General features: G+C 35.1%; 4 protein-coding genes across 4 annotated transcripts in view; 2 read left to right on the forward strand and 2 right to left on the reverse strand.

The window, feature by feature from the left end:
• The first annotated feature begins 12,187 nt into the window (after positions 1–12,187).
• LOC145126470 (flavanone 3-dioxygenase 3-like) lies at positions 12,188–13,830 on the forward strand. Its single transcript, XM_079061833.1, has 3 exons — positions 12,188–12,433; positions 12,941–13,188; positions 13,266–13,830. The coding sequence occupies exons 1-3, from the start codon at positions 12,188–12,190 to the stop codon at positions 13,828–13,830; spliced, it is 1,059 nt and encodes a 352-aa protein (XP_078917959.1).
• Positions 13,831–35,896: 22,066 nt separating this feature from the next.
• On the reverse strand, positions 35,897–38,749 carry LOC145124046 (RGG repeats nuclear RNA binding protein A-like). The gene is made up of 7 exons (XM_079059261.1): positions 38,320–38,749; positions 37,464–37,785; positions 37,174–37,239; positions 36,954–37,071; positions 36,703–36,861; positions 36,515–36,571; positions 35,897–36,362 (listed from the first exon to the last, which is right to left on the reverse strand). The coding sequence occupies exons 1-7, from the start codon at positions 38,507–38,509 to the stop codon at positions 36,156–36,158; spliced, it is 1,119 nt and encodes a 372-aa protein (XP_078915387.1). The 5' UTR covers positions 38,510–38,749; the 3' UTR covers positions 35,897–36,155.
• A 15,480-nt stretch (positions 38,750–54,229) lies between these two features.
• On the forward strand, positions 54,230–57,297 carry LOC145124869 (oxysterol-binding protein-related protein 3A-like). The gene is made up of 10 exons (XM_079060348.1): positions 54,230–54,573; positions 55,064–55,157; positions 55,253–55,369; positions 55,447–55,519; positions 55,603–55,721; positions 55,821–55,942; positions 56,038–56,214; positions 56,326–56,470; positions 56,571–56,749; positions 56,886–57,297. Exons 1-10 carry the CDS (start codon positions 54,491–54,493, stop codon positions 57,139–57,141), a joined length of 1,365 nt encoding a protein of 454 aa, XP_078916474.1. The 5' UTR covers positions 54,230–54,490; the 3' UTR covers positions 57,142–57,297.
• Positions 57,298–59,788: 2,491 nt separating this feature from the next.
• Positions 59,789–72,089, reverse strand: part of LOC145124868 (DNA-directed RNA polymerase III subunit 2-like) — a 14,729-nt gene continuing 2,428 nt past the window's right edge. The window contains exons 5-38 of the mRNA XM_079060346.1: positions 71,739–71,831; positions 71,269–71,344; positions 71,054–71,197; positions 70,545–70,609; positions 70,008–70,113; positions 69,748–69,858; positions 69,363–69,422; positions 68,992–69,015; positions 68,836–68,886; positions 68,659–68,757; positions 67,918–67,977; positions 67,731–67,823; positions 66,949–67,050; positions 66,720–66,830; positions 66,518–66,634; positions 66,264–66,380; positions 66,082–66,162; positions 65,880–65,984; positions 65,706–65,786; positions 65,457–65,588; positions 65,109–65,153; positions 64,735–64,812; positions 64,503–64,642; positions 64,318–64,405; positions 63,915–64,033; positions 63,695–63,830; positions 62,947–63,077; positions 62,587–62,712; positions 62,408–62,463; positions 61,688–61,758; positions 61,525–61,609; positions 61,340–61,443; positions 60,404–60,532; positions 59,789–60,050 (exon numbers count right to left, since the gene is read on the reverse strand). Coding sequence (XP_078916472.1) covers positions 60,000–60,050; positions 60,404–60,532; positions 61,340–61,443; positions 61,525–61,609; positions 61,688–61,758; positions 62,408–62,463; positions 62,587–62,712; positions 62,947–63,077; positions 63,695–63,830; positions 63,915–64,033; positions 64,318–64,405; positions 64,503–64,642; positions 64,735–64,812; positions 65,109–65,153; positions 65,457–65,588; positions 65,706–65,786; positions 65,880–65,984; positions 66,082–66,162; positions 66,264–66,380; positions 66,518–66,634; positions 66,720–66,830; positions 66,949–67,050; positions 67,731–67,823; positions 67,918–67,977; positions 68,659–68,757; positions 68,836–68,886; positions 68,992–69,015; positions 69,363–69,422; positions 69,748–69,858; positions 70,008–70,113; positions 70,545–70,609; positions 71,054–71,197; positions 71,269–71,344; positions 71,739–71,831 — 3,187 coding nt within the window. The 3' untranslated portion in view covers positions 59,789–59,999. The remainder of the gene's footprint in view (positions 60,051–60,403; positions 60,533–61,339; positions 61,444–61,524; positions 61,610–61,687; positions 61,759–62,407; positions 62,464–62,586; positions 62,713–62,946; positions 63,078–63,694; positions 63,831–63,914; positions 64,034–64,317; positions 64,406–64,502; positions 64,643–64,734; positions 64,813–65,108; positions 65,154–65,456; positions 65,589–65,705; positions 65,787–65,879; positions 65,985–66,081; positions 66,163–66,263; positions 66,381–66,517; positions 66,635–66,719; positions 66,831–66,948; positions 67,051–67,730; positions 67,824–67,917; positions 67,978–68,658; positions 68,758–68,835; positions 68,887–68,991; positions 69,016–69,362; positions 69,423–69,747; positions 69,859–70,007; positions 70,114–70,544; positions 70,610–71,053; positions 71,198–71,268; positions 71,345–71,738; positions 71,832–72,089) is intronic.

Below are 72,089 nucleotides of genomic sequence, written 5' to 3' on the forward strand. Positions count from 1 at the left end.
ATAACGGCGGAAACATTCGGAGGCGGGCGACGTTATGCGTAGTATCACAACAGTTGTATCATAGTAAGCAAAGTAAACACAACCATTACATTACAATATGATTATTTACATTTGTTTGAAAACATAGTTTGTACATAAGAGTATATAACAAAAGTAAAAGACGTGACTCCAAATGCTCCGTCTTCTCCAAAAGTTGATAAAAGTACCTGTCTATTGTTGCCCTGAGAATACAAGCAGTTTGAAAGAGTATCAGCATAAAGCTGGTGAGTTCATAAGTATTTAGTTCTGGTGAAAAATGTTTCATTGATCCTTTGAAAAGTGTTTCCCAAGAAAATCCTATATTTTCTTATGAAAGATGTTTGATTATCCATTAGTTATTTGTTAAGCAGTCCGTTTATGAAAGGTTGAGTTAAAATCCTATATTTTCCCTAAAAGTTGATGGTTGGTTATCTGTTTCTAGTCTGAGGTGTACAAGTATCTACCATACTTATATCGTTAGACGTAGTTTTCTTGAAAAACCCTGTTAGTTCCCTGTGAGGTGTATTAGCCTTATTACATAAATAAAACTACTAAATAAGAGGTGAACTAAATCCTAAGGGTGTTATTAATACCCTCTAGTAATCGAATCGGTTATTACTTTGAGGTTAGTTCACTTGATTCGTTATTACAAAAGTAAATTCATGTTATCTGGGTTGTGGGTGTCATGACCGTACTTAAACTTGATATGGCACGTACCGGGGCCAGTATCCTTTTATGACTTTGTCACCACAGGCATGTATGCCTAACTGTAGCTAGCAGTTTAGGTGCGGGATAGTCAGTCCCGTATAGATCTATACACAACAGTCACGCTCTCCCTAAAAGAGATTCGGGTTACAAGTGCTAGTCCTACACTCTCGAATTCGGTGGGGAGTGTTACAAGGACGTGTCCCCAACTTTAGACTAACAATTTACAAGTAATAATACTAAAAATCCTGTTTATAATTTGCATGATATACATTTTACTATACGTTTCACGAGTTCATTACTTTAGTTTTGAAAACTGTTTCTACGAGTTGATTTCTTAATTGTTTGGTAAAACTGTTTTCTATGTTAAAAGCATTCTAAACATGTAATTATATTAAGAAAAATAATATAATTTGAGCACAAGTTTCCTTGTACTTTTGCTTGTATTCCCCCCTGAAAACATGGAAAACTCGGAAAAAACGTAGGGGTATGAACTCACAGTTGGTTGGATGCAAAGGATTGAACGGGACGATCCTTGAGTTGGTGTACGTTGCACTTAACGGAATCCTAATATCAAATAAATACATATATGTATCTAAATTAGCGATTTCGTTAGATAAAGTGTTAGATAAACACTTGTTTTTGGTTAAGGAAAGTTACCGGGACTTGGTTGAATTGAGAAAACAGGCTTTTCCCCACGAAAGAGTTGTTTACGGTCGACAGACAGTTTACGGTTCCATGGGTTCACGGTCCCATGTGTTTACGGTCTAAGGAGATCTGGTGAGTTTACGGTCTATGAAGATTGATGAGTTTACGGTATATGAAGATTGATGAGTTTACGGTCGCAACAGGTTTACGGTCTATGAAGATTGATGAGTTTACGGTCGCAACAGGTTTACGGTCTACGAAGATTGACCGTAAACTCAAGAACAAGGGTGCTTGTTTTCGACGAAGAAGTGTTCCAGAGGCTCCCAAACGGCCCCAAATGACGATTTCCGGCGTTTTTCGGGCGAAAGGAGGGCTTTATGGTGTTTACGGTCAAGAGGTTTAGAGAGAGAAGGTGGGTGTTTTCGGTCAAGAAGGTTCAAATGAGGGTTGGGGTCCAGTATTTATAGGCTGGGGGTTTGGTCGGTGGTGGGGTCCACCTGTCACCGACCGTAAACGGGTTTACGGTCACACTCGACCGTAAACTCGTTCTGGCCGTGAACTCGTTGATTTTTGAGTGAAGGTTCGAGTTTTTCGCGATTCCGGTTTATTCCGACTCGTATAAAATACATATTATTTATTTAAAACGTAAAGTCTTTCTCAAACTAAGAAATTTGACGGAATTTAATAAAAACCCAAATTTTATTAACGGAAACTGGGTAAGGATAACGGAAAAAGTTTCGGGTTGTCACATCATCCCCCGGTTAGAGGGAATTTCGTCCCGAAATTCGAACATAGAATACAAATCATAGATTAGAAAAGAGATGCGGATACTTCTGTTTCATCTGATCTTCGCGCTCCCAAGTGAATTCAGGTCCCCGCTTGGCATTCCAGCGAACCTTCACTATCGGGATGCGACTTTCTTTCGTTCGTTTGATCTCTCTATCCATGATTTCGACCGGTTCTTCCACAAAGTTTAGGTTCTCGTTGATTTCAATCTCCTCGAGAGGGATCACAAGGGTCTCGTCGGATAAACACTTTTTAAGGTTCGAGACGTGAAAGACGGGATGAATGTTGCTAAGTTCTTGAGGTAAACGAAGTCTGTAGGCTACGGGACCGATCCTAGCGAGGATCTCGAAGGGTCCTATGTATCTTGGATTTAGCTTTCCACGCTTTCCAAAGCGTATCATGCCTTTCCAGGGTGAGACCTTTAACAGAAGACGGTCTCCAACCTGGAACTCCAAGGGTTTTCGTCGTTTATCGGCGTAGCTCTTTTGTCTATCTCGTGAGGCCTTCAGTCGTTCTCAGATTTGTACGATCTTTTCGGTGGTTTCACGGATGATTTCTGGGCCTATGAGAGTGTTGTCAAGGACTTGTCCCTTGGCTAGTTGCGTGTCGCCCACCTCAGCCCAGCACAGAGGGGATCTGCACTTACGGCCATAGAGGGCTTCGAAAGGCGCAGCCTTGATGTTGGTATGGTAACTGTTGTAGTAGGAAAACTCGACCAAGGGCAAATGGGTGTCCCACGACTTACCGAAGTCAATGAAACATGCTCTCAACATGTCTTCCAAGGTCTGGATGGTTCTCTCACTCTGCCCATCTGTCTGAGGATGGTCAGCTGTGCTCATATCCAACTTAGTTCCAAGAGATTTCTGCAGGGACTGCCAAAATCTCGAGGTGAACCGGCTATCTCGATCGGAGATAATGGACACAGGCACACCGTGCAGTCGGACTATCTCTTGGATGTAGATTCGCGTGAGTCTCTCCATTTTGAAAGTTTCTTTGATTGGTAGGAAGTGAGCGGATTTTGTCAATCGATCGAATATTACCCAGATGACGTCGTACCCACTCGGAGATTTGGGTAATTTGGTGATAAAATCCATAGTAATCCTTTCCCACTTCCACTCAGGTATATCCGGCAGATGGAGTAGACCTGAGGGCTTTTGATATTCGACCTTCACCTTGGCGCAAGTCAGGCACTTGCCCACGAAGGTAGCGATCTCTGCTTTCATGTTTGGCCACCAATACAGTTTCTTGAGATCGAGGTACATCTTGTCCGAACCTGGATGAACGGAGTATCTGGTCTTGTGAGCTTCGTTCATGACAACCTCTCTGTAACCACCGAACTTTGGGGTCCAGATCCGGTCCATGAAATAATAGACTCCGTCTCCCTTGATCTCTAGGTTCTTTTCCATTCCTCCCAAGGCTTCACCCGGCACGTTCTCTGGTTTTAAGGCTTCCAGCTGAGCCACCTTGATTTGTGCGGATAAGTGGGAATGAATAGTCATAGTTAGTGCTTTCGCACTGCGACCTATGTACTCTTTTCGGCTAAGAGCATCCGCCACCACATTGGCCTTCTCGGGATGGTAGCGTATTTCGCACTCGTAATCGCTGAGTAGCTCAACCCATCGCCGTTGTCTCATGTTCAACTCCTTCTGGTCGAAAATATGTTGCAGGCTTTTATGGTCAGTGAAGATAGTGCACTTGGTTCCGTAGAGATAATGTCTCCATATCTTCAATGCGAAGACCACTGCTCCCAATTCCAGGTCGTGCGTTGTGTAGTTGACTTCGTGTACTTTCAGTTGTCTTGAGGCATAAGCAATAACTTTTCCCCGCTGCATAAGCATACAGCCTAGGCCCTGATTGGATGCATCACAGTAGACAACGAAGTCCTCCGTCCCTTCGGGCAGAGACAAGATAGGTGCGCTGCATAGGGCCTGCTTCAACGTTTTGAACGCAGTGTCTTGCTTTTCACTCCAACAAAAGGGTACGCCTTTCTGAGTCAGAGTGGTTAAGGGTTTTGCAATTCTGGAAAATTCTGGATAAATCTGCGATAATAGCCAACAAGACCCAAGAATTGACGAATTTCTGTGGGCGTCTTCGGTGCTGACCAGTTCTCTATCGCCTTGATTTTTGAGGGGTCCACGTGTATGCCTTTCTCGCATACCACGTGACCTAGGAAGGTTACTTTTCGAATCCAGAATTCGCACTTGGAGAATTTCGCGTAAAGCTTCTCCGCCTTTAGAGTTTCCAGCACTAATCTCAAGTGCTGTTTGTGATCTTCCTCGCTTCTGGAATAGACAAGTATATCGTCGATGAACACGATGACGAACTTGTCCAGGAAAGGACGGCACACCCGATTCATCAGGTCCATGAATACTGTCGGTGCGTTGGTTAGACCGAAGGGCGTTACTACAAATTCGTAGTGACCATATCGAGTCCGAAATGTTGTCTTAGGAACATCACTCTCATGGACTCGCAGCTGATGGTACCCTGATCTTAGGTCTATTTTGGAGAAGTAGCTGGCTCCTTGAAGTTGATCGAAGAGGTCATCGATTCGAGGAAGAGGGTAACGGTTTTTGACAGTGAGTTTGTTCAGGTCTCGATAATCAATACACATCCGAAAGGATCCATCCTTCTTTTTCACGAACAAGATCAGGGCTCCCAGGGTGAGGAACTCGGTCTGATGAATCCTTTGCTGAGCAGCTCATTGAGCTGACTGGATAACTCCTGCATTTCTGCTGGTGCTAAGCGGTATGGGGATTTAGCTACGGGGGTAGCTCCGGGGATTAAGTCAATGCGAAATTCGACTTGGCGTTCGGGAGGGATTCCCGGAAGCTCTTCGGGAAAGACATCAGGAAAGTTGCAGACTTCGGGGATGCTCTCGAGGTCTTTAACTTCCTGCTTCTCATTTATGAAGTGGGCTAGGAATGCATGGCACTCCTTTCGAAGAAGTTTTTGGGCTTTGATGCACGAGATGATACGGAGGTTCGAGCTGAGTTTATCGCCATAAATCATGAGGGTTTCACCGGAAGGAAGATTGAGACGGATAGCTTTTTCGTAACAAAGGATATCAGCACGATTGGGCCTCAACCAATCTATGCCGATGATGACATCGAAGTTTTTTATGGAAACTGGCATAAGATCGATCGGAAAAGAATGATCGTTTAGGGTAAGGGTACAGTCTACGAATATGTCGTTAGTGCTCTCTTTCTCACCGTTAGCCATCTTGACGGTAAATGTTTCGGTTAGAGGTTGAGATTCATATTTGATTAAGTGTTTGAATGCATGACTAACAAAACTTCTCTCCGCACCAGAATCGAAAAGAATGCATGCATAAGAGTTGTCAAGGAGGAACGTACCCGAAACAACGGTGGGATCTGCAACTGCCTCCTCTTGGCCCATCGCTAGCACTCTCCTCGTGCTACCAGCTGTTGTTGCCTTGGGGCAGTTTCTCTTGTAGTGCCCGACTTCTCCACAACCATAACAGGCTTGTCCAATTCCTCCTCCAAGGGCCTGGTTAGTGGGTTGGACTTGTGTCTTGCAGCCTCGAGTTGTGTGGCCCTTCTTGCCATAGTTGTTGCACGACATCTCCCGACACTGTCCCTGATGATGATAGTTGCACTTATTGCACAGAGGTAACTTCCCAGCATAGCGACTGGGGTTTGTTGGAGTAATGGGGACTATAGCAGGGGTAGTAGCAGCGTGGACCGCCACAGTTTGTTGTTTCTTGGAGGGCTCCCGAGAGGGCTGGCCCTTGCGTTTGTTCCAAAAATCTCTTCTTCCCACTACCCTCCTCCTGTGGTTCAGAAACAGTTGTCAACTCATCAAGATCGACTCCATGATCGATCAGAGTCTGCGCCAGACACTTGGCGCTATCAAATGTAGCTGGCCGAGCAGCCAAGACATTTCCTTTGGTTGGTTGTGTCAGTCCCCAAATGTATCTCTCAATCTTTTTGCTTTCCGGGGTGACCATACCCGGGCAAAGAAGTGTTAGATCTTCAAATCTGGAAGTGTAGGCAGCAATGTCGGAACCCTTCATCTTCAAGTTCCATAGCTCGTGCTCTAGTTTCTTCATCTCGCACCGTAGGTAGTACTCAGCAAGCATGGGCTCTTTCAAGCTCTCCCACCCCATAGCATTGGCTATCGGTAGGGTTAGGGATTTGACCCGACCATTCCACCAGGTCAGTGCTCTGTTGGCAAAAGTGCAAGCGGCAAATTTCACCTTGCTGGCTTCGGGACAAGAGCAAATTTCGAAGATAGACTCGATCTTTTCGAACCATCGAGTCAGGGCAATAACACCTCCATTGTCGTCGAAGGATGTGGGTTTTGCATTCATGAAGTCTTTATAGGAGCACTCCTTCTGGTGTCCCTGACTACCTTCATGGTTTTGGGGATGAGTACCACCTCCCGGGCCGCCAGATCCGCCAGGATTAATCTGTAACATCGTGGCCGCCACAGCAGCAGTAACAGCTGCCTGGAACATAGCAGGATCGAACTGAGGAGGCGGTGGTGTCGGATCTGTTGGGGGATTGTTGTTCTTTTTGCTGGGTCTTTTCTTTGGAGGCATCTTGTTCTAAAAATAATCGGGAAGAAGAGGATGATAAGTCTCCCAGGATTTGAATATAGAGATATGAAACAAGATATATCTCGATATGATAGCTATAGTGTTCTACTAAGCGACAAACAAGGAAAAGCTACCAATGCAAATAAGTTATCGCTAAAAGGAATGAGTAGCAACACTTGGAAGTGAATTTTCTGCAATGCATTTGACTCTAGTAAAATACTCCTATAGTATTTTAAGTTGTAAGTTTTGTTATATCGATATTTGGTTGTATGGATACTTGGTAAGTTTTAGGCCTGTTGCAACACCACAGTCACTCCCAAGCACATGTTGGTCATGTCTCGAATGAATATAGTTGATCAGGCTATATTGACCCTAAACATGATTACATAACTGCCCAGGTTTAACCGCAGTGTCCAACATCCAAATACTTTTGTTTTGTTCTACCCATAATACTGTTTCTGGTATGTAGGTATACTTGTATACTTTTCGTAAAAATACTTATATTTTAGAAGCATACTTTTAGTTCAGAGCACTTCAGCCCCTTAGTGTTTATAGTTGTATACCATGTAAGGTTCGGTATACTTAGTTCACTATAAACAATAGCTCTGATACCAATCTGTCACACCCCCGAACCGTCAGAAATAACGGCGGAAACGTTCGGAGGCGGGCGACGTCATGCGTAGTATCACAACAGTTGTTTCATAGTAAGCAAAGTAAACACAACCATTACATTACAATATGATTATTTACATCTGTTTGAAAACATAGTTTGTACATAAGAGTATATAACAAAAGTAAAAGACGTGACTCCAAATGCTCCGTCTTCTCCAAAAGTTGATAAAAGTACCTGTCTATTGTTGCCCTGAGAATACAAGCAGTTTGAAAGAGTATCAGCATAAAGCTGGTGAGTTCATAAGTATTTAGTTCTGGTGAAAAATGTTTCCTTGATCCTTTGAAAAGTGTTTCCCAAGAAAATCCTATATTTTCTTATGAAAGATGTTTGATTATCCATTAGTTATTTGTTAAGCAGTCCGTTTATGAAAGGTTGAGTTATCCCAGGAAAATCCTATATTTTCCCTAAAAGTTGATGGTTGGTTATCTGTTTCTAGTCTGAGGTGTACAAGTATCTACCATACTTATATCGTTAGACATAGTTTTCTTGAAAAACCCTGTTAGTTCCCTGTGAGGTGTATTAGCCTTATTACATAAATAAAACTACTAAATAAGAGGTGAACTAAATCCTAAGGGTGTTATTAATACCCTCTAGTAATCGAATCGGTTATTACTTTGAGGTTAGTTCACTTGATTCGTTATTACAAAAGTAAATTCCTGTTATCTGGGTTGTGGGTGTCATAACCGTACTTAAACTTGATATGGTACGTACCGGGGCCAGTATCCTTTTATGACTTTGTCACCACAGGCATGTATGCCTAACTGTAGCTAGCAGTTTAGGTGCGGGATAGTCAGTCCCGTATAGATCTATACACAACATTCACGCTCTCCCTAAAAGAGATTCTGGTTACAAGTGCTAGTCCTACACTCTCGAATTCGGTGGGGAGTGTTACAAGGACGTGTCCCCAACTTTAGACTAACAATTTACAAGTAATAATACTAAAAATCCTGTTTATAATTTGCATGATATACATTTTACTATACATTTCACGAGTTCATTACTTTAGTTTTGAAAACTTTTCTACGAGTTGATTTCTTAATTGTTTGGTAAAACTGTTTTCTATGTTAAAAGCATTCTAAACATGTAATTATCTTAAGCAAAATAATATAATTTGAGCACAAGTTTCCTTGTACTTTTGCTTGTATTCCCCCCCCCCCCCCCTGAAAACATGGAAAACTCGGAAAAAACGTAGGGGTATGAACTCACAGTTGGTTGGATGCAAAGGATTGAACGGGACGATCCTTGAGTTGGTGTACGTTGCACTTAACGGAATCCAAATATCAAATAAATACATATATGTATCTAAATTAGCGATTTCGTTAGATAAAGTGTTAGATAAACACTTGTTTTTGGTTAAGGAAAGTTACCGGGACTTGGTTGAATTGAGAAAACAGGCTTTTCCCCACGAAAGAGCTGTTTACGGTCGACAGACAGTTTACGGTTCCATGGGTTCACGGTCCCATGTGTTTACGGTCTAAGGAGATCTGGTGAGTTTACGGTCTATGAAGATTGATGAGTTTACGGTCTATGAAGATTGATGAGTTTACGGTCGCAACAGGTTTACGGTCTATGAAGATTGATGAGTTTACGGTCGCAACAGGTTTACGGTCTATGAAGATTGATCGTAAACTCAAGAACAAGGGTGCTTGTTTTCGACGAAGAAGTGTTCCATAGGCTCCCAAACGGCCCCAAATGACGATTCCCGGCGTTTTTCGGGCGAAAGGAGGGCTTTATGGTGTTTACGGTCAAGAGGTTTAGAGAGAGAAGGTGGGTGTTTCCGGTCAAGAAGGTTCAAATGAGGGTGGGGGTCCAGTATTTATAGGCTGGGGGTTTGGTCGGTGGTGGGGTCCACCTGTCACTGACCGTAAACGGGTTTACGGTCACACTCGACCGTAAACTCGTTCTGGCCGTGAACTCGTTGATTTTTGAGTGAAGGTTCGAGTTTTTCGCGATTCCGGTTTATTCCGACTCGTATAAAATACATATTATTTATTTAAAACGTAAAGTCTTTTTCAAACTAAGAAATTTGACGGAATTTAATAAAAACCCAAATTTTATTAACGGAAACTGGGTAAGGATAACGGAAAAAGTTTCGGGTTGTCACAGACAAGATGTTGCAACTTGCTTCTGAAAGAGAGCTTCGGAAACAAAGGGAGAGCGACATGCAAATACTATCGACGGACACGTCGAATATGACCGGTGCGGAGCTTGAAGTGGCTTTGGCAATGAAGGAGGAAGTGAGAAAACGCTACATGAATCGTGGCTAATTTCTATTTTTTTTTCAAGTTTTTTTTTTTTTTTTTTTTTTTTAAGTTGTAGGTTTTATGTTTCTAATTTGTTTTTCTAATTTTTTAGGTTTTTTTAATTAATGTATGGTATTTGTATTTTTAATTAATGAAATATTATTTTTAAAATTATGTTTTTTATTTAAAAAAGAAGTTTTATTAAATTAAAATAGTTAAAAAAAACAAAAAATAAAAAAGAAAGGGTAAATTACACCAATCGTCCCTCGTGTAGGTGCCAGAAAGCACGTTTGGTCCCTATTTTTAAAAATTAACTCGGACAGTCCCTGTATATGTTTTTTCTTGCACGCTTAGTCCCTCCACGCATAAAAAGACTATTTTGCCCTTATTTATTTATTTTTTGACTTATTTTCCATTTATTTGTTATTTATTAATTATTTATGGATTTGTTTATAATTAATCTATTATTTTTTATTAATTATAATTTTTAGAAAAGGTAACACCCCCTTAAATTAACTCTAACCCCTTTAGCCATTAACCACCGACAACTACAACACTACCAATCACCTCCAGCCACCATACACCTCTAGCCACCAGCCACCTCCGGCCACCATCCATCAACACCGAAAACCATCAGAAACTACGGCTTATCTTCATCTCTTTTTCCGTCTCTCTCTCTTTCACACACACACACATACCTCTCTCTCTCTCTCTCTCTCTCTCTTACATATCCCCTCTTTAAAATCTGGTACCTCATGAACCACTGGAAATGACCATCCACCGCCACTTAACCAAACCAAACCCAAAACATAGGCGGTATTCGAAACCCTAGGCGGCGGAGTTACAGAATCCTCAGATCAGAACCCTAAGACGATGAAGGCGACGACGTTCCAACACTGAGATGATGAAGGTTCGAAACAACTCACCTCTACGACAAAAATGGTGCAAATCGTCCACCAGATCTATAAGCTTTGATGAACTACCACCCTCGTCTCCTGATTTGTGAGTCCATCGATGATGTTTTCAGGAGAACAGATAGTGACGATGAAGGTGTAGATCTGAGATGTTGTAGAGCTGAAATGACGAAGGTTTTCACAAAGATGAAGGTGATGGCAATAAAGATGACGATGGTTAAGATCTGACGAAGAGGTCACCTTCTCCGGCGAGGTAGCAGTGACGACCACGTGACAATTCCAAAGAAGGTGAGGCGTTTATAAATAGTGAAGTTTTTGATGGCGATGGAGATGGAGATTTAGGTGGTTTTTTTAGGGTTTTCGACAAAGATATGAGATGGTGGTAGGTGAAGGTGGTACACCGGAGGAAATGGAGATGTTTCCGGTGGTTGTTTAGATATATGGTGGTGGTGGTGAACGTTTCCGATGATGCTATATAGAGTTTGAGAGAGAAAAACATAAATTAGATTAACAATCTTGAAAAGGTGGGGTAGGTGGGGCCACATTTCTTTTTTTAATTAAAAATAATAATAATAACATTAAATTAATAGGAAAAGAAATACACAAGGGGTATTATGGTCATTTTATATCTGTCATGGACTACATATGCAACAAAAACGCATATCAGGGACGAAGCACGTAAGTTTTAAGCAAACAAGGGATAAGCAAACAAGGGACTGTCCGAGTTAATTTTTAAAAATAGGGACTAAACGTGCTTTCTGGCACCTACACGAGGGACGATTGGTGTAATTTACCCAAAAAGAAAATAAAAGTGTGGCACCACTCCCTTGGTGTGGCAAGAGACCACACTTGTGTGGTAAAAAATGACGTGACGCTTATGTGGCGGGGGAGGGAGTGAGGTTTCGATGGCACCAATCCCTCCAGCCTAATAAACACTGCATATGGTTGATGACTATAGTCAACAACCTCAATAAAGGCTGATTGCACTAAAGGTTATGTAACAAACGGAGTAACGATTACATATGGAAATTTTCTATTCTAAATAAATTACTTTAATCTTGATGTCATTACATTTTAAGCAGATATGGGTTCGCCTCCTAATCCAATCTTTTCATAAACCCAACTGAGACACTCCAATTGTATAATTAATTTTAAAATGTATTCAATTAATAATATTATATATTTTATAAAAATGAATCAAACCACCATTCCAGTGTGAGTCTTTTATAGTTTAGACCCTAACCTGACTAACCGGCCTCGGTTTTCTTCGAACCATATTGATCCGGTTCTTTGATTAACCAGATTTTCTAGGATGGGTCCAAACCCAACTCTAGTTACAATACACTATGATGTATTAGCCTAAATATAGACAAATGGACCCCACACATACGATATATTGCATGTTCTTTTAAGTTCACCCCGCCCACCATGCGGAAAAATCACCACCAAATGAGAAGAGCACCCCACCCTCAAAAATGCAACATTCATAGTACTTGTACATAAATAGCATAAAACTATAAACGTTAATATTAATAGATGTGGTCATTTTCAAATCTTTAGCTTATAAATACACAAGATTTATCAAAATGTTTCCACATATCCAACTTTAACTTCAAATAACAACAAAAGAGACACAGAGAGAATGGAAGCGAAAGGAGAAACATCTGATACTTCATTTACGAGTGTCACGACACTTACCCCAAAATGTCGCGAAAAAATACCCCAACAGTATGTTCTCCCTCCTTTACAACGACCAAACCGTAGCCTCACTCATCACATTTCCACCAAACTTCCCATCATTGACCTTTCCATGCTCAACCACTCGGCAAACAGGTCCCAACTTATCAATCAAGTTCATGCTGCCTGCAAAAATCTTGGCTTCTTTCAGGTATTTATTTGGGAGGAGGGCATTCACGTCTTTTGCACAGAATAGGGATTCAGACCAAATCCTTGTCCCGCCTTTTTTATTCGGACCAAAAATATGCAACTTTTGTCCCGTTGACATTCAGTCCAATGCATACCAAATACAGTACAACCTGTTTTGTCCTGGATTGTGTGATAAATCGGTTCTTTATCCTGGATTGTGTGATAAATCGGTTCTTTATGCAACGTCAGTATATAAGAAGACTTATTGGCTGTGTTTACATGCATATTTTCCAGGCTATATATGTGTCAAATTTTCATTGCTCATAAATAAAGAAAAAGGTAAAGAACACGAGTTCTGTCAAAGTTACAAGGCGGGATGGATTTACATCATTTTGAAAAAGGAAAAAAAAAAATACTATTTGTGAAAAAACAGTTGAGCAGAAGTTTGGACGTAAATATAGTGCATGCATGCATGCATTTTGTCTTTGAGATGTTATTATGCCTAGATAAAAAAAATGTGTATTTGAAGGTGATAAATCATGGAATTCCTGCTGCGATCATGAAAGATGCACTAGACTCTGCTGAAGAATTCTTTAACTTGCCAAGCGACAAAAAGATGTGTTATGCTTCTACTGATGTTCATAAGCCTGTAAGATATGGCACTAGTTTGAATCATGGAACAGATAAAGTCTTATACTGGAGAGACTTCATCAAGCATTATGCGAATCCAATATCAGAATGGATCCATTTATGGCCATCTGATCCTCCAAGTTACAAGTAATTAATAATCATTCTTCTTTTGCAAACAAGTAAATATATGGACATTGTGATTTAGTCGCTTGTTTTTCATACAGAGAGAAGATGGGAAGCTATGCAAAAGCAGTGAAGATATTACAGAAGCAGTTGATGGAAGTGGTTCTAGAAAGCATAGGCCTGAATGCAAATTACTTACATGATGACATTGAAGAAGGTTCTCAAGTCATGGCTGTGAACTGCTACCCGAGCTGCCCGGAGCCAGATCTTGCATTAGGGATGCCACCACACACGGATTATGGTACACTGACCATACTAAATCAAAGCCACCAAGGACTTGAAATCATGGACCAAGATAATGTATGGCATTCGGTTCCGTTTCTCCAAGGTGCCCTAATAGTTCAGTTGGGTGATCAGTTTGAAATTATGAGTAATGGAAGATACAAGAGTATACCTCATAGAGCAACTCTCAGTTTGGAGACAAAACGCATGTCAATTGCAAGTATTCATAGTATGAAAATAGAGAAAAAGGTAGGACCAGCAACGGATCTTGTTGATGAGCAACACCCCATTGCCTACAAAGAAGGAAGCTTTGGCGAATTTCTTGATCATATCTCTAGTAAATCTTTATCAGAATGCAAGTACATCGACACGTTAAAAACATGAAGGATGGCAGATGGAAGTATGATACAAACAAGCATCAAAAGATGCCCACATAAAGATCTTGTAGGAATATGGTTATGGAAACTAAAGGAATGGTAGGAAATTTTATATATAGCTAATCTATCTGATGTCACTTCCCTATAATTGTGTAAGAGGTTTGTGAGAGAAATAGTATCCGTTAGTAGTTACAGTTTTATGGTTATGCATGTTAAAGACTTTAAATAAATTATCAATAAAATCATAGAGTTTTCTCTCATGTATAAATTTTGGCACTTTTTTTTTTCGTCAATCATGTTAAATGTCCGTATGATGACAAAAGTTGGACCGACAGAAAGTTCCAAAAGCGGAAAGCATTAAATAGTTTATATATGAACGGATGTTGTACGAAATGCCGGTATATTCCTTTTAAGGCATGTAAGTTGGTAGAATTTTCCCTTTGTTTTCAACGTGACCTTTGGTCATACAAAACTCCAGAAGCCGCCCTCCACTTACTCATCATGTCTTTATGTTGTGGTGACGTCATCTGTTTACCCTTCCCTGCGGATTATAGACCTCAAGTACTTGAAACTCTTTTTTTTTTTTTGGAGAAGCACTTGCTCCCCAATGCAAACTTCTATTCCCTCATCATTATGCTCTCCGTTTAAAAGTACACCAAAGATGGATGCATGTTGTACAATTTGATGCTTGAGAGCATAACTAACTACCAAATATCAAAGTCAAAACTTCTCTTTTTCTTTTAAACCAAAAAAACTTTAACCATATTAATGCATGCTTATTCTATCAGTAAGAGGTGACAACAACAATACTCAGTTCCATAACCAAGGTTCTAAATGACATCAGAAGATGCATGGCGGAACGGTCGAGACTCAAGCTTTAGGAGCCGCAAGCACGACCACGACGTTTTTTAAGGTGTGACTTAAGGCAGCAATTATATATATATATATATATATATATATATATATATATATATATAAAACATGGGGCAATAGGAGGTTAGATGTAAGCAATCTTACCTCCACCCGAGGGTAGAGTCTGCTTCCATAGAAGACCTCTAGACCTCTGGCAAGGAGAAATATGTGTCAGGAAAAAAGGTATAGATATATAGATACAAGCAATAAAGCAGATACAAATGTAGATACAAGCAATAGAGCAATAAAACACGTACATATGCAGATACAAGCCATGAAGCGCTAAAGCAAAAAGTAAGGAGCATGTACAAGAAATAGTGAAGAAAGTAAAAGGGATATATATATATATATATATATATATATATATATATATATATATATATACTCAGAACCTCACAAAGAAACATAAGAAAATTATGATACGAACCCATCTCATACTAGGCCCGTATCATGCCATAAGCCCATGTGTAAACCTATATAACCCTAAAATCGGCTCGGCTTGTAGGGGAAGGTGACACCTAGATTTATAAGCCATCAACATAATTTATATTTGGTGACGTGGGATAGTAACAATACCCTACACTTTAAGGGCCAACGTCCTAGGATGTTGGCCACAGTTATGTTGGTCACGGCATGCACCCCTATTCTCGAGTCCAAACCACCACTTCGAGTTAGCATTGGTCATCATTGGCACCCCTTTATTCTGGTCCAAGCCACCACTCCAGGTGTTGGAACCTTGTAAGGTGAGGAAAGCTATGATACCAATTGATATGACCCCATCCCATACTATGCTCATATCATTCCATAAGCCCAAGTGTAGAACTCACCCCTAGCTAAAACCAACTTGTAGGGGGAGGGGACACATACACTTATAAGCCACCAACCTAATTTATATTCGGCCAATGTGGGGTTGTAACAAATTGAGACCTATGCTACTCCATTCCCAATTCTAAGCTCAGATATCCTACTATACTACCCTAATTTTAAGTCTCTACTGCCTCCTGTGTGAGGTGATCTCCTCAAATCAGAATGAGTCAATCCTTTCACATTATCTTCTCACTTCACCCTTCCTCCTAGGGAGGCCTATCCTCACCGCATTAACCGTAATAGTAGTCTCCACCCTCCTCACTGTATTCGTCGGTCGCCTCCTTTGGTTGTGCCATGGCTATCGTAATCTTCCTCCCCTCAATTTTTCAAAACCTAGTTCTGATTATCGTATTCAATAATGTTCTGCCACAAATCCATCATAACATCCTCATTTCTTCTACTTCTATCTTCCTTTCATTTGCCTTATTTATTAGCCATCATTCAGATTCGTACAACATAGCTAGCTTAAGTGCCACCCTATAGAATTATCCCTGCATTCAGATTCATACAACATAACTGCCACCCTATAGAACTTTACCTTAGGTTTCAACAACACCTCTTGTCATACAAGACTCCAGTAGCCTCCCTTCAGTTTAATCATTTTGCCTTTATGCAGTGGGTGACATCGTCCCTCTACATTGCCTTCCTTGCGGATCATAGACCTCAAGTTCTTGAAACTCTCCTTTGGAAGAAGCAGTTGCTCCCCAACACATACTTCTACTCCATCATCATTAGGACCTCTTTCCTCTTCATCTCCTTCCTTGTGCATCATAAAGCTCAGGTACTTGAAACTCTCCTTTAGGAGAAGCACTTGCTCCCCATTGCAGACTTCTAATCCCTCATCATTAGGCTCCCCGATGAAACTACACCATATATATTCAGTATTAATCTTTAACCCTTTATCTTTCAAAGTTGTCATCCAAATATACAAGATAGCATTCAACTCCCGTCCTTATCTCAGATACCAACACAATGTCATCGGCAAAAAAAATACACCAAGGCAACCCTCCCTAAATCTCACGAGACATCTCATCCAAAATCAAAGCAACAATGTATGAGCTAAGTGTCGATCCTTGATGGAGCATCATGTCCAAAGGTTTCTTATCCCCCGGGCGAAGTTTTCTCTAATGATTCCCATTGCCCAACGTTTGCACCATAAAAGTTAAATAAACTGATATTATATATATATAACATCTAAATTTTGAAAGCAAAACACGCATGTGGTGTTTAGTTGGTTGGATTTTGTAGGAGTTAATAAAGCCCATTGCTCAATGTTTGTAACATGTTGTTGTACTTCATCTCCTCGTCCGCAACCGACTATTGTAGCTTGTTTCCCATCACTGGTGTTGCACCTGGTCTTCAAAAATATACATGGAAGGTGTAAAGGGAGCAAAAACAGGATCATAACCCGGGTATTCACCAATTTTAAATGATGTTAATGGTGGTTTAAAGAACAGACACCCAAACAGAGAAATCAACAGATAATTTTCTAAAGAATATGGATTTATGAACATGAACATGATGATGATGATGATGATGATGATGATGATGATGAACATGACTATGATTAACACAAATTATCATATGAGATTGCAAATACTCATCTCGTCCTCCGTATTGTCTTCACATATATTTTATTTTTCATTTGGAAATTTGGGTTTGAGGGGTTAGATTATCTATCTGAAGCAACGATTCGAGTGATACATGAAATCTTCAAGGAAAATGAAGACTAATAGAAAATGCTCACTCAAAGTTAAAACCAATCTTTATTCTTTATCTATCAAAGTAGATTGAGCTCCTTACATCTTACATGATACTCTTGGGGTGGAGTTGCTGGAAAAATAACCCTTTCAAAAAACTATTAAACCCTAACAAATCAATCTTCCTTTGACCAATTTATTAGTTACGTACTAAACTGTTTCTATCGTTTGCTAGATAGAGGGTACAATAGGAAAAGATAACATCGAATCACTGTAGCATTGATTCTGCCATTACAAAATTTAAACTTTCCATTTATCTTCTTCTGTAACAATTTATACCAAAATATTCAAATCTCCATGAAGAACAAGATTTTGTTTGACGTGGTAGTGTGCTCTAATTCAAGGAGACCATTTATTTCCATATCTACCATAATGCATGTAATGTTCTTTATGCATAATGATAGACATAAGAGCATAAATTTCAACTCCTTACACATCGCTAGATATAAATCAGCACATGCAAAGTCTAAGAATAAGATTCGAAGAACTCAAAGTCTGAAGAATCAAATTCTAGCATAAGGATGTCTAGTCAAGATTGTGAGTGATCTTATCTCAAAATATACCAGATTCCTTTTCAATTCACTTTTGGCATATATAAAGTTGACGAACATGTAATGAATAAGCTATAAATATCCCAATTACCAAAATACAGACTAAAATTAGGGCTAGCATTGCAAAAATGCAAACAACAAAATGCATATTTGATCACATAATCCAAATACTACTGAACTGGTTCGGGTTCTAGAAAAATCCCGGGGTCGAATTAAAAGACTGTGATTCTCCGATAACAAGATGATTGTTGTATGCCAACTTACAGAAAACCTACCCACGCAATTTATGAGCAGATGATTTCCCTTACCCGCCGCCGCCGCCTTCTTACATACAGTCATCTCCTCTCTTCCCGCCGTTAAAGTTCCATCAACGGCCCGGTATCGGCCCCGCAGTTTGATATGATCAACAGATCAAAATTCGTAGCAACCCCGAGTAAACTCATTACAGAAACGTTACACTATTTCTCTTTTTATTTTTATTTTTCCTTACTTTAAACTTTAAATATACATGCTAAATGATAAAAAAATTTGTCATATATCTCATTTAAATTGTTAAATGTGTTTATTTTGAATTAATTTTTTTATGTATCATTTTATTTTATTAGTTTCTTATTTTGTTAAATTTTACATAATGTTTTAATATAATAGTTAGAATAAATATAGAAATAAATTGATATCAATTTCATTAATGGAGTTACCTATAATTTTAAAATTCTCAAATTAAAATTCAGTTTTTTTTGTTTATTTATTTAAATTTAAAAAATAAAAACGTTTCAATTTTAATAATTCATTATTTTTTTTATTTTCTTATAAATTCAAAGTTCTCAAATATTTAGACTTTCGTATTTAATTTTTTTTTTAAAATTAACTTATGTAATGCATGAGTCTCACGACTAGTTATTAAATAAATTAACGTAAAAAATTGTATGGTATCAATAATTTAGTTTACGAAATTTGTGTTTAATTAAACATGTTTGGAAATTTTAATTCAAATGTCCAAGCCAATATGTTTAATAAATGAAGCGAGATAAGATTTTTCAAACCAACATATAAAACAAATGGATTGAGCCCATTTGTTTTTCTTTTTTAAAGTATATATATAATTAAATAAGTTATCGTATTCTAATAATTACTTAAATAAGATTCTAAAAAAAAAAAAAACTCATATATATATATATATATATATATATATATATATATATATATGGGTAATTTACACCAATCGTCCCTCGTGTACATGTCAAAAAGCGTGTTTAGTCCCTATTTTTAAAAATTAACTCGGACCGTCCCTCGTTTGCATAAAACTTGCACTTTTCGTCCCTGATATACATTTTTGTTGCGCATCTAGTCCTTGACAGATCTAAAATGACCATAATACCCTTTGTCTATTTCTTTTCCAATTAATTTAATGTTATTATTATTTTTTTTAATTAAAAAAAATATGGCCTCTCCTTTTTAAAACTCTCTCTCTCTCTCTCTCTCTCTCTCTCTCTCTCTCTCTCTCTCTCTCTCTCTCTCTCTCTCTCTCCATAACATCACCGGAATATTCACCACCACTCCTCCCCCCTTCACTTACCCAACCCATCTACCCACTTTAGTGTGTTGCTGGTGCTCATCGTCGGGTGGTCGTCTTCTCCGGCAATAATTTTAGTTTCGCTTTCAAAATCTAAGTTATAACTTAAGCTACACAAAACTGTAAAGATCCCATATGGTTTTCTGGTGCCGAGATTTGGCGGATATCGCCGTCGTCGCTGCCTAGGGTTTCACTTCTAATGCTCGATGGACCTTCTTGCTCTGATTCCAGCCTTCATCGCCATCACAGGTAGAGGATCTCGAGGAGAGGAGAAAGAATCTCGCCTCAAATCTTACATACGTCTGCCAAGAGATGGAGAACGAAAAAGTAATTCAAGACGTCGCTATCAATGCGTCGATTTCTTCATCTCCATCACCGGTTTATTTTGCTTGGATTTTGATATCAAAGAATTCTTCGGATAATTCTAATAGCTACTTTAAAGAACCGCCATAATTTGTTCTGGTTGTTGCTTCGTCGCCTCAAGTCTTTTGTTCATACCTAAAATCTCCTCTTCTTGTGGTTTCTGCTCCTGTTTTAACCCCTCAAACTCCATTGTCATCTCTGAAAATCAAGCTACAGATATGGTTTAAAACATGTTTCAGAAGGGAAGTTTGTGAAGAAGAGCTATGGTGGTGATGGCATCGACCAGTGGCGGTGTTAGTGTTGACCGGTGGTGATGTTCTTTACCGATGTTAGTGGTAGGATCGATATAGAGGAAGAAGTGGTGAGAAGGAGGGAGACGAGCTGGGGAAGGGAAGGGGAAGGATAGGTTGGGGGTGTAGATATTTATTTTATTTTTCTTTTTTTTTCAATCTAAAAATGATAAATAAACAAAATAAAATTGAAAAAGAAAATTTTAAGGGCAAAATAGTCATTTTATGTCAATAGGGACTTAGCATGCAAGAAAAAACAAAACCAGGGACCGTCCAAGTTAATTTTAGAAAATAGGGACTAAACATGCATTTTGGCATATGCACGAGGGACCAATGCTGTAATTTACCCTATATATATATATATATATATATATATATATATATATATATATATATATATATATATATATATATATATATATATATATATATAAGAATCAATCCTACATTCACACAATAGATAGTAGAAACATTTGAACCTAACTCTCTCTCTCTCTCTATATATATATATATATATATATATATATATATATATATATATATATATATATATATATATATATATATATATATATATATATATGATAAAATTACAGAGATGGTCCCTGTGGTTAGGGGTTACTTTCACATTTGGTCCCTAAAAAGTTTTTTTTAACTCGGACCATCCCTAAAACTTTATTTTGTTACCCACCTAGTCCCTAAATTAACTTTCCTTCTATTTTGCTGTTAAACCATGGTGAAAAGACATATCTACCCTTACTTTTATATTTAATATACAATTATTCTTGAAAATGAAACCTATCTCACCCAAAATATACCCACCGGCCCACACTCTATGACCTATAATCGATCAATCATGGCGTCGTATCTGAAGGGTTTTGAGCATTCTAACACTCCTATGGTGTACATGCAACCCTAAATACCTTGGATCTATGTTTTATCTATTATACATGCAAACTTGAACTTTCCAAGGTATTACCCTAACTAGCATACAATCATTGATACTTGGGTAATATAAACAAGTTAGAAGACATACCTTTTCATGTAGCTTGATTCCATGGAGCTTAAGAGCCTAGTGCCTCAAGTGTGACACCTCAAATGATTCACACAACATCACCAACATCTTGGAATAACTTGAGAGAAAAGGTTCATATGCTCAAATCGGCTAGCCCTCATGTGTACACACACTAGTGCCAATTTCTTGAGCCATGGGGTCCTTATATATTGTGTCTATTAGGATTACTCCATGTAACCCATGTCTTTCCATATTCTTCATGCTTCATGGGTTAAAACCTCCATGGAGTATCCATGGGTTACTCCATGGGTTTAGCCTAACATGAAGAACTATGGATCATAAGCCCACATATATAAGAATGAATGATTTACACAATCAATCCCCATATATTTAATTAGTCTCCTTTTGATCACAATATTAATTCCAAATTAATTCTTGATCAATACTAATTAAATAATATGATTTCATATTAATATATTAGAACTTATAATATATTAACAAATCATAAATATCCTTTTCTCACAAAAGTCTATCCAAATTGTTCTGATGACATGCAACCCAAATGGACCATGCCAATCGGGTCAAGTACATACCAATTATAGTTATGGACTTAGACACTAATCCAACAGTATCCCCCTCTCAGCACCTCCCTTCCATTCCGCCTACTATTACCGGCCTGTCACACCCCCAAATCGGAACGGCGGAAACGTTCGGGGGCGGAGGACGTCATGTTTAGTATCACAAGTCATGCATCATAGTAACCAAAGTAACAAACAACCATTTCATTAGAAAGAAAGTGTTTACAAAGTATGTGGTTCACATAACATAGACTACAAAGTAAATAACAAAACAAGACATGAAGCTATTATGCTATATCTTCTGAATCCCAGTGCGCGTACCTGTCTACTGGTCTCCTGAGAATACAAGTTATTTTGAAAGAGTAGATCAGCATTTAAGCTGGTGAGTTCATAAGATTTTAGTGATGTAATGTAAGTTGTAAGTTCTTTTAGAAAAGTTCGTCTGTTCCTCCAGAAAATCCTATATTTCCTGCTTTGATGAAAGATAAGTAAAAATGACTCTACAATCCTTTCTATGAGTACTAAATGGATACAAGTTATATAAAACCCATAGTAAACAAACAATCGATTGTGTGTATCTGCCCTAAGCCCACAATCAAACAAGGAACAGGAAATTAGGCGGAAGGCACACATTCCATTGTTTGTTAGATCGTCGTTGTATATAACCCTGGCGTATTCACTTGGTACTCACGGAGTTAACTGTAATAGTTCCTTTATAATTGATGAAAAGATTCTTTAAGAAAACCCTTATTTCTTTTAGTAAAAATGGTAACCACAATAGTTTCTTCTATAATCACTTAGTTTATAGCTATATATAATCTAATATCGAACAGATAGTTAGTTGTGTGAATCTGCCCTAAGCCCACAACCAAACAAGGAACATGAAGTAAGGCGGAAAGCACACATCCAACTACATACCGGGTATTAATTATATATAACCCTGATGTATAAACTAAGGTATTATAAAATTAACCACCAAAGGTCCTTTAAGTTATACTGGTTTAATAAAATAGATTAAACCTTTTACTGGTAAGTTTCTAGTTCTGTCTACCAAATGTTCTATTTGAAAAGTATGTTTTGTACTAGAAAACGGTGCATTGAATTAGTGTACTATGACCTGACCCATACCTGGTACTCCTTATGATTTCTTGGTGTATACGGAATATATATATATATATATATATATATATATATATATATATATATATATATATATAGCTAAGATCGGATAGATAGTAGGTTGGGTGAATCTGCTCTAAGCCCACAACCAAACAAGGAACAGGAAATGAAGCGGAAAGCACACATCTTACTACCTGTCGGATCCGATTAATATATATTCCTGATGTATAAACTAAGAAATCATAAAGTTAGCATTATAGGCCCCTTCCTACTGAATGTACTAGACCCGACTGTTCTGTTTGTCGCTTGTAATGATGTAATTTTTCCCTAGTTTATAACTATCTTAACTCGAAAATAGTCTGCATTATCTTTCAAGTGAGAATTTCACAATATGAAAGTAATGGGAAAAATGTAAGTATACAGTTGTCTTTTAAAATGACATACTGAAGTACTGACTACCTTAAAACCAGTTTGTTTTATTAAGGTCATAATGTGATGTGGTTGTAACCATACTATACGCTCTCCCTGCAAGAGACTCTGGTTACAAAACGCGACTTTAGCAAACGAATTGCTAAGCCATGAAGTAGTCTCACATTAAAGTTATCTTGATCTTCTATACCACTTTTATTATCACCTTTTGTTTAGAACAATGAGTTAGTGATCATTGGTATAATTTAGTATGTTCTTCTGTTATAGTGTATAGTATGTTCTCTCTTTTATAGTGTATAGTATGTTCCTCCTTGTTTCTCTTTATAGTATGTTCTCTATGTTCTAGTGTATTGTATCCAAGGTTGTAGAACTCGCTACTCGGTACCTGCTCGGCCGACTGGGGAGTAGCGAGTACTCGGGAGTACTCGGGGAGTACTCGGATTCGGTAATTCATGTAGAAATATTTTTAGGAAAATTATATATGTCAAAATCATAAGTTAAAATCATAATTTGATTGAAATATATAACAAAATTAGATACATGTGAATACATAAAAACTGAAATACACACAATTGTCTCACTTCGTGAATAATTACTGAAAATTTAAGATATATATGTAGTAATAATCACATGTGTGTGTTAAATAATAAATCATTAAGTGTATTACACATATTAATCTTGAAATTCTTGATTTTTTTTCTCTTTTTATGACAATTTTGACCATTTGACCGAGTTTGACCGATTTTGACCGAGTTGGCCGAGTTTTACCGAGTAGGCCCGAGTAATACCGAGTAGGCCCGAGTTAGAGAGATGTTGACTGATTTTTGACCGAGTTTGACTTAATCCGAGTTTTTTTGCCGAGTTCACATTACTCGCCTCGGTGGAGGGCCGATTCCGAGTAATCGGCCGAGTAGGCCGAGTTTTGCAACACTGATTGTATCTTCCTCCCTGTTTCTCTTTATAGTATGTTCTCTCTGTTCTAGTGTCTAGTATGTTCTCTATGTTCTAGTGTAAACTGAACCCCTAAACTATACATACTATAGTTTACTAGCATGTTTACTTGAACTGTTACTGATTTGAATAAAAGACTCATTTATCTACTAAGTTATGATTGTACTTTAAAAACGGAGTTTTATAAACTATAAAGTAACATAACATTAAAAGAGTTTTTGAAATGTTTTGATTACTTATAAACACATAAGCAATCTATTAAAATGATGTTTATTAAAGATAACATTTACACAATTATCATTGTGTTCAACTTGTATTCCCCCCCCCCCCCCTTAAAAGCATTTAAAACAATTTAAAAGATTGATTATAGGGGTATGAACTCACCTTATGTGGGTGATTCAATTGTAGATTCGTGTAAGGATGAGAAGTTCCACAAATGAAGTCCCGAGACACAAACGAGTCCTAAATGACATATAATGGCATATATTGGAATGAATTTAGTGTTTAAAAGCAACTAACATGCAAGGAAACACCCTTAGGGACTAGGAAACACTTGGACTAAGTGTATCAATCACATGTGATTCACTAAAGGGTGTATACGGCCAAACTATGGAGTGTACGGCCAAGGGTGTACGGCCATGGAGTATACGGCCGTACACTCATGGTAAAACATGCACAAGAGGGTGTTTGAACCATGGGGAAGCTAGAGGGTCTATTTCTCAACAAGAATGTGCACTAAGTTCTCTTTTTGGAAGCCCTTTTGGAGTGTTTTGAGGGGTGTACGGCCATGCAGGGTGTACGGCTGTACACTCCTTTTGTTTTTGTAAAATGGTCGATTCTAGGGTGTTTACCAAGAGTTCCTAATGTATACTAAGCATAAGGAAAGGATACTTACGATTTTGAGGCTTGAAGGGGGTTCACGGCCACCAAGAACAAGTGTGTGTTCTTGGTGTTCTTGGTGAAAGATGAAGATCTTGAAGATCTACCCAAAAAGATGATTTTCATGGATGAAATCAAAGGGTGATTCATGATTAAGAAGGATAACAACTCAAAGATGGAAGAAACACTTACGTTTTTGAAGATCTAGGATGAAGAACTCGATGATACTTGAGAGAGAATCGATTTTCTAGCCTTGGAATTGTAAGAAATTACTAGAAATGAAGGGATACCCTACATATGAGCAAGGGTTCACGGCCAACATGGGTGTACGGCCGTACACTCCCTTTGATGGAGTGTTCGGCTTGATTTCAACGTGTATAACCTAAGCAACTCAATCCTATATCCAATGCTTGAATGTACTGAGCTTAGGACCCTTAAAATGATCCTTAACAATGCTAATTGATAGCAGAAACGAGTCTGACTCTCGATTGAATTGAATGGCTGGACTTACGAGGCAAAAAATTTCCGGTTGTCACAGCCGCCATAGACACCGATCAGACTCTTCGTAACTGGCCATATCATTACCACCAAAACCCATTCCTACTGCCCCATCCCCAATCTCGTCACCATCTTCTTCCTTCTGAGTTCTAGAAACATCCTAATCTCCTCCTCCCTTTAGTTTCTTTCTCAAGTTCTCATTTTTTGTTTCTCTCTCTTGTTCTCATTTTCACGATTGCTCTATGCGAAGCATCAAATCACAATGTTACAAATAGATAAAGTGGGTATTTCAATTTGGTCAAATACACAAAGACTTCTTTGCAAATTACTTGGCTGAAGATACTAGGATGGAAGATAAAGTGGGTCTTTAAATATAATCAAATCGAGCGTGAAGCATTCTAACAATAGCACTAATGTAACCCTGTTTCATAGGTGATAGATTCACAGAGCTCTTTTTCACTTCGATTCAAGAACTATAAATTAATCTTTCCACATAACTTCCATACTCAGTGAAGCATTCTAACAATAACACTAATTTCGTCGATGCAAATCGCTCCAGCATCGGAGCAAAACATGAATTTCCCAAATTGTACAAATGAAGAACGAGTTATCATCACTTCCGGCGATCGAGCGATATATTCAATACAACCGAGTATGAATCACTTGGATTTCTAATGTTCTGTGAGTTGCGTACCTAAATCCCGGGTGAAAAACGGTGAATTCATGGTTAAGTGACATGATTTCAGGAGGCTGTGGAGGTGGGTCGTGATTGGAGATAATGGTGCGAAGATCAGCCATGGGAGGAGATCGAATTTTAAAACTAGTTACAGACGTTGACACCCAATCGTTGTTGTTGGATGGCTTTGGAAAGGGTTGGTTTCCGATCACATAGGAGCCGAAGGTGAAGTAAATCACAAAGGGAGGGGAAGAGATTGATCGGAGATATGAGAGGAACCAAATTGAAGACATGTCGGTGATGGCGCCTCCAAGGGAATGTCCTTTCCAGGTTATAGAATGTGAGGGTATATTTTGGGGGTGGGATATGATTTATTTGGTTTTTATGCTTTTAATAATAATTATATATTAAATATAAAAGTAAAGGTAGATATGTCTTTTCATTATAGTTTAACAGCAAAATAGACGGCAAGTTAGTTTAGGGACTGGGCGGGTAACAAATCTAAGTTTTAGGGATGGTCCGAGTTAAAAATACTTTTTAAGGACCAAGCGTTCAAGTAACCCCTAACCACAGGGACCATCCGGGTAATTTTCTCTCTCTCTCTCTCTCTCTCTCTCTCTATATATATATATATATATATATATATATATATATATATATATATATATATATATATATATATACTAGGTGTGTCCCGCGCAAAGTGGCGGTAACGATTAGTTTTCTTTCGTGGAATAGCTTTTCCTTTGTGCAATTCCGCGAGACACATTTTTTATGGATATTAAGGGGGTGTTTGGATAGGGAAAAAAGATGGTGTTTATTATTTATTGCTTATTCACACCACAATAAGCTAAGTTTAAGTGTTTGGATAAGAATCCTTAAAAATCATCTTATTGTGGTAGGGATCAGCTAAATAAGCTGATTGTAATAAGCATCTCCCCCTTGCTTATTGTTTATTGTTTATTCCCACCGCAAATAAGCTAATAAGCTATAATCTAATTTTTTCAAACACCCCCTAATTAAAGTAACCATTTAAATGAGCTTTTTTTTTTAAAAAAAATAACAACTTTTTTAATTTTTGTCAAAATGACCACTTAGTTTTGAATGTTTCACTCTGAAGATTTCAGAATTTTTTTTTCCAAAAAAATAAAATTAATAAAAATACAAAAAAAAATCTATACATTTATGTTATAAATGTCCATTTTGCAATGTTTATATCACCATTTTTCGTCAAAAGTATTATTTCATGCCTTAACATCGTATATAGTTAATATTTATTATTTTTTTAGATTTTTGTTAGATTTAAGTAAAAAATGATTTTTTTTCTCGAAATTCCGGAAATGTTCATTAGACTGCGGACTTTTCAGAAAAAGTTTTTTTTTTCTTTAGTCCAGAATTCCATTCTAAACTAAGTGGTTATTTTCGCAAAACAAATTTTTTTGGTTATTTTATTCAAATACACATTACATTACAGTTGGATTACTCAATATCCTTTTAGTTGAAGATCACATGGTGTTAATGAGTTGAGATTTATATGTTATAATTAGTTAGCTACTGCTAAATAATTATTTATGAATTTTCATATCCATTTTTCTTTTATCATAAATTCATAATTGTTAAGACCAATGTTAACAATGTTGTGAGGGCAATCCCTTTCAAATTTAGCGAACTTGTACAAAATATTGAATTGTGTATTATTAATATAAGGTGATGTTAATTAAAGTTAGGATTTAAATGTAAATTGGTTCCTTGTAAGAAATATTAATGTGTAAGTGGAGAACGGGATTTAAGCTTTTATTGTGCACTATAAAATGCAAATTAATGAAACTTCTTGAATTGAAAAAAAAAAGTTACAATTTTGTATTTAACAAAATTGAGATTTCAAACATATATATAATAAAACAATTATGTATATTTAGGGATATGAGTAACACATTAACACGGTAACACCCACATGGATTGTGTATGTATTAACTTAGGAAAAGAACAGTGTATAAACCATGAGATTGATGCATACTTTTCCCATGTCTTAATGAAATTAACTATGATCTTACAATATTTTAGAAAATTAAATCTCCCCTGTGTGTTAATAATTCAAGGGGTGCATTAAACTGATTTTGCAATGCTCTAGCATACGTATATGGCAAGCAGTTGTGATGCCAGCTACAAATCTAAACCATGTTTTATTTATTATAGAAAAAAGCATGAAAAATGTTCAACCTGACTGCTATCTCAATAAATACAAATCACAATCACGTTGCATGGGATAGAGATATAGAACACAGTGCTCGAATACAAAAAAAAAAAAAAAACGTCATGTAAACACAAATGTCAAAGACTCAAAGTGAGTTGAATTTGCCTTGGTTCATGAGTAAATAAGTTATGAATCTAATTTGATAAAAAAAGATTATCGGCAATTGTATTTTATTCGGTTAAGAGGGTGTTTGAATTGCTTTTAAAACAGCTTTTTGCTTTTAACTTTTCCAAAAAATTAAAAAATATCCAAAAGATGTTTGGGTATTGAAAAATGACTTTTTGTATAGAAGGAAAAGATAGTGTTTCAAAAGTCATAAAATCCTATCTTTTTGTGATTTTTGGGACTTTTTAACCTGAAAAGTTAACTTTTACCCTAAAAACATATACAAATACTTTTTAAAGATTTTCTTTTAGAAAAAATCACTAGCCAAAAAGTCTTTTTACAAAAAAGACTTTTAACCTTAAAAAGTTTTCCCAAACACCCTCTAATTCGAATTAACTTATACTAATTCATATTTACAACGACAACAAGAAGAGTTTTATACACTGCAAAATATTCTTACAAAACGGTCTTTTGAATATACCATCTCTTAGAATTCATGAATTTCATTCCACACAAGCAACCCACATTCTCTTGCCATTACTTCACAAAAGATAAATTACTAAAATACACAAATCCTTGCAATAGTTATACCTCTAGCTTAATCAAGGGAAATTGTTTGTTAACTAATCAACAAAAAGGCATACCACATGACTAATTTGAACATTCTTATACATTGACTATTCTAGGAAAGTCAAAGCAACCATATTAGAGCATTTAAAAAGAACATCCACAAGTTGCTAGATACATATATGCAAGCTTCCCTTTACCAACTATAAATATAAAACAATTCACCAATGGAGATTTGAAAGAACCCCTTTCTATACTTTCATATTTCTAAAAGACCCAAACTTTCATACTTGACAATATAGTTACTCCAAAACATGCTACATGCATATTTATAAAACAATATCTTACATTGATAAAGTGATTACAAAGGATTGGATACAAACCGACTATGTTTTAATATTTTACATAACTACCCAGGATATTGTAATTTTACACATACATAAACCGAAGTACAAAAGTAATAGCAAAAATCTATTCTACATCTTCCGATAGTATATAACCATACTGGTTACTTATCTCCTGCAAATTTGTTAAACATTGAGAGGGGTAAGCGGTGACGCTTAGTGAGTTCAATAATAGATACAATATAACGTTATGTCATATATATACTTCAGTATGGCAGAAGCAAAGAGGAACAAGGAACAACAAAGGCATATGTGAATCATGTGACCAACTTTCCATATCAATCAATGATTTGATTCAAAGATATACAATCACCGAGACATAACAATTTACATACTTGATATACATCAATAACACTTTGGCCCAAATGGCACAGAAAATACTCAGGAATATCATTTTGCTAGAATATACAGGCTTTCAGCCCTATATAGCCTTATGCCAGTACCATAAGTTATACGAGTCATGCTCTACATGGCCAAAGGCACAAAACCAATACCAGAAGTGATACGAGACATGCTCTACATGGCCAAAGGCATAAACCCGATACCAGAATAATACGAGACATGCTCTACATGGCCAGAGGCTCAAAGCCAATACCAAAAGTGATACGAGACATGCTCTACATGATCAAGAGTATAAAAAACCAAAATAACTCAGGAAAGCATTTAGCACATATAACACATAACATACAATTGTTCCTATATATTAAACTCACCGTGAAATAACCAGGGGTTAAAATAGTAATTTAGGCAGCACTTCGGCTCTAAATATGACTTTCTTCGTTGAAAACCGGGAGTTTTCTTGAAAACCGGGCTCTGCGAAGGTAGAGCTTCGAAACCGAAAAGATAAATTTTTCGGGCTTCTCGGGAATCTAGGGGCGTGTTTCGGGTGCTAAAAATGATATCGCGGCTTCGGGGGATGTCGAGATAGTAAAAATATCAAAAAGGGGGGTGAAAGTGGTAAATTTCTCAAAATACCCGGGAAGGCTCGCATGGGTCTTATTTATAGGGGAGGAGGTCCGAAGGCTCGGATCCGAGGCTAGGAGAAGCGAGCACGTGGCTCGCATGCGAGGAGGCAGCTGGTGCAAAGGCCACGCGGCAAAAGGGCGAGGCTCGGACTTGGCAGCTGGCTCGCTTCGGATGGACACCTGCGAGCTTCGGATTGGTCGGATGACGCGGTACTCCTCGGTTCGGGCCAGCACTTCGGACCAATCAGCGGGTGACACGCGGACCGCGGTCCAATCAGCAGCGAGCACATGTCCGACACGTGGAAGCCTCGCATGCGAGGGTGACGTGTCCAAAGATGACTCTTCCGAAATTTCTCGAAAATTGTGCCCAATCTTGTAAAATCCATAACTTTCGCATACGGGCTCCGTTTTTGACGTTCTTTATATGCACACCTAGAGAAAATTATGCTCTACAACTTTCGTTTAGACTTCGTCGGAAAATTTTGACTTTATTTTTATATTATTATTTTTTAACAGACCGGGACTGGAAAATCCGTTAAAAATTCATAACTTCTTCATCCGATGTCCGTTTTCGTCAGACTTTTTACCGTTGTACTGCTAATGACGAGACCTTCGATTCTCGTTTAGGTTGTGTCGGCTAAAAATCACTCGATCTAAAATTCGACTTTTTAGCTGTCTACTGCTAAGCTGAAACTTAGAAAAATCATAACTTCCTCATACGAAGTCAGATTTTGGCGTTCTTTTTATCGAACTTCTCGGTTTAACGAATACTACGACTTTCATTTAGATCACTAAGGCTAAAAAGTAGTTTATCAAAAACTCACTTTTTACGTCATTCGGCACCGTGCCGGTTTTGTCGCGGATCTTCGATTGGTCATAACTTCTTCGTTATAACTCGGATTTCGACGAGGTTTTCGCCTACATGTTTCTAACGAGATTATGTACAACTTTCAATAATAAAATTTTACTTATTTAAAATTTTATATTTTCGCTAAATTTCACTATTTGGGTTTTAATTGGAATCTCATAAGACTTCCAATATTTTATGAGTGATTCTAAACATAGTTTTACTTCATTTCTAGTAAAAGCTATCTGTTAGAACTCAACACTCAATTTCTCATAATATTTCATAATATTATAAACTCCTCAAACTACATAACACGATTTCAAAACGTGTATGTTACAAGATTTAATCTCAAAAAATTATGTGGTTTCAAGACCAAGTTGCCTGGAAATTTATAGACCGCAAATAGAGAACCTTTGGAATCAAATAATCCAATCTCTTATGTATGTATTTACCTATAAACACAACAGTAATGGCAGAATTTGTGCACAACAGATACCCTTGTTCATGTTGAGAGTTCAACATTAATTCACCCTTTACCAACTTTTCCCTGGACCTGCACAATTACTCATTATTGTTAATTAAACAAAAAATAAGAATGAAGCATGTGTTTTTTCGAAGCTAATGTAGCAAACTGAAGAACATCTTAATAGGTATACCAGCTCCTCTTCCCATCTCTTGAGTGAGTTTTATTGTCACAAAACAACTAAGTTCCTGTAATGTAATTACTGAAATGGAAGATTTGAGGTTTAGGGCTTAAATATAGATCAAAAGTGAGGATTAGAGCATGAAATTGTTACTTACCTTGAAACCGTAATAGCTTCTACCCAAAATCTATACCCTGCCAAACATTACCCAAAATCAACAAAAGGCGAACTGAAAATAAAGATTGAGGTTTAGGAGTGAAATCGTTCCTTATCTTGAATATAGAGTTGAAGTGTTTTGAAATCGACTGAAGAATTATGTCTAAGATTTGATTCCTTTTTACCTAGATATGGACCGATATGGGGAGAAGGTCGAGATTCAGGACTTGCAAAAACAAACATCTCAATAAATCATTTTGTCTAAAAATTCTTTTAAAGTTCAAAATGAAATCCCAAACACCCTCAAAATACTCATATTTTGGTAAACCTTTCTTTCTTCGAATCATTTTCAATTTCGAACATACACATTTCCCAATTATAATTATATAGATACTCTTCTTTTCCAAATGTAGGTTCAAATACATTTATTTCCAAAATATAAGAGCACCCACACCGGTGCACGTTTAAGATCTTGCAAAAAAAGAATGTCAGCTAAGCATAAGTCATTAGTTTTCGGAAAGAGAAATTTGTGGGCCTATCTAACATAACAATATTTGATTGGTTATAGTATTTAAATATGAATGTTATATTAAAATAATAATATAAAATTACTTACAAGACTTGCATTACAATTTCTTTTTGAAAGACCTGATCTGGAGGGTCTAAGTACATATATTTTTCCGGAATATAGGCTAATATGCCTTCTTTTTTAAAAATTAAATGTTTATACTTCTCTTCCAAAAAATATAGGTTCATTTGCCTTATTTTCAAGACAAAACTGCACAAATGGTCCCTGTGGTTAGCTGAAAATTGTCACTTTGGTCCAAAAAAGTTTAGACTTGCACTAGAGGTTCAAACTTTTCACTTTGTTGCGAGTTTGATCCAGTTTTCTAAAAACTTTTTCATAATGACTATATTGCCCTTGTTTTTTTTCTTTTTCAGTTTTTCTATTATTTAAATATTTTTTTTATTAAAAGAAAAAATAAAATATTTTTTGCATTTTCTATTTTATTTTTATAATTTTTTATAACAAAATAAAAAAAATGAAAAATCTCTCTCTCTCTCTCTCTCTCTCATCCAAACACACAAACACAAATCCACATTTGGTTGTGTCAAATCTGTTTCAAAAGGAGTCGAAACTTGAAACCCTAGTTTCTGTTCGAAGTTAGATCCTTTTTATGTGTTTGGATTTGCTTGATACAGTTATGTTTATGTGTTTCCTGTTTAAAAATTACTCAATTGTGTGTCGTATTTCTGTTGATTTGATTGTTATGAGTTTTAAAGTTGATTGGATTTATCATATAGTTATCATCAAATTTATTTAGTATTTCAGCTTTTTCGAAATTGGATTTTGATCAAGTTTTCCCCAAAATATCTCAGATTTTTTCAGCTTTGAAAATATTTAAACATTAAAAACTAATTATGCTTTCTCGTATTCTTTGACTTTCAGGTTTGAAATTGGGCAATTACAATGAGAAAGCCCAATCGGCATCACCTGCTCGATTTCCTTCTTTCATTTCTGCTACTAGGTTGCGTAATTCATGTGGTTCTAGCTGCCAATTATATCCCCTCCAATAAGATTTTGCTCAACTGTGGTGCAGTCGGCGAATTAAGCGACGATGATGGCAGACAATGGACCACCGATGTAGGGTCATAGTTCGCTCTAGCAGACGCAAACTCCATAGTTTCCGACGTCGTCACCCAAAAACCTTCTGTTCCAACAATCCTTTACATGACTGCCCGCATCTTTCGATCTCAATTCACCTACAGTTTTCCGGTAGATCTGCTTCCGGGAGGGGAGTACCGAACTTTCTTCATCGTTCTTAAAGGTGGATTTGTGTTTGTGTGTTTGGATGTGAAACAAGAGAGAGAGAGAGAGAGAGAGAGAGAGAGAGAGAGATTTTATTTTGTTATAAAAAATTATAAAAATAAAATAGAAAATGAAAATTTTCTTTTTTTATTTTTTCTTTTAATCAAAAAGGTATTTAAATAATAAAAAAACTGAAAAAGAAAAAAAAAAACAAAGGCAAAATAGTCACTATGAAATAGTTTATAGAAGACTGCAGCAAACTCGCAACAAAATGAAAAGTGTGGACCTCTGGTGCTAGTCCAAACTCTTTTTTTGAGCAAAGTTGCAATTTTCAGCTAACCACAATGATCATTTGTGCAGTTTTGTCTATTTTGAAACATAAATACATATGCTTTCTTTCGAAAAATGGTGAAGACTGGGATGACAATTTTCCACCACCCATTTCGTCAAGGGCATAAACGTCAAACCCAAATACTTGGTCGTGGTGCGTTCGCATGCAACTCACGTCTGTGAAACGCCATTTAAGTTGGTTTTATTATTTATTTTCGTTTTTCTTCATTTTTTTTTTCGTTAAAAAAAGTTCAAAAAAACTTTCTTTTTAATAGATATATGCTCGGAAATGCACGCCTGGAGGGGGGATTTTTTTTTCCTTCTTTCCTTTTACCGATTTAACCTCTAAACAATTAACCTTTGCTAGACAATGTCAAAATCTCGCACATAATTACAAAAATACCATATCATCTCGCGAGATATTTTGATGATAAATAAAATCAAATTTCCACCTTTTGTTTTTTTCAATCATGCGGCAAAGATTTGTCCTCGCAGTTATATATATATATATATATACACACACAAATAATTTCTTTCCAAAATATATGTTTATGTTTAAAAATTACAAATGGGATTGAACCCAATTATCTTGAAGACGGATGAAGGCCTCTACCAGTCAAGCTAAGGAACTTCCATTTTAATGTTTGCGCAAAATTATATATATTATAACAAATTAACAATATAAAAGCAAAAAAAAAAATTGAAAATTTGAGGGTGGGCCTGGGGCCACCCTGGCTCTCATGTAGCTCCGCCCATGCCATTTTCTTTCCAACATATATATTAACACTTTCTTTCCAAAACATATTTTATATACTTTTCTTTTCAAGATAGATCCTAACATTTTCTTTCCAAAACATTGTTTATATACTTTTCTTTCCAACATAGATACAAATACTTTCTTTCCAAAACATATGTTTATATATTTTTCTTTTCAATTATTCATACATACAAATATGCAATGATTTCAAGCATACGACAAAGTGTGAGAAGATATATCCGACTCATTTTGAATTTCTTTTGAATCCTTGACCATGTGAAACGAACTATCTGAATCAAATCATCAATCTAGTCTCTCTTATATCAAATTAAAAAGAGATTATCAACTTGATCATTTTATGATCTAACCTATTGGGCTATCGAGCTTTGTAGGTGCAATTACAATGGAAACATGTTTAGTGGGTTTATCCCAAATAAACCATGCACTCTATCTTGAACAAAACACATTCTAATAGGCAAGTCAACTTAAGATGCTCCAGTGAATGGATTTTTCGCAACACTAGGTATCATCCACCATAGTTCTTCGAATGTGTCTTAGACTAATACAAATGTCTATGCAATTTGTCGAATGTTTTGCAAGAAAATCATGTAACTCATTGAGCTTTATAGCTCACAAACACTTTCATTTTGATATATATTCTCACTTTGACTGATGTGATTTTAAAAACAACACTTGCATGTATCATTCATAAGCATGCACACCAAGAATAAGTTAAAATTGTCATCAATCTATTCAATAACAAAAATGAGAAATGAGAAAACAAGTATCTCTACGTAACAAAGTAATCCAAAATCTCTAAAACACATTATAAAAGACAAAAAGAAAAGAAACACAAAAACATCCAACACCTCTAAATAGACAAATACATGGAACACATGAAATTTGAAATTTACACTTTCTGAGACTGTTCTCGGATACATAGAACTCCATCATTCTAGTATGCTTTCGGCCATTCTAAAAGTGTCGCGAAAAGATGATGACAGGAATAAGGCAAGAAAAGAGACTCTCACTTCACTTGCCACCTAAAGTAGGAAAGTGGCTCGGATCTTCGATTTTTGGTGCTTCAGGGGCATAGCTCATCGAACCACCACCACCACCACCTTGGTTGTAACGACCACCACCTCCACCTCTAGGGCCGCCACGTCCCCGCCCACGGCCACCTGGAGTGTAGTATTTTTCACCTGAAGCTGGTTTCAAGAACTCATTGATGCTCAATGACTGCAAAAAACAAAACCAAATCAATATACAGAACAAAGCAACAACTTTTCTACACTTGAGAAATTGGAAGGAAAAAAATGAATTGAGTCAAAATTTGTACAAAGTTGGGACTTAAAGGATAAACCCATATATAACAAGAAGTAACATATTACCTTCTTAGCTTTCTCTTCCTTATCAGCAATCTCTTTACGCTTATCTTTGTCAGTTCCCTATTAAATTAGATCAAACAAAGTATTTAAGCAAATGAAATTAATGTCATTAGAGCAGAGTGTGAACTTAAATAGACGTGAAAAAAAATATTTATAAAAAAAAAAAAAAAAAAAGTGTCAGCAATTATCACCAATTTCACAAAGATGTCATCGCTGGCCTTTTTATTGGAAAGCTGTTGCATGGCAGCAAGCTCTTTGTCAACTTCCACCTTCCTTTCCTCAGTTTTAAGTGCCTCCAGAGCTTTCCTCTTCTCTTCCAGAACCTTCTGATATTCTTCTAGAGTCATCTCCTGAATTCAAATTTTGAATTAGTATTTCACTAGAAATATGATAATATTAGAATTATTAATTGTCATTTGTGGGACAAGAAGTAATCAATCACCTTATCCTCAGGTTCATTTGCAGCATTCTCCTTTTTCTCATTTGTTGCCTCTTCTTCAGCCAATGGTTTATCAGAACCCACAGTTTTCTCCCCCTCAGCCACCACTTCTTCAGTCTCCCTGTGAAAAAGTATAAAAAGGATTACTAACTGAAAGTAAAGAATATACAAAAGTATATAAACTGAGGGATTTAGAAATTAAATTGGATGTTAAAAACAATACTGAGTAATCTCGTCAGCCTGCGTTCCCCAGTTCCCACGACCAGCTCCCTCACGCTTGAACTCATTCCTGTACATGAGATGAAAAGGGCATTTCAGTAATTTCAACAAGGAAATGTTGGGAATTGAATTCAATGGGTTTTGGACTGGATTTTTGAAATCAATCCATCAATCGGTTTGTGAACTCCAATGAAATTGAACTCTATACTCATTTGCAACCAAACATACGATTGGAATGGAATTGAATTCCTATTCCGGCCAAATCCAATGGAATCTGAAAAATGAAACACTTACCCACGCCCTGTCCCGCTACGGCGTTCATATGGCCGACGTGGGCGGTCGCCATCCTCTGAATCTCCGTTACTGAAACCGCCACGGCGGCCACCACGGAAACCACCACGAGGAGCACCATAACCACCACTTCTCTCATAACCTTTCCCACCATCAGACTCCTCAACAGCACCTTGATCACCAGAAAATCCTCGGTTGCCAAATGAATTCTCATTGCTGCCTGAATCTCTGTTAAATCCACCACCACGACCACGCCCGTACCCTCGGCCACCACGACCACCACCACCACGGCCGCCACGCAACCCTTCATTCTTGGCCTCTTTCACTTCTCAAAACCAAATGATATAAAGGAGTAAATACAAAAAATAGCAATATAATTTCATTCATTTGTTTATTATAGCATCCCACATTCAATTTTCCCTACTACAAAATTGTATTCTGAAAAACCTACAGACTTAATTCAATGTCATTGGATACAAATAAATTTTAGTATGCTATAGTGACCTAATAAGTAAAAAAAAATGAATTAGGATGTTATAGTTCGATAGAATTTTTATCATACAATGTGTTAGTAAGGAAAAAAATGAAAGTGCAATGCTTTCATGAAAAGAAATGGAAGTATGTAGTATATAAATATTTAAAAATAGTTGTGTTTCTTGCATTTGGCCGATGGAATAATGAAAGTGGTCATTTTTCAATCTTGTTCACTATAAGCACAAACCAATTAATCCAGTAACTCGCAAGCACATTCAATGTATCATATAACAAAATGGAATTGAAGTAAAACCAAATATCAAGGGTACATAAGTTAATAGCCTAAATGAATGCATATAAAATAAAGAAACACTCGAAGACATACCGGCCTGAGCTGGAGGGAGAGGCTTGGAAGGAAGCTTAGCAGAAGGCTTAGCCGACTGCGCAGCCGTTTTACCGGCGAGAGGAGCGGTTTGAGCTTTCTTTACCGGTGCAGATACGATCTTTTGCACAAGAAGTGAAGGGTCATCGTTGTCGTCATCTCCGAGCAAATCGAAAGGGTTCGCGGTCGCCATTTTTTCCCTTTACTGTGATAGTAGAGAACCCTTTGATAAAAAAGTTGAGTCTTTTGCAACAGCAAAAATCCTATCTCCAGTTCGAATTCGTCATGTCTAATTGGGATCTCAATTAACTCACAAGAACCCTAGAACAACTAACTCACAAGAACCCTAGAACCTTTTGAGTAAGAGTGGATGAGATAAAAAAAGGTTTGGTGAAACCCTAGCCGCAATGAAGTGAAGATGTTTAGAAAGGAAAATGAAGTGAACCTAATCTGAAAATCCCAATTTATCTCTGTTCAGGGAGCTCGTACGTGCAAATTGGCGTCTTGTGGACGTATTTACATGTTAAGCCCATCTGCCTCTATATATTTCACACTAGGTTTTTTTTTTTATCGATAATGTCATTGAAGTTATTTGTTTTGGTTTAAAAGGTTTCTAACATTTTTTTTTTGGGGTTGTTTATGGGCTTAAACTCCAAAATTATGGTTTAAAATTGCCCTAATCGAAAACTTAAATGGATAAATTGATTGCCTGTGCTTAGTCAATAAATGAGAGTGCCAAATGAATACAACTTCGATCATGTTTTTGTTTCTGTTAAAATACCAACAATGGAGAGAGATGGTGAGGTGTGTATGTGTGTAATGACAAATAAAGAAATAGAAAGAGATGGAGGTGGGGGGATTGTGATGTCGTTGCTCTGCACAGTGGTTGATAACGTGAATTTTTGTATTAATTTTAGTATGTATTTGATTTTAGTTTTAATATTTTTAATATTCTTTTTGCATTAAATCGTTAGATTTATTATTTTGGGGTATTTTTATTCGTTTAAGGTAATTTTGGGTAAATTCGTACAAACGAGATGATATTTTAGAGCATCTTTAAAACCATATCGAAGGCCTTACAACCACGATTGAAGTCTCGTAACAAAATCCATGAGCAACAAGGAAAAACAAAACGATATAAATGAATTTTCAGATTTTTTACAACATTGTACAACTTTCTTCAAGCAATCGAATGGAGGGGCAAATGTTGTCTTATCAAGCTAAAATTTTACAGGGCTCCTCCTAACTCGTTGAAGTTCAATCTCACCGAAAATGAGTGGATTTGGAAGACGTTTGGTCCAAATTATGGCTTCTTGAACAGCAGTGCATGGGCTGTCCAGCAGCCCACCTTGGCAGCCCAAAATGCAATTAAAAAACCCACCGCCATATTCTATTTGGGCTGCAGTTGAAAGAAACGCATTAGCGAACAAAATAAGCCCACTTTGGTGATTAATTAGCATAGCCCAACTCTAAATTAAAAGGCCAATTGTGTGTTGGTTGCTTGGCTAGTAAAGGCAGACTAAAAAAAAAAAAAACACACACACACAGACGGCAGGAGCAAAGGAGAGAATGGGTTGACGGTGCGTAGCTTGGTGTCTCCTCCTTTCTTTCTTTATTTTTCTCTTGACTTATTTTTGGAACAATATTCTTATTAATATTATCTTGATATATTATGATGATTTTATTAATTTATGTAATCCCACTAGGTTAGATTAATTTTTGTACTGATATTTTGGTTGTGGGATTAAGTTATTTGAACACCAAGAAATGACAATTTCAATAAGCTTTTTCATCTTCGTTTCGTAATTGGTATTATATATATTTCTATATTTTTATTATTATGAGTAGTTAATCTTTATACGGATTTTTATTGGTATTCTATGGATGCATTTTCTTTTTGAACATTTATATTATTTTTGTGTTTTTAATCATGAGTTTAAACATATGAACGATAAATAATTGGTTAATTTTTTGACTAAGTAATGTATCTTCAAACTAATTAGCAACAAATGGTTTTGTTGTATGTTTTCATTTCATTTTAAACCATGAAAATGCATGATCTAACATGGTAGTGTAATCTTAGTAACCCCTCTTAAATTTGGTGAATCTTAAATCATAATGTCAGTTAACTTTGGTGAACCAAATGCTTATTTGTTTTATAACTTTGATTAAGAATGTGTGTTACGAGGTTCTCTAACCTTAATATTATATAAGAATGGTCTAGGTAATTCAAGTTTTTGAATTGTTATAGCCAAATTAGAATCTATCAAACTCATTACACCACAAAATTATAATAATTAATCAACTAATTGAACTTGTGATTTAAACCGATACTAGAATTGTTTTGTTTTATAAATTTTATACTTTTTAGTCATTTTTTATAAATTAGTTTTTATCGCATTAGCATTTTGTGAAAACTTCCTATCTTTTTACATTTTGTTTTGTATAGAAATGATTTGAGCAAATCCATATGGATTTCATCATTATTACAACTACTACAATCTATTTTTGTTTTGCGACGTAATTGAGTTTTTTATTTGGTGGTTTCGACAACCACCAAATTTATGTGTCCCTATCGTTTGAAGAAAGTCGTCCAAAGATGAGAGAATAGGTTTGATGATTTTTTAGTAAATTTTATTTTATAAGGTATCACCCTCTAAAATATATGGATTTTTATGGATTTTGGTTTTTGCAGTTAAAATGACAAGAAGTGTCAATTCACAAGTGACTTGTCATTTCATTTAGGATTTATCATGTCAATTTGACTACAGAAATATACATTTTAACTATTAAATTCATATATTTAATAAAAATTGTCACTTCACCACTGACTTGTCATTTCACTTGGTTATTTTCATATGAATTTGAGAGTGTAGTGTCTATGGAAATCACTTGTTACAAAAAACACAATGAAAAAAAAATCAATTAAAACGAAGTTCATATTAAAGAGTTGTGAAAGTTTGAAGTTTGTTTTTTTTTTTCATATTTTTCACCGACTACCCTACTTTGGAGTTGAAAACATATGACCTCTCGACATCCAAATTTGGTGTGTAATATATCCATGGAAAACTCTTGTTACAAAAACACAAAGAAAAAAAAAGTAAAACGGAGTTCCTATGAAAGAGTTATGAATGTTTGAAGTTGTTTTTTTTTACATATTTTTCACCGACTAGCCTACTCTGGAGCAAAAAATGTATGATTTCCCAAAATCCAAATTTGGAGTGTAATATATTCATGGAAAACCCTTGTTAAAAAGAACACAATAAAAAATATCAGTTAAAACGTAATTTCTATGAAAGAGTTATGAAGCTTCAAAAAAAATTAAAAAATTAAAAAAAAAACGCATATGACGTCATATGTTGGAAAATAAAAATTGTCATTTTTGTTTTTTTTCTCATTTGTTGGAAAATAAAAATAAAATGGTTATTGTGGTCAATTTTTTCTACTTTAAAACTCTTATGTTTTTCCAAATTAATATATATATATATATATATATATATATATATATATATATATGAAAAATGAATATACCCTTAATGTATATAAGCTTAGGTACTCAAACTGACTATATTACATCGTTTTGTATCATATATACATTATAATTGTCTAATGTTCTTATAATTTAACTTCTAACTTGATTTACTTCAAAGATTTTTGTAAATTTCACATTCATCGTCTTCTTACGTATTTTTCATTTTCAACTAATATATATATATATATATATATATATATATATATATATATATAGCCTAGTAGGTGTTCAGTAATAAAATGTGATGTAAGAGGAATATAACAGTGGAATTTCGAAAATCTTGAAAGTAAATCAAGTTAAGTGTTAAAGTTTAAGAACATTATAATAATATATCAAACAAAACGAAGTATTATGATGAGTTTGGATACCTAAGCTTATATACCCTGAAGAGTATATTCACTTTTCCCTATATATATATATATATATATATATATATATATATATATATATATATATATATCAAAATTTAATGAGAAATGAATAGTATAGTTTGTGGTTTCAAAATTTGGTCACAAACTGTAACGCCCCGTTCCTGGTACGCATTTCATTTATTAAAATTTTCATTTTGTAAGAACTACTCGACGAGTTGGTAGCCCTAACTCGTCGAGTAGGTGCCAGCTTGGTCGCGGGATTTAAATGGTCTACTCAACGAATCTGAGCCTGGACTCGGCGAGTAGGTCCATCAGGAGGAAACCCTAATTTTCAGGGTTTGCACCCTATTTAAACATCATATCTGGCCTCCACCCTAGGCTCCATCACCTCCAAACCCTATTATTAAAACCCTAATCCTCCATAAGTGATCTTGAGCTAGTTCTTGCCATTTTTGAGTGTTTTTGTGCATTGTGAAGCTTGTGGGAGAAGAAGAAGATAGAAGGCTCAAAGGGGAAGAAGTAGATCCATGAGTTACACTTCATTTACTGCATTTTCTGGTAATCAAGCTTCCAACTTGATCATTATTCTCTTATATCTAGTTATCTCTATATTATGAAAGTTTTGGGTCAATAACCTTGCTCCTTGGGGTTGGGACGTCCCAAGTGACTTATATCTCAGATCTAAGATCTAGAAAGGGTCTCATGGCATAAAGGTGCAAACTTTATGACCATGGAAGCCTCATGCAAGCATATAAGCAAGTTTATGGTCTTTTTAGCCCTAAAAGACCATGCATGGAAGGAAAGTTCGAAGCTTTATGTGTCCAATAGATGCTAAAACTCTAGATCTGGGTTTGTATGCGTGGATTTAAGATTCTATGGCCTTTTGGACAAGATTCATGTCTTATAGGAATTAGGGTTTTGTCTAAACCCTTTTAGAAGAGCTATGAACGGGTAAAGTTGGAAACTTACCCTTAGGAAGGCCTTTCCAGTGGACAAACGAGCTAAGAACCTTGGATCTAGAAGATAGGAGCTTAATCTGTTAAGATGGCCAAACAGACAGAAGGACTCGTCGAGTCTATAAGGGAACTTGACAAGTCGTATCATGTTGTCCCGATTTCAGTTAGTAGAACTTGACGAGTATGTAGAAGGACTCGACGAGTGGATGAGCCAAGTCGCGACTAAGTAGCCCGATAGAACTCGACGAGTCGGTGGAACGACTCGGCGAGTTGAATCGCGTTTTCAAGATTTCTGAGCTATAGAACTCGGCGAGTTGGTCAACCCAAAATGTTGACTTCGACCAAAGCGTTGACCTTGACCAGGGGTAAAATGGTCATTTTACCCTATGAAGAGTTATCAGTTTTTTGATTAAGTGTTATTATGGAATAATAGTCGGAGAGTCGCCGGAGTAGCAGACAGAGATTCCTCACTCGAGTTCAACATTCAGTTTGAGAGGTGTGTTTTCTCCTATAGGAACGGGTCTAAGGCACCAAGGCCGACCCGTTTATGTGTGATTGTATGTGTCGGGGGTTAGCCCAACGGAGGTTTTATGTTCCAGACTTCGGTCTGATGCCGAGAGGGGCCCGAATCAGTTAGTATGCTTGATGTCTTCGTGATTCTTGCATGTGTGTGATTAGGTGTTCTGGAGTTGGGTTGATGTCGGGGCAAGCCCTAGGAATGTTAGCTTTCTTGTTAAGCTTATGTGTATGTATATGATTATGTTATGCTCATGATATGTATACTGGACTTCGGTCTGATGTCGGACGGGGCCCGATGTCGGACTTGTCCGATTCCGGGCGGGGCCCGATGCAGTGGGCTAGGCCTAGTATGTGATTATATGTATAGTATGTGGTAGCTTGGGGAGACTCACTAAGCTTTGTGCTTACAGTTTTAGTTTTGGTTTCAGGTACTTCCACTAGCAAAGGGAAGGGCTCGGGATGATCGCATTGCACACACCACAGTTTCAGCCTGGGATTGTTTTAGACTCCGATGATTACTTATATGATTTGATACAGTATTTAACATGATGTTTTTGAGATACATGGTTCTTGTTTTATTATGATGATGGATGATTAATAGTTTAAATAATGATTTTAAAACGAAATTTTAGGACCGTATTTTTGGGATGTTTCACAAACGGTTTTTTATATTTCCATGTTTCGTCCTTATATTTTTTTGGGTTTCACACTTTGGCCACCAAAAATTCATATATTGTATGTTTGCTCCCCACATTTTCGTAGTAACCGCTTGTTCGTGTAACATCATGTTTCGAGAAATTTCTTATTTTGGGATTGTGGATCGTAATTCAACCATGTGAAAGCCTTGTGCTTCAAGGAAATAAGGTTTAGACCTTGTTGGTTGTTGATAATATTAGTTATGTGATATAAGCTCTTGATTTATGTTTTGGAGGAAAGGGTAAAATGGGAAAAATGATTCTTCAGACTTCTTGCATGAATTAATGATTTTAGTTTGGTATGTTTTAAGTCAAAAAGCAATTAGATAGAGTTGTGGGCTCGTCAATACCTTTCCGTGCATATAAAGATCGTCAAAAACGGAGTTGAAACAAATAAGTTATGACTATTTGAAGTTGGATTGGATTTGTATGAAAAAACGTCACCACGGAGTGGTGATCAAGTTGCCATGGCGTGGCAGTTGCCATGGAGTGGAGAAACGTTGCCACATAGTGGCAGTCTGTCAAGCCCAAGCCCATGATTTCTAGGGTTTTCAACATATTTAAGCATAAGATTCTGACTTTTGGCCATTTTATGAGCCTTCATCATATCTAGAACCCTTGGGAGAAACCCTAGCCTTTATCTTCAAAATTTGAGCTCCTCCCTTATCCTCTTTCCTTTTTTTGGATGCCTTGTATAATATTTTGATGAAGCTTAAATATCAAGAAGGTTCTTCTGGTTGCAAGGAATGATGTTCAACTTTGGATCCATTAAAGGCACTACATGTAACGCCCGTAGATCCGGGCTAGTCAATTTAGAGACGATAAGCGTCAAAAATGACTTTTTAATAGACGATTATTTAGAATGAATAATCTTAACCAAGTCATAGTATATGTTACAAGGGTTCCGTACATATACAGAATGCCGAAATCCGAGTTATAACGAAGAAGTTATGGCCCGTCGAAGTTTTACGGCAAAACCGGCACGACACCGGGAGACGTAAATAGTGAATTTACGATAGAGGACTTTTTGGCCTTAGTAATCTAAACGAAAGTCGTAGAATATGTTAAACCGAGAGCGTCCATAAAAAGAACGCCCAAATCTGACTTTGTATGAGGAAGTTATGAATTTTCTAAGATTTGGCTTAGCAGTGCACAGCCAGAAACTCGAATTTTAGATCGAGAGGTTTTTGGCCTACGCGACCTAAATGAGAATTAAAGATCTCATTAATAGGAACTCAACGGTAAAAAGACAGACGAAAACAGAGTCCGTATGTAGAAGTTATGAATTTTACGCGGACATTTAACAGTATAATCTCCTCGTACTGTTAAATTTAAGATCGGTCGAGAATTAGCCGACGGAGTCAAAATGAAAGTTGTAGATCTTATTTTTACCTACGCGTGGATATAAATAACGTCAAAAACGGAGGTCGTATGTGAAAGTTACGGATTTTAGAAGTCGGAAGTGTGTTGTGTGAAAATGGGTGATGTGGCACAATCTTGGCCATTGCTTTCTCCCCAAGTCTTGCCACTAGATGGTGACATGTGGCACAAAAGTTAAGCCATTTTTCACCCTATAAATAGAACCTCTCCCACCCTCATTTTCTTCACACATTTCTCATTCTTTCTTCTCTTTACTCTCTCTCTATAACCACTCTCTAGCCCCGAACCCCCCCCCCCCCCCCCGAAAAGCCTAGGGAACCTCCCTAGCACGAGGCGGAAGCCCCGGAGTGTTCGACGGCTCCGAGAAGAAGAGCTTTTCGGCTCGGGAACGTTGCTCCAAGCAAAGCCCGGTTTTCTATAAAACCCGTTGTAAGTGAGTTACGTCTACGCTATTTTTAATATAGCTTTTATTTAATTATAGTAACGTTATTAGGAACTTATAATAAGTACTTGGGCTATTATTATGGGTTATATAAGTATTGTTTAACGCTTATATAATAGTAATAATAGCTAGACTATTAATTAGTCTCGGCGAATAATAAACTAAACTCTAGTGGTAATAATACTAGGTTTCGTCGAAGGAAATTATTTTTATAAGAAGCGAAGCGGTGTCTGAGTTCGGAATCACCACCTTTTCAAGTGAGTGCATAGTTACTTTCATCTTACACATAGATATGAAGTATTTTATATAAATTACGTGGTATGTGTGCATATTATTTGAATACTTGCTTTCTATGCTGGATGAACGATTTTATACATGTTTTAAATAATTTAAAATGTATATGTATTTTATATCTACGAATATGTTGGGTAAAACATGGGTAGATGAATGATGAGAGATGAAAGATGATATGAGAGAAGATTGACAGCTATAGACTTAGTGTCTAACAAATAACATCGGCAGCTATGGACTTAATGTCTATAGAATAAACATTGGTAGCTATGGACTTAGTACTTGTTAAATAAACGTTGGTAGCTATGGATTTAGTACCTATTAGCTGAACATCGGTAGCTATGGATTTAGTACCCGATGAATGAACTTTAGCAGCTATGGAATTAGTGTTTTACGAACAAGCATTGGCAGCTATGGACTTAGTGCCTATCATATAAACCCTGGAAGCAATGGGCTTCGAAATGAACGAATGCAGGATAGATGATTCTTATGGTAGATTCTTAAGAGTAAGGAAGATAATGGGGATGGGTAATTGGGTTGATTGTTTGATGTTTAAACATAATAATTAAATTATTGTGGGTTGAAAACCCTATGTACTCACCAGGTTTCCCAACCTAACCCACTCAAGCTTATTTGTATCACAGGTGTCGATAGGAAGCTACTTTACACTGAGGGATTTAAAAGAGATGTAGATCACTAGTGTAAATGAATGTAAGTTCTGTTTATGCTTATGTTTCTGTATTGACGATGACATCCCAAATGTTTTAAAATGGATAAAAATACATTTCTTCGAAAATGCTTTGATAACATATTTATCATGCTTTTCTGGGAACAAATTCCGCAACATTTTTATTAAAAGAGGTACTCTGGTTTTTATAAAGCATAAACAAAATCGGTCTTTTCTGGCCGTGAAAAATGGGGATGTCACACTACATTTCTGAACTATTGTGAGTATAAAGTTCCAATATTGCTATTTAGTTCTTTAGATCTCTTCATCTGTGGTTTTTGGCACTTTTGGTCCGTTTTATGAGTGATCTTGGAGTTAAGTGGACTCCAACATCTTTTGATTGGTTTGGAGTGCTTCTCAAGTATCCACAAAAAACTAAGGATTGGGTCCTTGTACTTGGTGGCAGTGATACGTTGAGTGTAACCGAGTATAGTGTCGCCAGCTTTCAAAAAGACAGAGACAACTTCCGTTCTCAATCTGTCTGGGTGTTAAATGGAGGAGCGGTAGCCTGGAAAAGTTCCAAACAGGAGACAGTGGATGATTCTACCTGTGAATCAGAGTACATAATGGGGAGCAAAGCATAAAAGGAGGCAATTTGGTTGAAGAACTTCATTGGAGATGATGTATGCAAATTATACCTACTAGTTTTAAATTTATAACCTAACTAACTTAACTAACTAATATGCACCTAGGCAATGTACCTAGTCGGATTGTAGTGTAGTAAAGTAAGTTGGGGTCGAACACAGGGAACAAATTTAATTAGCTAAAATAATTACTCTAAATTAATCTAAAATCAAACAATAATTTAAAAGGTTTTTTTATCTAATTTTGCAAGTTTAGATGAGCTTAATTTCTTAACACAATTCAATTGATTAATAAAAACACTTCTGTTAGTTCGAATCCACCTTCCCTCAATGGTTTAATTATTAATTATGACAATTCATGTTGGTTACCAGTTAAAATATTATTAGCAATTCAATTCCAAATTTACTAATATTAAAATAATTCATGTAGAGCTATGTATAGTCATACATAATTTAACACAAAATCAATTATTATATAGGGTTGGAGCTATGTAAGATTGAGTTAACAAACACAATTATGTTCATAATGAGTTCTCTAGCACAACCAAGTTCAATAATTCAATTACTTATCTAAGATTGGTTCGATCTTAGCTATAATAATCTAATGTTCACTAAATTACTAGGTAATCAAATTCATGTAGATTAATGGTCACTAACTACACATAATAATAATTTAAAGCAATCTAGTATCAAATTAAGCATGCTAGGTATAATCAATCAAACATAAGACATTAACCAACAAGAAAAGTCTAAGTTATTATAAACAAACCATGAGTTCCAGCTTCATCTAGCTGACAGAAGCAGCTGAATTTAGCTACTCATACTAGCAATTGAACTAAAACAAGTCATAGTCAAAAGCATGTAAAAGTACCAAACGAGAAAGTAAGTTATGATCTTCTCCTTCTTCATTGGTATTAAAACCAAATTCCTAACCTCTAAACCTCTGAAATCGACTTCTGGAAACTCTTCTCTCAACCAGCCAACCTCCTAAATTCGTAAGGATCAAGGATATATATATTCGAAATAACCCTACTCACGTCGTGAGCATAAGAGTCTCACATCGAGTGTCCAGTAATAATCCATATCCAACATGGACTCTTGCTTCGCGATGTCTATCTTCTAGAATGTCCATGCTCACGTCGTGAGCCTTAACTCCTCACGTCATGAGGACGCATTTTGCTGGATTTTTCATCTTTTAGGCTTTTAACCCTCCAAAGTTCCAATCTTTAACACTTTCAGTCCTTTTTCTTCAAGATGTCTTCTTTTGGCTGCAAAATATAATTTAACCTTATAAGTACCATTTATCTATGCAAATAACAAAAATATTAATCAAAATGTAATTCAATATTGCCTAAAATATGTATAAATATGGCAATATCAAGAGACATTGGAGTTGTTCCAGCCATCAAGGAGCCAATGGAAATTTTATATTATAATGAAGAAGCGGTTGCCTTGACAAAGGAACCAAGAGATCATGGCAGATCAAGACATATCGACAGAAAATATCATTTCATCAGACATAGAGTAGAAGAAGGTCACCTCGTAGTGAAGAGGGTATCATCAGAAGAGAATCTTGTAGATCCCTCACAAAGGGTCTGAGTAGAGTCAAACACATTCAACATGCCAGGAGCATTTGTCTGAAAGATGATATTAATTTTAGTAGTTAGATAGTTAGTTTGAAACTCATAACAGAGTAAATGTAATTGACTTTTGGTGATTAAATAATAGAGAATTATTTATGAGTTTGTTTACTACCTTTTGTCAATTTTTTATTAGTGTGTTTCATTTTTCATGTTTTACTTCCCGAATAATTCGATTATTCAAACTCCACAGTCGTTCATACTTTTGGAAGTAAGTAGTGAATTAAATCTGTCATGAATTAGATTGTAGATTGTCTAAAGAGTTATAAACATAGCAATGGTATTGTTGCAATATTCATGAGTATTTTGAAATGGAGATTTAAGTATTGGATTAACCCATGCTCAGAGAATTATTTCATGGAATTTATCACGAGTAATTTTGAGATGATAATATCTTATAATCTTGAAACAGAGATATATGAGTTGCAGTTTACAAGTCAGTTGTGCATTGATGATACGTAAACACATTAGTAACTTGATGTTATAAAACGTATTGTTGTGCATGATTTGATGAGTAAATAGTGCAAGCATATAAGTCGAAGTTTATTCGTTCCTTTTGCCTTAACGGGAAAAGTGATATATTTGGGCACCTCAGTGATTTGGTGTTAACTTATAGTGTCGGGCCCGTTCATGACTAAATTGATGTGTTCGATTAGAACTCCTATGTCGTTACAAATCAGAAATCAGGAAACAAAGTATTGTACAATGAGATTGATTATGTTCCATGTCTCATATCCGAATGATATCTCGTCAAACGGAGGATTATATGATCACTTATCTTAGGACATATAACTGATTGGTTCAGAGTTCGACAACGGCTTTTGGAAGCTATAATTTGCTGATCGGTTTAGAAGTTATACTTGCAATTATAGTTATTAGACTTATACAAGTGGAAGATTGTTAGATTAGGTGTATAGACCCATAACTATAATTGGTATAAACTTGAATTGATAGTAGCACAATCATTTTGGGTTGCCCTTAAAACTAGCAACTGGACAAGATGATTTTTGAGAGAGAGAGAGAGGTTGGTTTATTATTTGAATAATAAATTAAAATATTTGATTTATTAATATATTATGAAAATAATATACTAATTAGAAATCATATTAATTAATTAATAATTAATCAAAAATTAATTGGAATTAATTTTGGGATTAATTGGATTAATTAAAAGTGCAGGGTATGTTTGGTTATTTATTGAAAGTTGAGGAAAGAAGTCCAATCACCTCATTGGATAAGGTGGACGAAAAACACTTGGGCAAGCCCAATGAGTTTTCATCCAAGCCCCTTGTATGAGGGGAATGGGTTGCTTGGTCACCAAGCAAAGGGCTTTAGGGTTTCCTCCTTAAACCCTAGCTTTGACACCAAGCTACCTCAGCTATATAAAGGCTCACAACCTTCACAAATGTGGTACTCCTTACCTTGAGAAGCTTTGGCCAAAATTCTCACATTCTTCTCCTCTTATCCTCTTGCTTGTGTTGGGTGTGATTCCATTATAGGTACGAAAATTGTGGTGCTTGCTTCCAAAGGATCAACAATAAGGTTTATTTGTTAGTTGCTACAATAACAATCAAGGTATGTAATTCCTATCCCTATTTGGTATTTTTCGAAAATAGCCTAGGTTTCTTAGGGTTTCCTTTTGATGTTCATAGTTATAAGTTAAATAGTGAAAACATAGATCTTATTAGGGTTGCATGCACACTTAAGAGTTTAATGTTTTTCATAAAACCTATCAGATTAAAGGCTCTGTGATCCTTGATCTCAGAAATGCATTTTTATAGAAGTTCGATTGGCTTCTCAAGGTGCTTCGCTCCTCATGCTTGAGATGACGATTTGTTTCCTAATCCTCCCCATTCCCCAAACACATGTAATCACTACTGGACCATTTATATGATTAGACTTTGGGCCAAAGTTATATATACAATATTAGGAATTGGACCAAATTGATGCCCCTATTATTTTGCTGCCCAGGGCCATAACCCAACTTGCCCATGCATTGGGCTGGCCTTGGGTTAAGGAATGTTTATCCATGTATGGATTGAGTCGATCAAGATTTGAGCTTTGGAGTTTGAAGATAAGGGTTAAAAGCTTAATAGATTAAGTTATTTGGAGCATCAACCATGACGTGTCGAAGGCCTTGCCACGACGTCGTGGACTGATGGGTCTGCGTCTGTTTTTTCATTTAGTAACCGCGACGTCTGGCCACGTCGTGATGGTCAGTAAGGGTTGACCGTTGACTTTAATCAGTGACTGTTGACTTTTTGACCAATTTGAATTTTGGTTAAGCTTGGAGGATCTGAGTTGTAGACCGAGGTTTAGTTGTGTTTGGTTTAGGCAGTTCGTGTATTTGATTATATGGGACTTCAGATAGTTAGATTCAGATATGGGTTTTAAGTGAGTATCCTAAAACCCACTTAAGTGTCAGGTTATGCTTGTTGTCTTTGTAACTCTTACTGGTGTGATGTTATGATTATTGAGTTAGGCCCGATTTTATGCTTGTTGGGCTAGGACCACTTATATGTCTATTGGGTTGAACTCGTTGGATTGGGCCCACTTATATGCTTGTTGGGTTGGGCATGTTATTGTATAGTATTGGGGAGCTCACTAAACTTCGTGATTATGGTTTTAAGTTTAAATGTTGCAGGTTGTTTCAATAACAAGGTGAAGAGCACGACATGATTGCATGACATCCTTGGATATGGTATGGGAATTCCACACTACGTTTATTATGTTGATATGTTGTAGAATGTTTTGAAACAAATGTTTTTTATTCAATCTTTGTCAATGAAATTGGCACCTTTGCTTTTGATAATTAAATGAAAATTTTATCGTGAAAATTGGGACGTTACACAAGCTTTTCCTATTATGTCTACTTTATTATGTGTATTTTAGATGAATGATGAGCCTGCATTGTGACAATCAATGTGGGCTGATAAAGCAAAGCCAATATAGTGTTCTCTATACAATACAAAATGGAGATTCGATGAGTTGAAAATCCAAACACAAGTAAAGGGCGAAAGCGGCACAAAGTTGGACAACATAGGTCAAAAGCATGATTTATTAGAGAAAATATACAAAAGAACTATCAAAGCGAAAGGGTATCAAGAAACATCCAATACATAAGCGTCAACTACCAACTACCAATGCACAAATGAGGCTCAATCATGCGAGTTCCATATATCAAGGCGAATTGAGTATGCGAATACCTATCAACAAGGTGTGGTTGATGGCGTCTAGCAAAAAAAAAGACATAGTGAAGGCAAGCTGAGGTGGGAAAGAATTTAATAGCCCACCCAATCGAAGGAGTCATACATGAAGGTTGATTAAGATTTTAAAGAAATTTATAGAAGTCGAAACTTACGAGGAGATTCTTGTAAATATATAATAGTTGTCTATTCGTTGAACATTCCTTCATCTGCTTGACATGTTTGATTGTTTGTAATATCCATTGGTTGTATTATTATCAATTCTTTTTATGGAGGCCTTCAAGTACAAAGAGTTATAACATTTTTCTTTATCGGCATCCAATATTATTATCTATAAGCATTCCCAGAAAAATAGCACAAATCCCTTTTCATTTGTTTTTTCTTTTTGTTAATTTATCTTGCTTACAAAATGATTTCTTTAAGAACCACATGATAAATGACGAATTTGTAAAGGTAAAAAAGGTAACAAGGCTCATGGGGCGGCGAGGAAAGGGCAAAGTGAACAGATATACAACGCTTAATTTTTTTTATTATATTATATATGTAAATATATTATTTATAAATAAAAATTTATAATGGCAATAAGAGTTTTTGTTTTTTGTTTGTCCTGTCCAAGACATTTACGCCTTGTTCCCGAGTTTTTTTTTTGTAAATTCATTAAAAGAAAGGGAAAGAAAATTTTGACAGAAAGAAATGGAGGTGAAGGAAAATATTCATTATTTCGTGTTCCCGAGTTCGAAGGAAATGAAAGGAAAATTTGAAGTTTTTGTGTTTCTTAGTTAGAAGGAAAAAGAAAATAATACTTAAAATTTTCCTTCCCATCACTTTCTTATCAAATCCACCCAATTTGGAAGGAAAATGTGGCTCCAAAATTCTTTCCCTCCCCTCACTTTCATTCCGTTAATGAAACTCGGGAACACGATTTTTCTTCGACACCCCTCACTTTACCTCCGTATCCTCTCATTTCTCTCCTTAAGTAGAACTCGGGAACAAAGCGTTAAAAGATATTTAAATCCTCATGTTGCTGATTTAATTCAAATAACCATGTGACAGATAATGAACTTGTAAAGAAAAGTTTGTGACATGAGGGTGGAGAAATGTATGTCAACAAATTAATTTCACGTTTGCCACTTTGGTCAACTTGAGTTGAAAATCGATAAAAGTCGGATAAAATACGGAAAACAAAAAAAGAATAAAAAAAAAGGCAAGCCGCTTGTACCACATGCATAAAGACTTGTACATAGAGTATGACGTCATCCCCTTGTTGTTTGGAACGAAAGAGAGCCAGAGGGAAAGGCCGAGCAGGCCGAGTGGAGATCGGCACGTACAAGTTGGCCTCAGCCGCCTCTCTTGTAAATAGTAAATACCAATAATTCTCAAATCCAGAATACCTATGCATAAATAGTTCACAAAATACGCATATAGAGTTGTACTATTATCCGGAAACATCAATTTCAGCTCTGAAAAAGACTAAATACAAAACAACCACGCGTCTTGCTAGCGCGTGCACACCTCTCCCCCAATCAACTTCATCGCTGTTATCATTTTTGACTTCAAAAGAAAGAACCCGCCAACGGAGCTTTTCTGTCGATCCCTAAATCGCAATTGATAAAATATTCAGAATCACATTCACAGCACGTATTTTCTAATAATTGTGTGCTTTTTTAATCTATCTGTAAAAGCAATTATAAGATCTACCTTGGTTAGCTGTTCACAAGTATAATTGAATCGCAATTTGTTGCATATTCGTATATATAGCTCTAGGGAAAAACCCCCTAATCTTGGTGGAAAAGGAAAAAGCATCGAGTTCTAGGGCTTTCTACTTTCAGATATGGCGCAGAAGCAAGGTGGTGGTGGTGGGTTTTTCTCATCGCTTGCTTCAAGTCTTTCCAACTTTAAGAACCAAGTTAACGGGTAAACAACTCTCTATGTTTCTTTTCCCCTTTCCTTGTAAGTCGATTGATGTTGTCTTGGCTGTTTTTTTGTTCTCGAGAGTTTCTGAAGTGTTGGGATATAGTAATATTTGCTTGATTTGTTTCGACCTTCATTTTTACAAGTCTAGGTCTTCGCAGTCGATTGACACGATTTTAGTTGGCGTTTAGCTTGTCGATATCGTCTATGAATTGCTCTTGATCCACTTGATACTTTCCAAAGGAATTTATAATCATTTGAAAACACGATGACTTCATTAGTAAGGCGATTCACTTTATATATATTCTCTAATTGATCTGTCTAGATCCGTGACGAGCATATTGTCTCAGTTGTGGATCTTTAAATGGCTAAATTTTAATGTCAAACTAAACCTTTAGTTTTGTGATGGACTCTTGTTGGGTAGATCAGATCTCATGACGTGAACATGTTATTTGCATCTCTGATTGGCATGGATTCGCACCTGTTTGTGTAGCTTGCTTGGTTACGAGGGGTTGGAGGTTATAAATCCTGAAGGAGGGACAGAAGATGCTGAAGTTGAAGCACAAAGAGGCAGATGGAAGCAAGAGGTCCATGCATTATATTTTGTTTTTCTTTCATGAAGATTGAAAATCCTCACAAGTCGATATATAATTTGCTTTGAATCTCGTGTTTCTTTCTACAGGATCGTGATGGTCACTGGAAGATGATGCAGAAGTATGTAGGTGCTGATATCACATCAATGGTGACTCTACCTGTACTCATTTTTGAGCCAATGACAATGCTGCAGAAAATGGCAGAGGTTTGTTTGAAAAACTGAAGTCCTTGGATTTTATTTAAGTTTTTGAGTTATTGATATGTTATCTCTATCTTTCCCAGTTGATGGAATATTCCCATTTGCTAGAGCTAGCAGATGAATGTGAGGATCCATACATGCGATTGGTGTATGCTGGTAAAAATCTCTATCTCTCACTAACGATATCAAACACAAACATTTAAAATTTAATAATTTTTGATGTTTGTTTTCTGTTACAGCATCCTGGTTTATATCTGTATATTATGCTTTGCAACGAACCTGGAAGCCTTTCAATCCAATACTTGGTGAAACATATGAAATGGTTAATCATGAGGGAATTACATTCATTGCAGAACAGGTGAAATTTTCAAGACTTTGACGATATGTTGGCCTAATATAATGTCTTGAATTAACTATTTTTTTAATGTTATATACATAATTACATTATACATATCAGGTCTGTCATCACCCTCCAATGAGTGCTGCACATGCTGAAAATGATCATTTTGTTTATGATATAACTTCAAAGGTGAAGACCAAGTTTCTTGGAAACTCGCTTGACATTTACCCTCTCGGAAGGTATATTCATGCGTACTACCATTAACACCTGTCACAGTCAGAGTCATAGTCACAGTCTATTACAGATTGATTAATATTTTGAATTTTGAATGTAGATCGCGTTTGAAGCTAAAGAAAGATGGAGTAATCTTGGAATTGGTACCCCCGCCCACGAAAGTTAACAATTTAATATTTGGAAGGACATGGGTTGATTCTCCAGGAGAGATGGTGTTGACCAATTTGACCACAGGAGACAAGGTTGTGCTCTACTTTCAACCTTGTGGTTGGTTTGGGTATGTCTCTTTCTCGGTGTAACTCCTTCGTCTGTGGGACCCCCACCCACCCACCCACCCACCCACCCGTTTGCATTTTTAATCTGGAATATGTTTGTTTGTAAATTATAGTGCTGGTCGGTATGAAGTGGATGGATATGTATACAATGCTGATGAAGAACCGAAGGTGTTGATGACAGGAAAATGGAACACATCTATGAGCTATCAGCCTTGTGATTTAGATGGGGAACCCCTTTCGGGCACTGAGCTTAAAGAGGTAAGAAAGCATCTATATCTTTTTTTTTTTTTTTTTTTTTTTTTTAAATAAAAAATAAAAAATAAAAAAGGTGAATGTTGAAGTTATTGTTTTTGTGAAGGTGTGGAAAGTGGCTGAGACTCCTGCAAACGATAAATTTCAGTATACGCATTTTGCACATAAAGTAAACAGTTTCGATACTGCTCCACCAAATTTATTGGCATCAGATTCTCGGTTGAGGTCTGATAGATATGCACTTGAAAAGGGTGATCTTTCTAAAGCTGGTTCAGAAAAAAGCATGTATGCCCCTCTCTCTCACACACACACACACATAATTGTACAAAATTTAATGCAGAAAGAATGAGTTAATAAAGAAAGTGAAAGCGAGGGAAATAAGTATAAGACTTTGATTGGATTAATGATTTGTGTTTATTAGTTTGGAGGAGAAACAGAGAAGTGAGAAGAGGACTCGAGAGGCAAAGGGACAGAAATTTGTTCCTCGATGGTTTGATATGACTGAAGAGGTTGCTGTGACACCATGGGGTGATTTGGAGATTTATGAATACAATGGAAAATATTCCAAACATCGGGAGGCTATTGATGTTGGCAACTCAAACGCGAATGAAGATGCTGACATCACAAAGATTGAGTTCAACCCTTGGCAATATGGTAATGTTGCTGAAACTGAATGATCATGACTCCGTTTCTTTCATATTTATTCTATGTATGTTGTTTATGGTAGACCTGTCTGTTTCTTTTATTTGTTGCTCAAATGCTGAATTTTGCATTTTTAAATGGTGTCATCATTATTGATAGATTATGTTAATATTTTTTTATTATTATTTTCATTTATGCATAGCAAGGACATGCGGATCTATAAATAGTATCTTGTTTCTGGTGATAAATGTCCAACATGTTGACTGTGGGACCTGTTGCCCCGTTGGTTGATATTGTTGTGATCTTATGGTTGTGAAGTCATATTTAAAACGTTAATCATATGAAAAAAATGTTCATACGACAAATAATGTTATGGATCAACTTGACGTACATGTTTCAAGTTTCAACTTTTATCGAATAGTACCATTTTGACGTTGGTGTATTTTGGTTTATTACTTAACTCTGTTTTACAACTTACAATCTCAAAGATTAAATATTTATAACATGATAAAACACCAGCCAAATATTATGAATACCACAAATTTTCGTTTACTATATACCATGACATTGGAGGTTTTTAAACACATCATAAAAAAAACTTATTTACATCTTATCTCTAGCATAGCCTCTTTTTGTCTTTCGTATATCTTTTATTTTATTTTTGGGTTGAATTTTAGATACAATAGTCATATAATTTTATATTTTCAATAATCACCAATCTTGTTACTTTAATTAAAAAAGGTCCCTTAATTTTTGAATGGGGACATGCAAATATTGTATAATATATAGTGAATATAAAAGATGAAGGGTGTAAAATCTATACATATCTTTTATGATTGTTTTGTAAAACTTATATATAATACAATAGATCTTTGTACTAGTATTAGCATTTGTTGCAACTAAGTTATATTATTTAAGTTTTATTACAAGGATATTAATAATTATAATAAACAAAATAAATCAAACAAAGTATATTTTTTGTTATTATTACAAGGAAAAGAATAAGAATAAATAACAAAGTATATATATTTTTATTAGTTATCATATAACTCAACTATTTTGAATATTATAATTACCGTGTCATGCATTTGTGGAATATATGCAATCAGTCTTTTAGTCTGTATATGATTTTCCATCCAACAAAACGTTCTGATCTGTAGTCACATTAAAGTAGTAAAACTTTAGGCCATTGGATACGTTCATTGTAAATCAACCTTATGTTAACATAATTGCCACGGTGAATAAGGCGATAACAATATGTGAGGGCAATAACAACATATGTATGATGTGGGATGTCTTGTGGACCGTGCCAAAATGGAAAGCATGCCAGTGATACCTTGTTTGCTTAAAAAAATGAACGATTGCACTATACTCGTTAGCGATGAGAAAATTAATGTCCGACATAGTCAACCAATATTGAGTTGGTGTGCATTATATAGTTTGAAGAGTGAATACATTTTCTACATTTTTCTTTTTATTGTAGATAATATATCTCGTGGTTTCATATTTTTTATTTTCAAATCTTCCACTAACTAGGTTTCATCTGCAAAAAGACATCTTGGATACGGATGACCTTTTAAATGTAAGGCAAGCTCGTGATTATATATTTCTCGTATCACTTTTAACGACCACCAATCATCTATCAACACATAAAAAACACATAAACCACATCATCTAAGCGCCCATGCTAACAATTGCAGACCACTAGCAAACTAAAGGGTGTTAAAACAAGAACTAAAAAAGCTAAAATATATTTGAAAACTTTTAGCAAACTAAAGGGTCTTAAATGAAAAAATATAACAAGTTTGGCATATATGGACAACCGCACTAACTCAATCAATATGTGGGGGTTGAGTTGATCGTTGCCTACTAGATGTGATTAGTAACGAGCAAGAGAGCCAGTAACATTCAAAGTTTGATTAAATGACCACATGGTCTGGACAACACCTCATGTGTCGAAGAATAAGAAGCCAATTTCCATTAGTAATAAGGTCATTAAGCTCGTAATTCATCGCTTGAAGCAAGTTAAAATTCATAAAGCATGTATTAAATAGAACATGCGACAAAGGAAAGGGTGGTTGTGTAGTTAATGCGAACACAAACAATTGTGTCAATTTCGTGTCAAAATTTGACTACGAACACGACACGACATCGTGTTTTTTACACTTGATACAAACACAACACAAACATGAATTCAAAATTTCAATTTAGTCCTGATTTCATTTCGTGTCATGTATTTTTATTGTGTCGTGTCATTAACTGTCACCCTTATATTAAAGTCAATATTAAAAAAAAAAAAAAAAAAAACACACATCATCCACTTCAAACTAGTGAACTACTATTCGCCACCACCACCTCTCGCCAAACCTTTAATTACAGCAAAAACTAAGAAATTTATCCTTTCAATTCAATTATTTTAAGCAGGCAACATACCTTTTTACTTTTTCCGATACCTTGTTAGCCTTTCCAACAATAACCGGAGAATCCCAAGTTTGAATGAGCTTATTCAAAGTTCAAAATCTTATAAAAAGATGACTAAATTGTCTACAAGTTTCGTGATTTACATTTTTCCCCATTCCACACTGATTCCGACCAATAACGCATACGTGTAGGAACCACATAGGCATAATTTTCGCCAACTATCAGATACATGATTCGTGACATTAATTTTATGGTGAGAAATGATCAACACAGTAAGTAGCGTCATATTAACTGAAAACATCCATTGGCCTTTCAAAAAAGCCATTATACATGTGTCAAATATCCCCTAATACCCTTTCTTTGAATAGCACTAATGTAAACCTTAAGCTATGGTAAACTATAAAAACATGAAAAAATAAAACAGTTTTCCTTTCAATTTAATTAATCATGACTTGATTATTGATATATATCATCATGAATCGGCCAATGTCAATTTTGGAACTATATTCATCGACTGGATTTCCTGCAATCAGGAAACAAAAGTTTTATATTAGTTTTGATTTCATAGACAGAAAGTTTGGGTAATGTTATTATTTTTTTTAAAGAAAGAATAAAATCTTTCAAAGGAACTGGAATCTATCAGGTGGTTTGGTTGGCAGAAAATTGAATAAAAATCAGTGATTAAAAATTTAAAACTAAATCTTTGTTTATAGTTCAACTTTTTATTTTCATTTATTTCATTACTTATATAATGGGGGGATTTTTGGCCTTTTAATAAAAAAAAAATAATGAACTTTTTTATTTTACAAAACTAAAAATCAAACATAAAGAGAACTTATAAAAACCCAAAAAAATTTATTAATAAAACATAGTTACCTGGAATAAAAGCTTGCAAGCATATGGTAATTTCATGGATGAGATATTATCTCCATTTTTGCATGTGGAACAAACTTTAGCTTTTGTCTTATGATTTTCGTACCCTAGTAATCCACACTTTCTACAAACCTGCCACATAAAAGAAACCAGTAAAAAATATATAACTTTAGTTAGTTTTAGAAAACAACATTGTATCATTAGATCTTACTACATATATAAAAGTGGGTTATATTGCAGTTGTTCATTCCCATTCCATGATGGAATGAACAATAAATCTCACAAAGGAAAGAAAATTAACAAAATGGAAGAAATCATTAATGACATGAACCATTCCATTCCTTCCCTAATTCTATAATACCAAATGTTACCTTATGGCTTTGGGGTATGTTGGTTAAATGGGTTTGATTGACCCATGGGAATGAAATAAAATTTTATATTATATGTAAAGAAATACAATATATATCATATTGTTCTAGCTGATTAGAGCCTAATAAGAGTGTATATATATATATATATATATATATATATATATATATATATATATATATATATATATATATATATATTTCTAGTTATTTTAAAAAAATATAATCTGAATTTTAATTAAACTTTGGAAAAAAATATGTCACTACAAGTTACATAATTAAAAATGATCTATACTGCCATAGGGTTTAGGGTTTTTGAAAGAGCAAAACCACACAAAGAGTAAATTATATTTTTGGTCCCTGAGTATAGATGTTTTTTGCAATTTTGGTACCAACAAGTTCTCTTATTGAGGTTCTTGTAAAATTTTGGTTCCCATTCCAAGAAAATGACTATACTTTGGGGTCCAAATTTGCAAAATTCAGCTACAGTTAGGGACCAAAAACAACCAATTTTACTTGGAACAAGGATCAAAGTTGAAAAAATCACTCTTAAACAAAAGAAGTGACATACCTGAACCTCAAAGGGATCACTAGAGATCATTAAACGTTCATATATCAGATTACTAGCTCCATAAGCAATCAAACAATCTCTTTCCATTTCTCCCACTCGCAGACCTAATTAATTATCAAAATTATCATATTTAAAATTACTATTAAAAACTTTATGTAAAATGTAATTTAAGCAAAAAATCTCACCTCCATTTTTGCTTCTCCCTTCTGTGGGCTGTCTAGTTATGAGTTGACGTGGGCCCATGCCTCGAGCATGCATCTTATCCATGACCTGATTTATGTACCATTATAAATACATGTTTAATGTCCTTTAAAAAATTGATTATTGAAGAATTTAATTCTTTCTTACCATGTGCTTTAGCTTCTGGTAGTATATTGGTCCCATGAAAATATATGCTTGTAGTGGCATACCAGTGATTCCTGAATTATAATCACAAAATTAAAATGTTTGCACAGTTAGAGAATATGTATATTGATGTATAATATAAGTATTTTAACAGTTCTAGGATGTTACATTCCTGAAAATGACCATGATACACCAACTTCAGGGGTATTTATGCAATTTTTAAAATCTTAATTACTTTATAGATTTAAAAATCAACAGACTTGTACTGCATAAACTTTACGGTACAAGAAATAGTAACAACCTTTCATATATTTGTGTATACCATCCTACTTCCATTGCTTTCAATTACAACATTGTGGTTTCGTTTTTTTTTTCTTATTAAGTCATTCTAGTTTGAATATTCTACCTAATTTTAGCATTGTACTTTGATTTATTTATTTTTCTATTAAAACATTATTCTTAGCATTTATAACATCCAAAATTGCTTCGATTTGGATAGAATTTATAAAATACAAATGCTATAACAGGACAAAATGAAAGAAGGATGTTATAACAAACAAATCAATTGAAGTACATTGCTATTTCTTGCATTTAACCCTTACATTTATGACTGCAGAGACACATGGAAGGCAGTAATCGCACTATAATAGTTTGTGGGACAAAATGGAGTTCTAAGATAATCTTGATTTATCATCAATATAAGGTGCAATAAAAGATAAGTACCTGAATACAGAAAGTCCTTCCCATTGTAACAAAATCCATGTTTCACAAGGGTTTCACTGTTAAAAAAAGAAATGTCATTCAAAAGGCTTTTTTTTAACTATATATATATATATATATATATATATATATATATATATATATATCAACTAGCTACTCGAAAAAGAAAGAAAGAGTTGGACCTTATATCTTCAACTTTGTGTGCATGACCACTTGGTTCACCAAATGCACTTCCATAATGAAACTTTCCACATGAAACTCCAGCCTTACTTCCAAGAAGCTCAATCATCTTTCCAACAGTCATTCGACTATAAAATTGGCAAAAAGTGAGAAAACAAAAATAAAAAAGTTGGGACTAAATGCCTGACTTTCTATATTAAGTAGTTCTTTCTACATTAGGTCAAGAAGAGACACACATGTATAGTTTACCAGATTAAGCCATATCCTCATTTTGAAGAAAGTAGCTTGTTGTAATGGAATTTTGTTGCATATGCAGAAACTGAATTTAATATATTTAAGAGAAACAAACAATGTTTTGGTACCTTGGAAACCCATGAGGGTTCATAATCAAATCTGGGCATATGCCTCGTTCAGAGAAAGGAAAATCTTCTTGTTGGATAATGGTCCCACAAACACCTTTCTGCCCATGCCTACTACTAAATTTGTCACCAACCTAAATCAAATAACCATATCAGTAATCCATTTAAAGAGAAATGAAAGAAATGCAGTTTTAACACAAGAAAACAACAGTGACTCTTATATGTTTGTATAGCATAATAATAATTATACTGATAATAACGATAATATGTTAATGGTATTAATAATAACAATAATAATAAGTGCTAAATGCAAGAAATAGCAATACAGTGACATACTTTCACTTATTTTTGTATTATAACATTCTATTTTCACTTATCTATACTTGCACTTTTTTCTTATTAAGCCATAGTACAAAATGACCACCAACTTCGCAATTGGTAATCGCCAAAAAATAAGTACAAAATTACAAAAAATAAAATAAAATTGCATTTTGCAATTATATTGTTCATATCTTGTCGGTAAAAAGTAATTTCACAATTGACCCATTACAAAAATTGGTGGTCATTTTGTGATATGCTTCAAAAAGGTGATCAATTTGTTAGATGTCACATCATATGGTGGTCATTTTTGTGATTATCCATGATAATGATAATAGTAATAATAATAACAATAGTGATATTAAGCATGATAACAATAATGATAATGACAATGATAACAGTAATAATTAATAATGATAATTATAATTATTACCTCGGGCCTACGAGTATGGCGGATCATGAATTTAACACATAAATTGTTACGCTTATCAGAGCATAAAGCCACTCTATCCACAACAGCAGCTTCTCCTTCTGCACCTTTGTAGGTTTGTCTATTTGGTCTATATTTACTGAAAAAAAAAGCAAAAAGAATGAGAACTTTTACCATATCATAATATAACACAATGAAATCTTATTACATTATAGCAACTCACATATTTGAAGGATGTGAACTGATCGAAACATTTGCATTTTCAGGGCATAATTTTGTGAAAAAAATGTCTTGATGTCTTATTATTTCACCAGGAGAAGCAAGTCCATCATTATCCAAAATCTACACAGAAAACAATAATTGTTTAACATGACTATAGATGTTTCACAGGTATAAAAACAACATATGGAAGCAAGAAGTAACAACATATTTTCATTAACTGGTAGACTTTTCAAAGTATAATTTCCAAATAAAAAAAATATTAATGTACAATGCTATGATTGGGTAGAGTTTTCAAAGTACAATGTCTTAACAAGAAAAAATTCGTAATGGAAAAAAATTACACATAAAAAAGTATGTTGTTATTTTTTGCACTTATCCTATTAAACTATGGGAGAGAGTATGACCTGATTCTTTTCTCGATCATGTGGGGCCCGACTGGGTGGAGAAAACTTATCACATGAATTCTGATATTTCTGAAAGGCAGCTGTGTGCCTGTTTAGGAAAATGCATAAAAGAAAGCAACTTTAACAACAGACAAACAGTCAAACAGATAATAGATGATAGATAATACGGATCATGTTATAAGTACCTTTTCATTACAATACAACGACCAAAACCACGATCCAAGGATGATTTATTCATAACAATGGCATCTTCAATGTCATAACCACTATAACTCATAACTGCAACAGTTGCATTTTGTCCAGCTCCAAGCTTATCATACCCAACCTAAAAAAGGAATGAATTTTTTATTTTTATTTTTACTAATAAAGAAAAGCAATGAAATTGTATAATTTGGTGAGATAAGACAAAATACATACCAGCTCAATTGTTCGAGTTGTCAATAGTGGTCGTTGAGGATAAGCCAAAAGGTAGATCAAAGTATCCATCCGACATAGCTTCATTTAAAGAAACACAACATGCAAGTCTGAAGTCACTACACATAAATACATATATATAATCTAATGCAAGATGCATGTAAACATGTAATAAACATTTGGGATATGTTTCGTTGAACGGAATGGAATGAAAAAAAGAATAGAGAAATGGAATAAGCAAGGTAATGGAACAAATCATGACATTCCATGATCATGTTTGGTTTGCCTGTATTTTTGTATTGAAATATAATTAATGAGTTTTTTATTACTAATATAAAATTTGATGACTAGTGTAGGAAGTAGAGAAAGTTATATACCTGGTTATATGCAATATTACCCATTGCTTGCTTTCCCATGGCACACTGAAAGCAAAAGCATAATCATCCAGCATAACATAGACAGAATTGAAAAGGAAAAGGGCACAATGTAGAGAATAACAATTTACTCTACTCTCACTACCAATTTTACCCTTAACAGCAACATACTTACAAGTTTCATGTTACATATTGGTACTATCTGTAAGATGCTTAAAATAAAGTGCATCTTAGTATCTTATGAGTTTCAGGTTACATATGGCTAAAATCGTAAGTATGTTGCTATCATGCGTAAAGAATAAAGTACGTTGCTATTTCCTACAATTTGACCAAAAAACAAGGAATAAAGACCTGATAGGTATTTCTTGGGGACTGGTTATGATGAGGAAAAGGAATGAGCCCAGCGCAAACACCTAAGATTGTGAAAGGTTCTATTTCAATATGTGTTGTCTCACTGGTAGCTTCTCCTTCATATAAAGCAATCTATGATCATAAAATCAAATAAGAACGGAAGTTATATATATATATATATATATATATATATATATATATAATCATTTGGAATATTTTTATTTCCAAAAAGTTGAAAATTTAACAAACCAAAGCATTGTTCTCTTCATTGACATCAAGATACTCTATCAATCCTTCCTGTAGAAAGCTATCGAAGTTGCGAACTCCATCCTTTAATGAAGAAATGAAAATGGAATGTTATAAATTATAAAGATGAAATCACATTGCTATTTCTTGCATTTAACTGATTGGGTATTTACATACCTTCAACTCTTTCATGTGATGATGCTTAATTCTTGAAACACCTTTGTCAGCAATAACAAGTGGCCGACAAACACGCCCACCATCTGAAGCGATATAAACACAACGCTGCCAAAAAAGAAAAAGAACATGACCATTTTACCCCTGGCTGTGCAACACATGTGACTTTGTGAATTTTGAAAGTCTGGAGAGCTTGCTTGCTTACTTGTTTCTCATTGACATAAACACTTACAAAATCAGCTATTTTACCCGCCCTTCTCAGTTTCCTCATTGCATTAGCAAAGAACTAGAAATTTTTATATAAAAGAGTAGATAAATATGAAAATAATGATGTGACAACATTAAATAATTATATCAAAAAGTGTAATATATGGATATAATTATAACCTGTGGCTTCCTATGCTTTCCAAGGATAAGACCATTTAATATGATGAGATATGAACTTGGTGAATGAAGTTCTTCTCCAGAAAGTTGAGACAAGTCTTCAACTCCCAAGCAGGAACACTGATGAACAACAAAGATGTTTAGATGCTACAAATAGCAACATACTTTAACTGATTTGTTTATTAAAACAAAATAAATTTCAACTTCACAATATATAGACAAATAATTATAAAAAAAATCATGTAAGTAAGAAATACCAAGGTAATAATAGGGCCTTCCTCTTCATCAGTTGTAACATGCGTCATCAAAGCCAAATTTTTCACCAACCCACATTGTTCACCTTCAGGAGTGTCACATGGGCAAAGCATTCCCCACTGTCATTGTAGTACAGCCCATCAAAACGACGTAGTTTTGGGGTGTGATGTGACACTTCAAGATTGATATATATGTGGCACATACCTGGCTAGGTTGTAAGGCCCTAGGTCCACTGACTTTCCTTGACTTTTCAAACTGTGGTGAAATTTTTGTCATGTATCCATATGCTGCAATGAAGGACAGCCTTGAAACAATCTGTTACAAGCGAATTTTCAGATTTTTTTTTATAGATTGTGAACATAACATATACTTTTATGGATAAAGGTGTAAAGTTGACACGAATAAAGTATACCAGAAAAAGGGAAATAATCACCTGTGTTATGCCTTTTCTGTCCATCTTAAATCGCTGAACATTCCAATTTCCAGTAGAGAGGCTGCGCTCCAAGCCATTAGTAATATCATCTTTCATTAGATGCTGCATAAAAATAAAAAATATAAATAAGCACAACAAAAGCTCAAAACTACGTCGTTTTGAGTGATTTTATAACTCCACAAGAACCATGTGTGCCCACTAAACCAGAAGGATGAACTTTTTACTCAAAACTACGTCGTTTTGAGTACTGTTAAATCAGTTATATTTAAAATGAACTTTATAAAATATCTAGATTCCAACTATGCACACTAAAAATCATTCATCAGTTTTCTGTTAAATTAATCATATTCAAACATGTTAAAAGATTGACCAACTCTTCTTGTATAGCTGTGAATAAATCTTCATTTGAGGAGTAATTTACTGTAGTTAATTTGAAAACACTGACAATATTATTAGTATATTTTTTCATATTCTTTTGAATTTGTTAATTTCAAAAAAATGTTTACTATAGCATCCTACTTCCATTTCTGCCTATTATAGCATTGTACAAAACCTTAGGAAGATAAAATTGGAAGTACAAAGATTTGAAAGTAGGATGCTATAATAAACAAATAAATGGAAGTGCGTTGGATTAATCCTGTTATAATATGAAAACAGTCTAACACTGATTTCAAAGTTTATAATGTTTAGACACAAATATTTTATTTAACAAAAAGACGACAATGAAATAAGTTACTAGTATAGTATTTATCACAAGGTAAAGATTAATAAAACTGACATACCTGAGATATATCAAACCTGCTAGAACGACTGCTCTTGTTTAGGATTGAATCTACAAGCTTAGCTAAATTGGTATTCAGCGTCTTGAACAGGTCCTGAAATATGAAATTTAACCAAATATTTTATAAAAAAATTAACACTGATGAAAGTAACACTAAAAAAAAAAAGTAATCTTGTCAAGCAACTCACCTCAAATAATATTGATATTAATTGCCCCGAAAGCTCAAGTCGCTTATTGCCTATATAATCCTGTAAACTCATTGAATTGACAATCAGTAAAGTACTTTGTGTGTGTGTATATATATACACACACGGCTGAATGCAAAAAATAGCAATGTAAATTCATTTATTTGTGTATTCTAGCATCCTACTTCCATTTTTCTATTACAGCATTATACTTCAAACTTTTTTCTTAGCACTCTAAAAACCCTACCCAAATATTGCACTTTACTTTCAATTTTTTTTCTTATTAGGACATTATACTTTGAAAAATCTCCCAATGGTAGAAGTGAAAATTGCTTTGTAATTTATTGGCATAGCTATAATTGGGTAGATTTTTTAAAGTATAATGTTGTAATAGGAGGAACTGAAAGTAGGATGCTATAAATAATAAATCAATGGAGGTATGTTGCTATAGTTGCACTTACCCTATAAGAAATAAATCAATGAAAGTACACATGCAAAAAATTGCAATAAACTTTCATTTATTTGTGTACTATAGCATCTTACTTCCATTTTTCTATTACATTTTTTTTCTTCATATTTACACTTTGAAAAATCAACCCAATTGTAGCAGTGAAAATTGCTTTGTATTCCAAAAACATCTGTATAATTATGTAGATTCTTAGAGTACAATGTTGTAGTAGGATTGTAGGAAGAACTGAAAGTAGGATAATATGATAAATAAATCAATTAAAGTACATAACTTACTTTGTCATCCATGGAATCCTTGTTTAAAAGTGCATCCATCATGCGTCTCAACATCACCACAACATATACACATTTTGGATGAAAATTATTATCTCGCACCTAGAGAGATAGATAGATATACAATACATTAAAAAATCATATATTTAATCATTGACTTTATTTGACTATCTGACTCACCCGAACTATGGCAATAAAGATATTCCGAAGAACACCCAAAGCTCCCTCATCCTAAATGGACAACAATACCCTTCTGTTACACATCAACCAAACTCTGAAATATCTAAATAAAAATGAACCAATAGCCTTAAGCAGAAGAATAGATAGGATACATACCTTACCAAACTTGTTCTTCTTATGCTGCATTAAGCACATGAATAATCAGAAAAGGACATAATATGTGTAAGCAAAAAAAGATGTTCCAATTCAATATGTAATTGTCAGTATTAAGTAAGAAAATGAGTACAGAACTGAATTCCATTGGAATACACGAATCCTTTGATCGGTGGATTTCAGCATTCCATCCTAAAACTCAAGGAAGTCAATTCCCATCATCTCCTCTAATTGAATGTCATGAATAACTGTTCTCTTTCTACGGAGAATCTCTTTTGATGCATTACACTATAGAATTATCTAAACTTAAAATTAATTTAAAAGAAATTATCAATTAATCAAAGTTTCTGGTACCCATTAACAATAGAATGTACCTTTTTTTCAAGAAATTCCAAAGCTTGTTCTTGTGTATAAATACCATGATTTGCACAATCCTGAAATGGGAATGATAAAACAAGGTATTAATTGTCTTTTACCAAGCACATAAAGGTTACTTTTGCATTTGATATAAAAATTAGGATTAAATGCGAGAAATATCAATGTATATTCATTGATTTGTTTATTATAACACCATACTTTCATTTATTCCTATTACAACATTGTACCTCAAAATATTTACCGATTATAGAAATGTAATCCAAATACAAAGCAAAGGTTGGAAAAAAAGTCAAAGTTGTCAAAATAAGGCATTATTACTACATTTTTTATAAACAATCGTAGGCTTCTCCTCAATGTTGACAAAGTCAACATGAAGCATACCTCAATAGATGGCAAAAGCAGAGCAGCATATTGAGGATCTCTACCAAGCATTTGCACAACTTCCTGATCACTTTCCATACCCATAGCTTTCATAACCACCATGATGGGAACCTAAAAGAAAAAGCCAATAAAGAAACAGAAAAAAACGAAAACAACGAAGAGGAATCTTAAATTTGTTATAGGAAGTAATAAAAAATTTATCTTGGAATCATATAAACAAAATTCTAAGGAAATACATCATATACAGATAAAAACTATACCTTGGAAGTAAAAGAATTCAAACTCAAATATATTTTCTCTTTCTCCATTACTATAACTGTTTTACTCTTTGTCATTGCTGTGCTGCTCATAATAGATGCCTGGATGCTGGATAGAGAAACAGGAAGGACATACATATTCAGTGAACCAAATGGTGGGAGAAATAGCAATGTACTTTATTTTATACTAATAATAGCAGTGTACTTATATTTTTTACCCAGAATAACAATATACTTACACTACCAATATGAGCAATGTATTGTAATTGTTACATATTGCTATAATTGGTAAAGAAATGTAAGTATGTTGCTATTATGCATAAAGAAATACAAGTGGGTTGCTATTATGCAAGAAAGAAATGTAACTACATTGCTATTATGGGTTACATATTGATATTATCACTTAAAATGTAAGCATGTCATAATGGGTAAAAACAAAGCACATTGTCTAATATTGGTAAAGGAGGCAAGGTACATTGCTATCTTCCACAATTTGCCCTTTTGGTCAATTAGCATAAAATTTGGGAAGTTAATACTCACCAACCCTTCTTATCTGTGTCTATGATTATCCTGTTCTTTGAAAGTTGTTCTTGAATTAAAATAACCTGGAAGAATAAAAAAAAAATAACATACCATTAATAAAATCAATAATGATTACACAAAGATAGACAAGATATAGAAATATATTCAACTCCACATTAGAAGTCACATTTTGTTTTAGCTTTCAAGTAAAAAAGTTTATTAGGAATTGATATAAATAGAGTAAGTGTCTTTTAAACATGCTTTCAATCAAAAAACAATATTACAAAAAAAAGGATAAAAATATATACCTAATTTATAAACCAAAAAAATCAAAATCAAAAGTACAATGCTTAACTGAGTAGATTTTTAAAAGTGCAATGTCCTAATAAGAAATAAATGGAAGCACAACGTTGTAAACAAAAGAAATTAAAATAAAATGCTACAAAAAAACATATAACCGAAAGTATATTGCTATTTTTTTTTTGCATGGCATTAAAAGTGTATAAACTTGAGATTATATAGGTCACCTTTTCATTTCCTTTCACAACAAAATATCCACCCGGGTCAAGTGGGCATTCACCTACTTTTGCAAGTTCATCTTCATCTTTCCCATAAAGGACACATTTACTGCTCTTTAACATGATAGGCATTCTACCTATAATAACTTCTTTCTGCAATAAAAGATTTAACATTAAAGCTCAGAAAGTGATCATGAAAATATTAACAACAAATTAGAACTTACTTTAAACAGTGGATGGGTATTTTGACCATGATTGCCATTGCAATACTCAATGTTCACATATATTGGAGCCGAATACCTAAAAAATGAACAAAAACAAAAATAAAAAAATCACAAGTATAAAATTAAGGCAGGATGGAGATGGTCAAGCGTTGTCACATTGTTATATAATTTTTCTAAATATATATATAAAAAAAATAGATTACAAAATAATAAAAATAATCTATTTAAATTTTATAACCATTATAATAAAGTTATATATACGAGATTAAATATCCCTTATAACTAGAAAATAGTTTAATGATGCAATTATGAGTACATTACAAATTCGGTCCCTGTGGCATACGACTTTGAACCACAGGGACCATTTTTACAGTTTACTCTTTAATGTATCTATGAAGAACAATATATATATATATATATATATATATATATATGAAGGGGTTTTTTTGTAATTTTCCCTCACTGCTTACGTCATGTCACCTAGCCGACACTTTTGAGGACTCATTTCGTCGGTAACACCATCGACAACCACTGAAGGCGTTCCAATCCAAACATCTCTATATCTGCCATAACCACACAAAAAGATAAAAATATAAGATTATTATAGTAAAAGAACTAAATGGTGCTTCTTCTTGACTTAATGTACTTAATCAGACAAGACTTAGTTATCGAAAATCGCAGTATTTTTTAAAAAGTAGTGCCATAAAAAGTTAAAGAAATAAAAAAAGTCATGTTGTGTTATTTCATTTCATTCAATGATGAAATAAAAAAGAAATAGCTTTTCATTACTCCAAATTTCCAATGGAATGAGTAATTCCATT

This window comes from Lactuca virosa, chromosome 7, assembly GCF_052849685.1.
Source record: "Lactuca virosa cultivar CGN04683 chromosome 7, Lactuca_virosa_CGN04683_v6, whole genome shotgun sequence".
In the NCBI taxonomy this organism is placed as follows: Eukaryota; Viridiplantae; Streptophyta; class Magnoliopsida; order Asterales; family Asteraceae; genus Lactuca; species Lactuca virosa.

What these genes read in the sequence shown, in the direction of transcription:
- LOC145126470 (XM_079061833.1), top strand. Translation starts at nt 12,188, where the DNA reads ATGGAAGCGAAAGGAGAAACATCTGATACTTCATTTACGAGTGTCACG. An exon ending in AAAATCTTGGCTTCTTTCAG is followed by an intron (nt 12,434 to 12,940) that starts GTATTTATTTGG and finishes GTGTATTTGAAG; the next exon opens with GTGATAAATCATGGAATTCC. An exon ending in TCTGATCCTCCAAGTTACAA is followed by an intron (nt 13,189 to 13,265) that starts GTAATTAATAAT and finishes TTTTTCATACAG; the next exon opens with AGAGAAGATGGGAAGCTATG.
- LOC145124046 (XM_079059261.1), bottom strand. Translation starts at nt 38,509, where the DNA reads ATGGCGACCGCGAACCCTTTCGATTTGCTCGGAGATGACGACAACGAT. An exon ending in CAGGCTGACGAGATTACTCA is followed by an intron (nt 37,072 to 37,173) that starts GTATTGTTTTTA and finishes ACTTTTTCACAG; the next exon opens with GGAGACTGAAGAAGTGGTGG. An exon ending in AGGAAGAGAAAGCTAAGAAG is followed by an intron (nt 36,363 to 36,514) that starts GTAATATGTTAC and finishes TGTTTTTTGCAG; the next exon opens with TCATTGAGCATCAATGAGTT.
- LOC145124869 (XM_079060348.1), top strand. Translation starts at nt 54,491, where the DNA reads ATGGCGCAGAAGCAAGGTGGTGGTGGTGGGTTTTTCTCATCGCTTGCT. An exon ending in TTACATTCATTGCAGAACAG is followed by an intron (nt 55,722 to 55,820) that starts GTGAAATTTTCA and finishes TATACATATCAG; the next exon opens with GTCTGTCATCACCCTCCAAT. An exon ending in GCTGGTTCAGAAAAAAGCAT is followed by an intron (nt 56,750 to 56,885) that starts GTATGCCCCTCT and finishes TGTGTTTATTAG; the next exon opens with TTTGGAGGAGAAACAGAGAA.